Source organism: Haemaphysalis longicornis, unplaced genomic scaffold (assembly GCF_048455015.1).
Source record: "Haemaphysalis longicornis isolate Haplotype H1 unplaced genomic scaffold, Haemaphysalis longicornis Haplotype H1 scaffold_8, whole genome shotgun sequence".
NCBI classification, from domain to species: domain Eukaryota; kingdom Metazoa; phylum Arthropoda; class Arachnida; order Ixodida; family Ixodidae; genus Haemaphysalis; species Haemaphysalis longicornis.
This window is the reverse complement of record NW_027526445.1, coordinates 111,494,729-111,566,401: the sequence shown is the minus strand read 5'-3', so window position 1 is coordinate 111,566,401 and position 71,673 is coordinate 111,494,729. Positions and strand designations below refer to the sequence as shown.

General features: G+C 51.3%; 1 protein-coding gene and 1 pseudogene across 2 annotated transcripts; one reads left to right on the top strand and one right to left on the bottom strand.

Annotated features, from left to right (window-relative positions):
* The first annotated feature begins 17,945 nt into the window (after positions 1 to 17,945).
* Positions 17,946 to 19,721, top strand: LOC144148437 (uncharacterized). The gene is made up of 2 exons (XM_077679972.1): positions 17,946 to 19,330; positions 19,388 to 19,721. The coding sequence occupies exons 1-2, from the start codon at positions 17,946 to 17,948 to the stop codon at positions 19,719 to 19,721; spliced, it is 1,719 nt and encodes a 572-aa protein (XP_077536098.1).
* A 10,332-nt stretch (positions 19,722 to 30,053) lies between these two features.
* Positions 30,054 to 41,045, bottom strand: LOC144149106 (eukaryotic translation initiation factor 4E-1A pseudogene; annotated as a pseudogene). The gene is made up of 2 exons (XR_013318185.1): positions 40,912 to 41,045; positions 30,054 to 31,086 (listed from the first exon to the last, which is right to left on the bottom strand). The product of XR_013318185.1 is annotated as a eukaryotic translation initiation factor 4E-1A pseudogene (transcript).
* Positions 41,046 to 71,673: the final 30,628 nt, after the last annotated feature.

The following is a 71,673-nucleotide window of genomic DNA, read 5'->3' as shown; positions in this document are numbered from 1 at the left end:
ACGTTACGTTCGGACACAGATGTAGTGGGCGAACTTTCACTGAAGAGTCAAGGTTTTACCGATGATTTCCCCTCAGGAGCTTCGCCCACTCATCATCATTCACCACGTGGATATGCTGTGAATCTTTTTGCTTTTAAACGATCGGCAATTTCATTGGTATATGATCAGGGGCACTTGCGTTGCGGGTCTATTGTTCATCAGGTTTAGACTTCTTGGGTTGAGGTGGGTGGTCCAGGATTAGGGTGCGCGTTTAAGCAAACAAATGTGTTCTGAAAGGAGATCGAAGATACTTTTGGCGGAGTCGGTTATTTTGCTTAGGTATTCTGTAGACTGCTGCACCTGCTGCTGAACTTGTGGGATACTGCGAGCCGTGAATTGTGCGTCGATGATTTCCTCTACGTCGGGTTGTGTGAGGGGAGGGGTAGCCACGGGGATGGGGGGGGGGGGTGGTTGGGATTGGGGGGCTCGCTCTGCTTCAAGGGCTTCTGCCCGGCGTACAAGGTCGGCATTTTGTTGTTATAGGTTTTTGATCAGGTCGATGAGTGCCGGGGAGATGGTGGCGGGGATGGCGTGAGTGGGGATAGCGGGTGATAGTTTTGTGTGTCGCGTTGGGGAGGGAGTTGAGCAGTGGGAGCGCTAGAGGCAAGAACAGACCAGCTTTCCTTGTCGGCGGCTTGTGTGGACGTCTGGCTAGTCGGCGAGTTGGGGATGAAGCGGCGTTCACAATCTTTACCCGCCGTGGTATGGGGTTGGGAGCACAATCGGCATTTAGGGATCTACACACATGGTCTGCTGACGGAGTCGGTTGTCCGCAGTGGAGGCATTTGGGGCTGTCAGGGTTAGGGCACCGTCCATGCGGGGCCCCAGTTCACCGCACACGCGGCACACTTGCACGGAGCGGCGAAAAGGTCGGCAGCGGAGAAGTATACTGCCCCCATTCACGTAGAATGGCACGCGAGTCCCTTGGAACGTGACGGAGCTGCATGGTCCACAGTATTTACCCCTGGCCTATCTTGCACCCAGATTCTCAGGTTTTCCGGTAGTCGGCGGTAAAGCTGTTCGAGGCCGAAGCACTCAACTACCTTGTCGTGCTCTCCGAAACTTTTGCCTCTTTGAGTCATAGCCCTCAGCTTACAGGCGAACTCAGAGTACGACTCACCCTTAGCTTTCTTGGATTCACAGAATTTCTGGCGAAACGCCTCTGCCGACAGCCTGCACTTACGGAGGAGGCTGGACTTGACTTTCTCGTAATCTTCCGCCTCCTCCTTTGGCAAGCGGGCCATCACGTCGGATGCCTCACCTTGCAAAAGCGTAAGCAGCTTTTGCGGCCATGAGTCTTGGCTAAATTGGGCCCTCTCGTACGTACGCTCGAAATTGACCAAAAAAAGACCAATGTCTTCTCCTACCTTGTAGGGTCGCATTAGGTCACTCATTCGCAACGTAGGTCGCTCAGTCGCCGCAGGCTACGCGTTTGGCGTGCTGCTGTCACTCTCACGCCTAGATTGAGATGCCTCGATCTCTAGACGCTTTATTTCCAGCTCATGGTGTCGCTCGAGTTTACGTTCCCGTTTCTGCCGAGCTCCTCACGCTGGTGCTCAGCCTCTGTAGCCTGACGCTTCGCGGTCTCCCTGTCATTGATCAACTCAATGCACTCAGACAGCTCGCCATCGTCAGCCCCAACAGCGAGTATAGCCTGTATCAGCTCTGGCTTTCTCAGGGCGTCCGAAACATCCAAGCGCAACTCTTTTGCAAGTTCCAACAACTGCGCTTTTTCAACGCCTTGAGATTCATGGCTGGTCTGGAGTACTGCTTTCCCACTGCTCCAAAAATGTTTTGCGCGAATAACCCACGCGACAAAAACACACGCGCTAGCAGCTATCCCCAGAAGCCTGGTAATACTCAGTGAAGAAAGTCCCGCACTTACCGTTGACCGCCGTGAATTCTGCGAAGTCCAAAGCCGCCTCGACGACCGTGGTGTTGGATATCGCACCGCTGGCTCCAGGTGTTACGAAGTTTCAATCCGACCGCTGCCAACCAGTTGTTGCGACGTTGTCATCCCACCGCTGACAACCCGTTGCTGCATCCGGGAAGGCGTACCCGAGCCGAGCTCCGTCCTCCGACATACGTGTGGTAGCGTGGTGAAGCGAGCGGCCAGCCAATGGTGCTGCCTTGAAGAAGACCAGAAGCCGAAGGCAAACTTCACTTGTTTACTTCATGGCGGTAGATGGGCTGAAGCCAGACAAGATCAACGCCCCGACGGGTTACAGTACAGGACTCTGGCAGAGTGACAGCATTGATTCACTGCTCAAACTGGAATGAACGGCAGCGCTTGGGGATGGGGGGTGGGGTCTTATTTATACCCAAAGCGCCAATGGTCAAACAAGCGTTCCCTCTAGATTGTGCACATGACACGAACGGCACAGACACACGCAACACTCTTTCCAGAGTTCGTGAGGGGTCGGTAGTAGCGGCGCACGCTCAGTCTGAGAGAGGGGTGAGAGGTCTCCGCAGCAGCTTCTGCGTCCTTCGGACAAGTTGAAGCATGCCTCGCCTGCCACCGCAGAAGTCTGAATCATGCCGATAGCGAGGCGCCAGCTGCAAGCGTGAGTCACCGACAGGGGGGCCTGCTTGAAAGGCGCACGTAATGGAGGCTTCGCCGCACAGCCGAGGAGTGTTGCACAAAGCACTGCGGCGGGCTGATTCGTAACAGTGCGCACATCCTGTTTCTGCCGATGGCTAGCTTTCTATTAGTTGCTTTCAAACTTCTCCCTTTCTGCAGCGTTTCCTCAATCATTGCCATGATATATGAACCAATGTCGTTTGCTTTACCTCTGTTAATCAGTTTCAACAGCTCGGCTAATTCAATCTGATCTGCTGTACCAGACAGTTTTATTTCCTTAAGTTTGGAAATTAGTTTCCTCGCATTTTAGTTAGTTTTTTAGTTTGTGTCCTACATGTTGCCTCTACATGTTAGGTTGTCATTTAGTGTGTCTACACTGGCCTCGTTGTTCTCGTCCAGAAGCGAGAATTTGTTTTGAAGAGTTATTTAAACTCCTGAAATCTGGCTCTGAATGGCTCCATGCGGGGTTTCTGAGTTTTCACGAGTTCCCTTCCTTCTTTTTTTGAGATTGAGCCTTAGCTTTCATTTAACCATCCTATGCTCGACCTTTCATTTAACCATCCTTACTTAGAACCTCTACGTCGTGCACGATACCCAGCTTGTCACTTAATATGAAGTCAATTCCGTTTTTGGTTGTAGCGGGAGTTTTCCATGTCCCTTTCCTGTTCTTTCATTTGTAGAAAAATGTGTTCGTCAACCTTAGCTTATTTGTCTCTGCAAATCCCCCCGTGCATCTCCTCGACTGTTGCGATTGTCTATTCCGAAGTTTCCCGCTGCCCTTTCTGCCATATGCTTCTTACCGACCTTTGCGCTAAAGTCTCCCATCCAAATCGTGCACTGCGTTTTTGCCTTCATCATCGCTGATTCGACGTCCTCGTGCATGGAATCACTCCGCCAAAGCGCCGGACCCGTGATGTCAGTGCGCGCACGTTTTGAAAGGGGTTTGCTATGAATGCTCGATATCGTCTGCCTTGTCTCACGCAGTTTGTTTGTCATCACTGGAGTCGTTTATAAGCATATTAGGTCCAAAAAAATCACGGAACGGCTCACGCCATGTTAAAAATATTCCCCGTAACGCCCTACTTGCGCCGCGCGGAGAAACATCCGGCTACGGGGATAAGGCACAGCGGCAACTTCCGGCGCCGTATCTTAAGTTGTCACCGAGTATAGTACAGCTAAGCTTCCCTCGCTAAACAAAGGGGGTGCATTGACCGTTGCCAGGAAAAAGTTCTAATGGCGGCCTATCCGAACCCAGAGATTCTTAGCGCCCTCTGCTGTATCGCTGTTCTGATCGCCGCCGTGGACAGGTGCTCTACAGCTGCTGGGGACTGGGAGTTGAGTCGGTCAGTCATGGCAGGTGGTGGCCACCTACTACACCGGGGTGGCCGGATCCTTCTCTGGTGAGGGAGTGCTGTTGGTGTCCCTAAGAGCCTTGCTAGCATTGTTGAACCTTTCTAGTGTAGCCACCTTGGTATCCGCGATGATGGTTACTTCCGGAGGAGGCAGCACTCCATACCTGTATGGGTTGCTCACATAGAGCCAGAAGAAAAAACTCCCACCTCCCCTTGCGGGAACCCCTTTGTAGATGCGACGCATAGGGGGTTCACGTTACAGCGTTGGACAGCGGAGGAACGGCGCTGGAACGATGGAGCGGAGCGGCGCAGGCACCGCGTTTTATAGCGCGCAAAACGGTGAGGGGACGCGCCGGCGCCAGTGTGCCTGCCGCGGCTATGACGCAACACAATCCAACACAATCCACTTTAATCCAATTCCAAATCCAATCCAATCCAAGCCAAGCCAAGCCAATCCATTCGAATCCAATCCAATGCCCCTCGCGAGAGAGTGTTCGCTATCGGAGAGGAGAGGGGTGAGCGGCGGAGAGCGCAGCTCACGCGGCGAGGAGAATGGGGGAGGGGCGGACGCCGACAACAACGCCGACGCCGGATGCAGGGACAAGGCGAGTGAATGAGGTGCAGTCGCATCTAAAAAGAAAGAAAACGAGAGAAGTTTCCCGCGGACGACGTTGCCACGCACGCCTGCCGTGTTATTCTTCTCCTTCTCGCAGGCAGTTTAGAAATTGTCCAAAAAACGACCAATGCCCTCTTCTACCTTGTAAGGTCGCAATAGGCCACTCATCGGAAGGGTAAGTCTCAGTTGCTCCGGACTGCACGCTTCTCCAACTCCGAAGCCTAGTGCACGACAATTCCACTTCAAGCCTTTTCAGATCGGATTTTCTCGCTCGAGCTGAAGCTCGTTCTCTCGCTATTCTCGTAGGAGTTCCTGTTTTCGCTTTCTGTTTTCCCGCTCTACCACTGCAGCCTGACGTTTAGCGGCCTCCCGTTTATTGATCCGCTCCATGCATTACGACAAATCATCATCGTCAGCCCCAACAGCGACTATAGCCTATATCAGCTCTGGCTTCCTCAGAGCGTCCGAAACGCGCTTTCGAATTCATGGCTGTCTAAAGTACTGCTTTCCTTCTGAACCAAAATAGCCTCGTGCGAATAACCCACGTGACAGACACGCGCCCTACCAGCTACCCTCTAAAGCCTGATAAAACTCCGAGAAGAAAGATCCTACACTCACCATTCACCGCGTGAATTTTGCGAAGTCCGAAGCCGCCTTGACATCTGTGAAGTTTGATCGCACCGCTACCACTAGTTGTTACAAGGACAAAAACGCCCAAGAACCGAGCTTTGTCGCCTCCGTCATGCGGTGGTAGCGTGGTGGACGGGCGGCGAGCAGAAGGCCTGCCTCCGCTTCGAACGACAAAGAGTCGACAGCACAACTGTACTGCTTTATGTGTGATGCTCCCGATAAGGGATAACGTCTTGTGTTGCCTCCATTCCACTCAACCCCTCAACTCAACTATCAGGCTAGCTCATGTCATGATGACCAGCATTGGCTCGTGAGGAGTGCACAAGCGTCGGATGGTCCCAAGAGGTCACCCCTCAACTCAACTATCAGGCTAGCTCATGCCATGATGACCAGCATTGGCTCGTGAGTGCACAAGCGCCGCCGGATGGTCCCAAGAGGTCACCCCTCAACTCAACTATCAGGCTAGCTCATGCCATGATGACAAGCGTTGGCTCGTGAGGAGTGCACAAGCGCCGGAAGGTCCCAAGAGGTCTTGTACTCTTCTCCAGGCATGATTTCTCTGAAAAGACGTTCATTCCTGCTCCGCTGCCCCTAAATCTGCTCCAGTAAGGATGATAACACGATGATTTTTTCAGATTTTAATTTACCAGCTTTAAAAGGAAAGAGCATAAGGCAAAATTTCCCGGATAAGAGAGAGCAAAATTTATTGAAAGTTCGGTTACAGACAAGTCTCGGAATCCCCAATTTACGCCCAATCACTCTTCGCCGTCCCCAGAACCACGTTAGGCCACAACTTCAGAATTACTTAAGACCAAAGCCTCCCTTTCACAGCTGAAATAAATAGCGATCGCGCGAGCTAAGTAAGACATAATCTTCAGGTTTCACATTACCACCACCGTCATTACAACAGCCTATTTAGGTTCACTGCAGGTCGAAGGCCTCCCCTACCTCCACCCGTTTCTGTCCTGTGCTGCCCGAGCCCTTTCTTTCCCTCCAAATTTTCGTTAACGGCCTTCCTCCTCTTCTATCCCGTCTATCGGTGCCCATTCTGTTGCCCTTGCGGTCCACGTGTTGTCAGTTCGTCGTACCACGTGGCCAGCACAAGTCCATTTTTTTCTTAACCTGGACCATGATATCCTCTATCCGAGTTTGCCACCTAATTTAGGTTGCTCGTTTTCTTTCCTTAAAGGGACACTGAAGTGAATTTGTCAAGCTCCCGTTTTTGCTTGCACTGCGTAGACTGGCTCAAATTAGCACACTTTTCATCGTTTATCCGGTTGACAAATCGGTAATTATTTTACAAAGCGCGAAAGAAGAAAAACTACCATGCGCGGTTTGCGGCGGCCGCACCAACTAAGGCTGTGACGTTGGGAGGAGGGGCGCCGTGATTGGACGATGCCCAAGGTTAGCAATCACACAAGTTTCGGTTTCGGTTCTGTAAAACATAACCAATGGCTTTGTTGGATGGGCATTCTCAATATCTCAGTAATCATCGTACCGCGCTTCTGCCATGTTGTCGGCTGTAAAATGCACGATAAGCCTCCCAGGACGGCTTGTAGTCGTAGCATTCACTAGCCGAGACCTACGCAGTGCATGAACGCCCTCCGCGTACCCGCAGACGCCCAAATGTCATGCGCTTTTCCCCCATATTTGGAGCTTGCCTCCCTCATGCCTGTATCGTAAAAAGCGTGTTCGCACCAGGCCAAGGGTCTGTTCATTCTGGCCTGTGCCCACTGCCTGCAAGCAGTCGGTGCTTATGGCAACAGCACGCCAACGAGAACTCGCTAGCGCGCCAGTGCCAGCCTGCGCGCGTTTTGTGAACTAGTTCGTGTAGCCATGAACGTTGAGGCCCCAAAAAAGGTGAACTCAATATAGAAAACATCGGCGGAAAACAAAAAAGTTGACTTACAAAAAAAAAAAAAAAGCACGTACCCGCGGGGATTCGAACTCGTGACTCGCAAAACATTTGCGGAGAATTCCTAGCGCCCCAGACAGCTAGGCCACGGAGCGCGAGGCGAATGCTTTGCTAATATAGGGTATATATTGTACAACCGTTTTACGCTTTTATTTAGTTTTGGCATTTCAAGCCGCTTAGGTGACTATCTGTTGTACTGCGATCGTGCAGTAAGCGTCGCCCGAGTTTCCACAGTAGCTCACGTCTAGCAATTGCATTTCGTAGACGGAAAAGCGTTCGCAGATGCGTAGTCGTGCTGCTGACCGCTGTGCTTGTTCGCCCAGCGCAAAAAAGTGTTTCCCGCGCCCTAGTTTTACGCTGTACGGTAAAAATATCAGTTGATTTTATTTGCTTAGTACCTATATTGACTTCGCTGACTCTTCTCCCGCCTTCAAGAGGCCTTATATTTTCCTACTGGCGTACCAGTCAGCGAAGCGTCGCATGTGCGCTTGTGCAGCGCTTGTGTGAAGCGACCTTGACTTGGAGCTAGATACAGTGTACAAACAAACCAAGTAAAGAAAGGCACATTCTTCCATTCACAAACGTGTCCTGGCTTCGTTTCAACTAAGCGAACGAATTGCGACCAAGCAATTTTTTTTATTGCGACGACCCGCCGGCGGCCGGCGGACGAAACGCTGGGCCGACTGACTCTGTCGGCCGGGGAGCCGTGCAGTAGCGCAGCCGTGGCGCAGCCAATTGCCAGCTCATCCCCTCCTGACGTCACACGAAAACGCCACAGAAAATGGGCGAGCGTAAAGAGAGGAGGACAGCGTTTTCAAATTAGTTTTTCTACTAAATAAAATCGCGTAAACGCGCCTAGAGTGGTCGAAACATGGCCTGGGGACTCCGGACTACAATTTGCGCTAGTAATCCCGCAATGTTTACATATCACTTCAGTGTCCCTTTAAGCCTTACTCCTCACATTATTCGCTCCATGGCCCGTTAGGCGGACCTGAGCTCTCTAAGTATTTAGTAAGGCTCAAATTTTCCGCTCCGTATATCATCACCTGCAGAATGCACTGGTTGAATACCTTTCTTTTTAGAGATGGAGTTGTCTTACCTTTCATACTGTTCCGAGTGCTTGCCGAATGCACCCCAAACCAATCCTATTCTGCGCCGGGTTTCTTTCTCGTGGCTGGGGTCAGCACTGACCATCTGGCCAAGGTAGTTATATTGTACTTGTTCCAGTGTTTCGTCATTCATGCTAAAAAAGTCGCGTTCAGCATGTTTATGTAGCATTACTTTCGTTTCATTCACATTTTATTTCACCCACGCAGCGAAGCACTCTTATTGTAGTTCGTCAATCATTTTTTCGAGTTGTTCTGCAGATTCACTGAGCAAGACTAAGTCGTCTGCAAACCTCAAATGACTCCAGTATTCCCCGTTTATCTGCAAGCCTACGTTTTCCCAGTCAACTTCAAATGAGCCAAGCATTCCACACAAGGCTAGGTTTTCCCAGTCATGCCTCCTGAATCCACTCGCCAGCCATGCTGTGAATAATTTTGGTGAGATGGCGTCGCCTTGTCGCACTCCCTTTCGGATCGGGAATTCATCGCTTTGCTTGTGAAGTGTAATTCTGACCGTGCATTTCATGTAGGAGTCTTAGGTAGGTCTTCTCTATTCCTTGGTCGTTTAGGGCGTCCACAACTGCAGCTGTGTTAAATGAATCAAACACTTTTTCAGTCTATAAATGGCATGTAAAACGACTTATTATATTCTGCGCATTTTTCTATTATTTGAAAAAAAACTGTAACACAAACACCAGTCTGCCATAGGAACGGCGTAAAAGGATTGTATTGATTTCATATGTTGTTGCTACTACTATACATAAACACTACACGATGAGTCGTGCAGCGAAAAAAACGCTCACGGTTAATTTCCTAACGATAAAGCAACGTGGAAAACGCTGTCGTTAAATACCGTATTTGGGTGACTCCGCGTAACGTATTTATAGCGTTGGAGTAATTACGAATATCTACACAAACAATCACGCACCATCTGGTGGTAGTTATAAGGCCTGTTTATTACATGATTCTACTCCACACAAACAATCACGCATATCTACACAAACAATCACGCACCATCTGGTGGTAGTTATAAGGCCTGTTTATTACATGATTCTACGGCTACATACAAGCTTGCACGATCTTTTAACGAGAAAATTGAGCGAGAGACTATCGCACAAAGCTAAAATCGACCATTACCAGAAAAATCGCCCCACAACCGCTATACATTGCTGGTACGCACGACGCCCTCTCGCCAGCGGTCACCGAACAAGAAGACGTGGAGAGATGGAGGGATCGAGAGAAGAGGAGGAGGTCCCCGTCTACGTAGCGCGGCGCGTCCTCTTCTTCCTGCGGGGCTTGGCGACGTGCTTGCGGTTCAGGTGGTTGGACAGCATGTAGCGCAGGCCGAAGCCCTCTCCGCACAGGTGGCACCTGTAGAGGAAGCCGCGCGTGTGCACCTTCAGGTGGGCCGTCAGGTGGGCGCACTCCTTGAAGGTGAACGGGCACAGGTGGCACGCGTAGATGCGCTCGTCCTTGTGCTCGGCCCGGATGTGCTTGTGCAGCTCCTTGCGCCGTCCGAACGCGGCCGGGCAGCCGGGGCACCTGTAAGGACACTTCCCGCGGTGCTCCTCCTCGTGGGCAGCCAGCTGCCGGCCGCTCTCGAACGACTTCGGGCACAGCTGGCACAGGTGCAGGGGCATCGTCCTCCTGGTGGTGGCGGAAACGGAGATCTTCTCGGGAACAAGGCGGTGCTGCGAACCGGTGTATGGTGCACGCTGAAAAAACACGAAAAAATATTGGAACAAATGAAGTGAGTCGCAAACGCTACCTAACAACCTTCGACAGTTTTGGTTAAACCGGAGTCCTTCAATGCTTTGCACGTAAACTTACCGTCAGGAACAGCGTCAAATAAAACATTGTTTTCAAAAGCAACGGGAGGTCGCTAGTTCAGAAATATGAAGTCATGTTAAAAATAGCAGAGTTCTTCATTGCCTTCACTATCCCTAATAAGCATTGAAGGACTCTGGTTTCACGCATGTAAAGCTTTTAGGGTTGACCAGAGCGCATGCGCAGAACGCAAAGGCTATGCACGAGTCTCCCAGACATACGCGAGATTCGGATTTTAACGTTGCGGTCTTTTTGTTGCTTGCGTACGCAGCGTTGCCAGACATAGCGGCGGCCCGCTTACCCGCTTCACAGCCATAACAGCTTCGTCGCTAATCCCTCGATGCGATATCGTGTTCTAAACTGCTGGTTTCGCCTTCACTTTGCCAATTCTTACACTGAAATAAAGTTTCAAGCGACGAATAGCCTTTGTTTTTCAGACACAAGGGCGAATTTTCTGCTGCTAAGCCTGATGAAGGAGCATCTCTCGTGGTCATAGCAATGGTCCCGCGAGATCACGGATGGCTAGAGCAATGTCTTTGTAAGTCGATGGCGCTAGGAATAACGCGTGTCTAATGCCCCTAATTACGCGCTGCGCGCGTAATTACGCGAGTTGCCAACAACATGCGCGTACGCTACGTAGTCTTATCACGTTAGCACACGTGAACCCTGTGCGTACGAGAATCTAAAACTCTATTACCATATTGAAGTCTAGAACGCGTAGACATCGTTGAGAGTGTTTTGGGCCCACTTATCACACTTCAACGGCCGTTAAAGACAACGGCAGTTGCCATTAAAGGTCGTTGGTGGCGTTGTAAGGCAGCGTGAGAGCTGGAGGAAGCCAAACTATAGTGTAATATTTTAGTGCCCTATAGCCCAACGGTGATCAACGCCCAGCGAGATCGCCGGTCTGCGCTTCGCCGCTGTTTGCCGTCCGTTCCGTTGTCGGACAGGCAAGGTAGCTGCCGCCGGCAACAACGCGTCTCCGCTGCAGGCGAGCGCGCTGCCGCAAAAACGCTTTGTGTGGACGCCATCGCTGGCGCATTCTCTAAGTAATTTGTGGCAAGACAGTAGTTCTACGGTTAGCATAAGCCACGGATTGTGAAATGGGATGCTTCACGGCTTCGCCACGTCGAAACCACAATAACGGCAGCCATTGGATTGGATTAGATCGGCTAAATGAGGTGCTCCAGTACTATTACAAAATTTGTTGCGAATAGTAAAATAAAAACACTCTGCCGCACGCAGCGCAAAAAATAATTAGAAAAACTCCCACCTCCCCTCGCGGGAACCCCTGTGTAGATGCGACGCATAGGCGGAGCGGCGAAGGGACCGCGTTTTATAGCGCGCATAACGTTGAGGGGACTGCGTAAGCCGGTCCCAGTCGATGACGACGTTGGCGTACTTGTAAAGCGGCGTGGACTCTAGGTGTTTGAGCCAAGCGTGGATGTTGCTTCGCCGGAGAACGGCACACCGGCTATATGCGCAGCGCGCCCGAAGGAGAGGAAACCGCGGAAGAGAGAGTACTGCACATGCGCCGGCCCCAGCGCGTCTGCCGCGGCTATGACGCAACGTGCCGCGGCTATGACGCAACACAATCCACTTTAATCCAATCCAAGCCAAGCCAATCCAACCGAATCCAATCCAATGCCCCTCGCGAGAGAGTGTTCGCTATCGGAGAGGAGAGGGGGTGAGCGGCGGAGAGCGCAGCTGGCGCGGCGAGGAGAATGGGGGAGGGGCGGACAACGCCGACGACGACGCCGGAGGGACAAGGCGAGTGAATCAGATGCTCTGCATATAAAAAAGCAAATTCGGAGTTCGCGAGGTAAAATGTCGAGTTACATGATAAATTACCACCCCGGAACTGAACATGGAAATGTGCTGTGCGAGCACAACCACCACCGTGAAGTTCCCACAGCCGTTACGACATTCAACTGCCGTACGCGTAAACGACCGTTGCAAGTGCCCATGTAATAGGAGTGTCACACGAACATTACAAAGGGAAAAAGGCATTCTAAAGTTCCCTCCAGCGATATATCAAGAGGGTCCAGCATCTCGTGCTCAACGCCTAACCGGAAGCCGCCGATCATGACACCTACTTCACGGACGCCCGTTTGGCAGAACATGATACGACGACGGCGCGGGTTGGCCCAAGCAAAGCACGCACGGCATAACGCCCACAGCTGCAGAGACTAAACTTGCCATCGCCTAGGCCATCTTACTCCATCAGCATCCTGCGACCACATCAGGCCTCGAACACTGCTAGGGAGCACTGCAAAGCTTCGCCAACAGCGACATTTTCGCACCTGTCAATCGAACCCCACATGTTCTTCCCGAATGGGTGCCGGGCCACTAAGACATACAGAGTTCTCCAAATTAATGTCCAGCCAGCTGGCGACTGCATGCAACGCACCACGCAAAACGCCAAAACTGTGCCGTCAACCATCCCGAACGTTTTGTTCGAACCGCTTTCCAGCACACCGGACGTGCCGGACGCGTTGCATCATTCGGCGCAACAGCACATAAGCGCAGGTAGCATATTGGTGCTCCGCAGCTTCAACTACAACTCTGTCAAATTCACCATCCACCGGCTCTACACGGACGAACTAAACATTTGCCCCATGGATACACAGGAAGACAGTATAAGTATCAAGATCATGCGCCGATAATTCATTTGCGCCATCCTCCGCGGCTCGCGCGCGTGGAGGGAACGGACACCCCCGAGGTTTCGACACGAACGCATCGCGCTGAAACGCTGCCTCTTCAAAACTATTCTTGCCGGCGTAGCTGGCGACCCATCGAATAAAAGAGCAAACTCACGTTCTGTAAATTCAACGAACGCCGGCGGCGATGAGCGACGCAGGCGAGAACGCCGAAAGCGCAGGGAATATGGCCAATATGGCGCGCAGCTTTGGCGAGCGGGAGGAAACACGGCGTCTGCTCTTGTCGCTTTTCTGGGCCCGCGACGTTGGACCAATGGCGTCTCGGCAAGCCTCCGCCGCTCTGGCGACTCTGGCTGTTGCGCCTGTCGGCTGCACTCCCTTCTCTCCCTTAGCATTGAGGGGTGTGAACGGACGCCGAGCCTTAGTTTGGTCGCTTGTTTTGTTTTTCTGAACCGCATGTTTTTGTAGTAACTACCAAAGCATCATTTAGAACCTGGAACTTACGCGCATGCTACCGCATCCTCTTTTATTTATATTCAATATTTTTAGAAAGCGCACAGTGCGCCTACGTGAAACGAAGCTGGCGTTTTCCGTAGCCGTACGAGTGCGTAGATAAACAACCTCTTACTCGGCCGGTCGTCGATGAAAAGGGGGTAGTTGAATAAAGCCATCTAACGCAGAATTCGAGATCCGCTGCTTCGAGGGTATGTTTAATTTCGACAATGATGCGAATTGCGTGTGAATAGATCTGTGTGCATACATAAAAGAAATTGAACTGATCTTAGGCGCACTCTCACCTGAATGTAAGATACCCTAATGCTGCTTTGTAGGAGGCATGTGCGAGGTTGCCTGCATGGCCTGCATCAACGTTACTAAAGATTACCCTTTGTACTCGGTGGTAACATGAAAAAAAAAGGAAGAAAACATCTCTTGAGTTTTTTAAAGTCACGAGTTCAAATTGTTCAGTGGCGAGTTGTTAGAAGCTGCCGTTTCCTTGATGCACAGTTTGTTGTGTATTCTTTGAAGCACGTGGGAAAGCAAAGGAAAAAAAAAAACGGACACTTAAACGCACTCTCCAGACTTTCGTGGACGCCGGGGCGTATACGACCGTATTGTCACCACGGCCTTGGCTTGTCCGTCTTTCCCTGCCTTGAAACAAAGCTGCGTGTACGAGACCCTCCATGCTCTATTCAGCCGTTAGCCGAACTTACTGCCATTCAGGATGGTCTGCAGGCGCTTGCATCGGCATTGACAGGTGAGGACGTCGCGTTGCGCAATGCACAAGCCTGGCTGCATGCATTCACGCGATTATGGACACCGACGCATGTCCTGTCCGTGTGTTGTGGATTCGCCGGGACATGCTTCCTGCCCACACAGCGGTATAGATCACGCCTGCCACCGAAGAGACCTCCCACGGCCACTACCGCTTCTTCCAGTATCTACCGTAGAAGAACTGTTGGCGGAAAAGGAGAACTTCCGCCGCGCCACGCGTTCCATCGCGTAAACCTGACCTCCCAGTGATCTCGCTCGCTGGGAGGAGGTCCCGCTGCGGAGGCTTTGAGTTGGGTTGGCGTTATCCCCAACAGTTACTCACGCTTAGCCTGCATCACGCCCCGTTTGCGGACACCTGCCCATTCTCTGCGCTTCCTGCGTCAGAAGCTGACGTTGAACACCGGTTGTGGACACCCTGTTGTACCGTTGCACCGCCGCTCGTGCGCCGGGACGATCTCTTCCCGAAACTGAGCAAATTGTCAGATGTTTGGGGCGCCCAAATTTTGCCTGCGAACGCCGCGCCTCCTGATCACCTGAGGCCAATAAGAACACGTTTTGGTTGTTGACGTCCCGGTCTCACACCGGCTTGATGCGTAACCAGACGGCGTTGAAGGGACCCTGCAGCACGCTTCGAGCCGTGCAAATTTTAAACCTGCGCGACGTTTAGATTGGACTGCAAGGAATACCCGAGCCAAATATTACACGTGTAGCGGTAAGCTCGCAAATCGCTGTTGAAGATGCGGAAAAACCGACCACGCTTTCTTCAATTTCCCTCATTATGCACCACTGTCATTACGCCATTACAGCGGTGGCTGCTTTATTGGCTGTTGTTTGTTAACGCGATGGTTTATTTCTCGCATTCCCGGTGTCGGCGCTGTGCTAACCTCTTCAGCCAACCTCTTGGCTGAACCTGTACGTACAGTTTTGGCGCTAGTTTGTTTCGAATGCGCGCGTGGTTGGAGTGACGAACTCAATACTTCACTTTCAACCCCACCACTCGAAAAGCGTTTATTGCTCAAGAATGCCCTGACAGCTCAGGCTGAGCACGCGCTTGCGAGCCAGCACAAATGCCTGCCCGGCCTGCACCGAACCGGAAATAGGCTAACGACTGCTGTACCTTTATCTTAAGCCTGGTTATTTCCACTGTGGGGCGAAGGCCTCCTCCAAAGATCTGCAGCCACGCCTATCGAGTGCCTGAAGGCAGGCCGATAGTGTGATTGTGTAATAATTGGAAGGTTTTCAGCAAATGCACTCAACCGGGGTTGTTAAATCCTTGTCTGGTGAGGCAATGCTGTTTCTGCCCTATAGGGAGCCTCACCTAGCATGCTTGAACCTATCTAGTACCGCCTCCCGTGATGTTCGCCAGCGTTATATAGCGTACCAGGCAGAATTTCGAACCTGGTAACGCTCTAGAGCCGTAGCATGGAAGGTGCATACAGCGCGAAAGGAGAGCGGCAACGTTTCCTTCCACGCTTTCTTCTGCCCCGAAGCGCTTTCCTAGACGTTACTACTACTACTACTATTACTACTACACGTTAGAAAATGAGAAAACTCATCGACGTGTGATATACTCAGTGCGGGAGAGAGCGCTCAGCCTTCGTCGCGTGGTCCACGTTCGAGTTGAGCGGGAACGATTATGGGCGAATTTTCATCTCGCCTAGGCCCGGTGATACTGAAGGGATTTTAACAGCGGAGCTGCTGTTCCTGGCCGTAATATGTGCAGCGTCATCAGAAACTCCGACTCATAGTTACATAGTTACATCATAGACGAGAGCTGACGTGCTCACATCGGCTCCGGCTTCTATGACCATTGTTGCAGTGCTATTTATTAGTTATCGCCGCATAACTATTACCATTGTGTCCGTGAAGGTGCGGGTCATCAACCAGTACCAGTCGCTAAGAAAAGGTACGTTTTTCGCCAATTTTTCGGGACTTTTCTGGTGAGGCCCGGCGGCGTTCCGCCAAGCCTAATCGAACAGCTGGAGTCCACAGCTAGCTGGGCCTAACCTTGGTAGGGGAGAGCCGTCGTCCTCGGGCGGCGGCTGTACAAACATGACGACCGAAATGGAGACGTCCATTGTTCGGGAACCGGCGAATTCCGGCGTTAGCCAGATGTGTATTGAAGTTGAAGGGGAAGAAATTTCTTCCGAGGAATTCAACGACGGTGCGGGCTGGTCGCACGTGGGCCAGCGTATAAAAGCCCCAAGCGGCGAGGTCGCTGCCCCTCGCCAGTCGAGGCCTACGACGAAGAACTTCGCCAGGAATGTGAAAGCTTCGGTGACGAGGGCAGCAAGGATGCCGGACGTTCTACCTAGGGAGGAGACCAAGGTGGTGGTGCGGCCTCGGGGAGGCCTTAACATCGCGAGGACTCAGACCGCCATCGTGGCATCGGCAATCATGGAGGCGGCGAATGTATCAAGGGAGGACGGGGCAGCGGACACCTTCTGCCCCAATTTGCAACAAAACATCATGGTGGTGAGTACCCCCGACGATGCACGTGCTTTACTTTACTCCAAGATACAATCGATCTGCATTGGTGGCAAGGAACATGTGGTTGGCGCATACCAAACCGCGCCATATGGCACCGTGAAAGGAGTGATTAGAGGTATCCCGATTGAGGACTCCCCTGCCGCGATCGACCGGAACATTGTAAACTCGAGAAATCCCCTGGCACTTGGAGCGAAGAGGATTGGTAGCTCGACCACAGTCATCGTTGCTTTCGAGGGCCTGAAGGTCCCGAATTACGTGTGCTACGGTCCCGTTCTCACCAAGTGCAGCCTATACCGAAAGCAATTCGATGTGTGTAAACAGTGCGGAAAGGTGGGCCACCGTCGCGACGTTTGTCCGAACCCTCACGTGAAGACTTGCTTCGCTTGCGGGGCCGTAAACCCCAAGGACGACCATACCTGTACCCCCACTTGCAAATTGTGCGGCGGGCCACATCTGACCGGAGACAAGGTTTGCAAGAATAAGTACAAGACCCCATACGTAGTTAGAAAGAGGCAGTGGGAGCGCAGGATGGGCGAACAGCAAGCGATGCAGCAGCAACAAGCAGCGCTCGAAGCTGAGGAATTTCCAACGCTGAAATCAGCAGCCGCAACAGCTGCCAGCCCAGCTGGTCGCCGTGCATCGCGTTCCGCCTCGAAGCGCAGGGGCAGCGAGAGCAGAAGGCGTAGCGTTAGCCGTAAGCGATCACAATCACGTGACCGCGTGAGTTGGGCCGATGCAGCAAGAAAATATGCTATGAAAGCACAGGGGGGTACCACCGCCACCACCTCCAATGCCACCGCAACCACCAAGACCGTAGGCGGAAACAACAGCACGACGAAGGAAGACGAGGCGATGAGGGTGTTGAAAGAAGTCAACGAGGAACTCCGGCGCAAGAACAACGAGCTCGAGACGACAGTCATTAGGCAAGAGGCGACAATCAGCAAGATGGCAAAACAGATCGCGGAAATTAAGAAGCTTCTGACGACCCGTTCCACCAATAACGAAACGCCTCAAGTAGTGCCATGTGAACCCACACCCAGCAACAGCAGTGCTGTACCACCGACATCCGCAGCGAAGCAACCGGCGCCCAAGAGACGAGCGATCGAGAAACTGAAGGAGCGCAAGCTCAACGATAGGGTGGACAACCTGGAAGACAAGGTCGACCAAATCGAAAAACACCTTGACGGCCTCGAGGACTATATTAAGACAACCTTCACTAAGATGATTTTCGACAAGTTCACCGACATCGACCAGACATATCAGCAGCTAGTGAACGCCATACAGCAAATCACAACGCAGCAGTACAATCACCAACAATCATGGCCGCTCCATCAACAGCAACAACAGCAGCAGTGAAGGGTCTGGTGACCTGGCACTGGAACTGTAACGGTTTCGCTAGCAAGAGGGCAGTCTTGCAGCAACACATAACACAAGTAGCACGCAAACCTGATATAATCATGATACAAGAGACTCGCACCGACGCGGTATCTCTCCCCGGTTACAGGGCTTACACCACGTCTCCGGAGGTCACCGGCGGTAGAGGAGTATGTACATTGGTTCGAAAGGGAGTCACCTTCATCGAACACGAATTGGACAAGAGTAAAATAGAATACACTCTCATCGAGGTCGTTTCGGGCAAGAAACACAAGAACAGCACCTTTCTTCTTAACGTCTACAGTAGCCCTTCGCACAGGGAACAAAAGTTCAAGACACTCCTGCACAAAGCCAGCACCACGGCGGGGACCCACAGGCTCGTCGCCTGCGGGGACTTCAACGCGGCGCAGCCGGCATGGGGATATAGCAAGCAATTGGCCAAGGGGCGAGATCTGTTTCAAGACACAATAGACCTGGGCTTCACCCTCATCACGGACCCGACGGATCCTACGAGGATCAGAAACTCCGTGGCCAGGGACACGACGCCCGACCTCACGTTCGTGAAGAATGACGAGCAGGGCAAGATCACCTGGCGCAACACGGGGTCCGAGCTCGGCAGCGACCACTACATCGTGGAGGTCATCATACCGGAGAAGGTCAACGCCTCGGAGGACACCAGAAAGCACAAATTTACTGATTGGGATGCCTTCCGTAGCCTGTTACCCACGGAGGAGGAAGACATCGAGAACATAGAAGAATGGTCGGCCCTCATCGCGGGGAAGATCACGGAAGCGACCAAGATCATAGAAACGGACGCACAGGTCGACAAGATAGACAGCCGCCTGGCGCACTTATTCGAAGCGAAAGAATCCATCTTAAACAGGTGGAAGAAACAACGGTTGAATCGGCGACTGAGGAAGAAGGTAGCAGAGCTGAATCGCGCCATCGAAGCCCACTGTCGCGTGCTATGCACGCAACAGTGGAATGAAATCTGTAGCGCTGCGGATGGGCAGATGCATTGCGGCAAGACCTGGAACTTGATGCGGCATCTGCTCGACGAGACTAAAACCAAATCCCATCAACGCGACCGCCTCGCAAAGATCATTCACAGAGCAGTCAAGGAACACGGGGAACCAGAAGTAATCAGACACATCGACAGCAAGTACCTCCCGGTCACACCCACGGACAGGCATCCCGAGTACGATGGTCAAACCAACGAGAAGCTCGACCGCGACATCAGCGTCGAGGAGGTGCGAGCGGCCCTGCATGACCTGAACAGCAAGTCGGCGGCCGGCCCGGATCACATCTCTAACAGAGTGCTCAAGAACCTCAGCGATGCGGCCATCAAGAACCTCACCGGTTACTACAACAAGTGCTGGAGGGCGGGGTCACTTCCCCAGCAGTGGAAGGCTGCCAAGACTATCCTCATCCCCAAGCCGAGCAAGCCACCGAACACGGACAACCTCCGGCCCATCTCGCTGACATCCTGCGTGGGCAAGCTGTTGGAACACGTCCTCATGTGTAGGTGGCAGGACTACTTGGAGGAGTCGGGACTGTACCCCGCCACGATCATCGGGTTTCGGCGTTGCCTTGGCACCCAAGACGCGATGATTCTGTTGAAGAATGAGATCATTGACGACAACCTAACAAAAGACACCAAGGCCATCCTGGGGCTGGACCTGCAGAGCGCCTTCGACAAAGTGAAGCACTCTGCGATCCTAGCCCAGGTGTCCAGACTCAACATGGGCGCAAGAACCTATAACTACATCAATGACTTTCTGACAGGTCGGACCACCGAGCTCTGCGCCGGCTATCTGCGACTCCAAGAGAAGAGGCTCGGCAGTGTCGGGACCCCCTAGGGCTCAGTCATCTCGCCGTTGTTATTCAACCTCGTTATGATCGGGGTGGCCGAGCGGCTCTCTCGAGTTAAGGGGGTCCGGAACACCATCTACGCCGATGATACCACTCTGTGGGTTACGGGAGGCAGCAATGGTCACATCGAGAGCACGCTGCAAGAGGCCGTCGACACTATCGAAGACCAGCTAAACGGATCCGGCTTGATCTGCTCGCCGAGCAAGTCGGAGCTGGTGGTATTACCACCGAAATACGTCAGGCGAAACAAGAGCGAACCCAGGGACTACGAGGCGATAAAGATCGTGACGAGTAGCGGCCACGTGATCCCGGAGGTCGACAAGATGCGGGTGCTCGGCATGATTATAGACAAGCGTCGCGGCAATGGCGAGACCGTTGCCCGCCTTACAGCCAAGATCACCAACGCAGTGCGTCTCATCAGACGGGTCGCCAACCGCAGCGCCGGGATGAAGGAGGAGAGCCTGATTCGGCTTGTGCACTCCTTCGTAATCAGCCACGTCGCCTACATTGCAGCCTTCCACAATTGGATGCAGTGCGAAAAGAATAAGATCAACGCCCTGATACGCCGAGCGTACAAGGCAGCGCTCGGGCTGTTCGAATGCACAAGCAGCGACAAGCTCCTGAGCCTGGGGGTACACAATACCCTCGAGGAAATTGCTGAGGCGCAACGGTCCGCGCAGCTGGAGCGGCTCTCTACGACCGAGACCGGTAGGCGCATACTGCAAGGCTTGGCCTTCACGCCTGCGGCGAGGAAGGCGAGCAGCGACGTTCCTGTCCCGGACGAGACCCGGCGTCGGATTCGGGTAGACCTCATCCCGAGGAACATGAATCCGGAGTATAACAAGGAGAGAAGAGCGGCGAGGGCCAAGGCCCTCATCGACTTGTACGCCAAGGACGAGCACGCAAGGTTCGTGGACGCGGCCGAATACCAGGGAGAGAGCGAGGCGTTCGTGGCTACCGTCATCGAGGCGTCGTCCGGCGCGACGAGGGCGGCGGCGAGCGTTTGGGTCCGAGAGGCGTGCCAGGCGGAGGAGATGGCCATTGCCCTGGCCATTGCCGACCCCGGGTGCCAGACAGTGTTATGTGATTCGAGGAGTGCAGTGCGGAATTATGCCAAGGGCAAAGTGTGCGGTGAGGCTGTGCGCGTTCTGTGGTCGGCCGACCTCGAACGCGAGAACAGGTGTATCAAAATCAAGTGGTTCCCGGCGCACGCGGGCAACGATGCGTCGGACAAGCACGACAACCACAACGAGACGGCACACGCAGTGGCGCGAGCGCTAACCAACCGCGCCGCTGCAACCGACCGTCCACTGTGGTGTAGCGCCAAGGACCGTTTGACGACGTTCAACGAACTTACACAGTTCTACCGCTTGGCTCGAAGGACTCTCCCACCCCCGCACCCGGGGCTGAGCCGAGCGGAGGCGGTGCTGTTCAGACAACTGCAGACTGGGTCCTTACCCACCCCAGTGTTGATGAAGTATGTGTACCCGCAAGCGTATGTGAGTGATGTGTGCCGCGTGTGCCAGCGGGAGAGGGCCACCCTGACGCACATCCTATGGGACTGCACCAAGTTCCCCGACGAAGCGTCGACAAGTACAACGATTCCGCCGCGGCTCGCGGCTGCTGCGAAGTGCTACGATCAAGAAATCCAAACCTGGGCCGTCCAGCAGGTCTCGGCGGCTTTTGAAAGACAAAGGCCGAGCGAAACCGCCGGGACGTTGCCCCAAGGGCGACCGAACGCGGGAGTAGCACGCGCCGTAGTCAAGTAAAGACCACCCGCTGAGAAGACGTAGAGGCCCGCGTCGCGGCGCCATTTAATGGTGGTGTCGCTCTGCAGGTGACTACAATGAAGTTGCTTCTATCTAACCAGGAAAAATTGGGCCCATCTCCCCGCGAGGGGGACTCGAGCAAATGCGTCGCATAGGAGGTGGGTGTATTGCGTTAACGTTTAGTGTTTGGGGAGTTGGTGGTAGTGAATGCGTTGTATCAGCAGCTTCTTGACGTAGTTTGAATGAGTCAAGGATATAAGGCGCGTTCGTAGCCTCCCATTCCGTGTCGACTTTGTGACGCAGTGGGTAGAGCACCATGTACATTGCGTTCCGCCCGCAGGGTCGAGGGATCGAAACCAGGCGCCGGATAGTATTTTTTTATATAGTGTAGGGGGAGGGGTGCGGACTACGACTACGGACGTCAACGCGGGTTACATCGTGAGTTACTGAAATGCTCTGCATTTAAGGGGCGCTGTGGTCGCCGCCGTGTTCGAAAGTGCCTCGCTTGGGCTCTGTGTTTTTTCGCCTCGTGCGGCGAAATTCCTCGCCCGGACCCTCAAATCTGCTATTCATCGGCGTCGGAACCTTAGAGGATTTACCTGGGCAAGTTTCTTCGGATATTTCTTGCATTTCCTTGGCGAAAACCCGCAGTCTTCACCGACCACGCCGGAGCTAGGCTTAGCGAATGGGCCTAGCTCCCAATGGCCGTCATGGAAGTCACCGTGGAGGGCGAAGAGATTCACCCTAGCGAACTCGACGATGCAAACTGGGCCCAAATACGCAGGCGACAACGCGCCTTCAACGAAGCGAAAACCGCACTACAGAACCCGCTTCCGCTGAACGAACAGCGCGCTCAACAACCCCGCAAGAGCCGACCGGCTCGTCGAAGCCCACCGATGACACAACTGCCGGAGGCGGATATCAAGGTGGTCCTACGGCCCAGAGGAGGACTAAACCTCAAGTTGGTGGCCCAAGCTTCTCTTGCCGATGCTATCTTTCAAGCAGCCAACGTCCCCCGAAACCCGACTGACCAAATTCGGGTCCACCATATTTCTAATTATCTCCTAATCAGCACCCCATCAGAAGAACGAGCCCAGAAATACGCTGCTATCCAGTCACTCACTGTCAAGAACAAATCCTATGAGATGGCCACGCATGTCTCCGCGCCAGCAAACACGGCCATGGGTGTCATTTTTAACATCCCCGAAGAGGACACACCGGAAGAAATTACCAGCAGCATAGTAGAATACAACCCTGACTTGCAGATCTTGGAAGCTAGGCGTCTCGGAAGCTCCAACAACGCACAAATCCTTTTTCACGGCACCAAGGTCCCCTTTTGGATCAGATACCGGGCTGCCACGTACCGGTGTAAGCCATTCAGACGCAAGACAGAAGCATGCATCGCGTGCTGGCAGCCTGGGCACCGTCAAGATGTGTGCCCAAATTCAACGCCCACTGCCAGATGTTCCAAGTGTGGATCAGCTGACCCTGTAGAACGACATAACTGTGTTCCCAAGTGTGTGGTGTGCGAAGGACAGCACATCACGGGTTCCGCCGACTGTCCCAAGAGATTCCAGCCGCGACGAAAACAGCAAACATACGCTCAAGCCGTCGCAGAGGGAAAGACGGACACCTTTGGCGCACAAGACCCCCGTACCGGACCAGCCCTCCTCGAAAGAAGAGAACGATCAAACACTCCCACCGGAAGAAGAAACTCGTCTAAATCACAAACCCGCCACCAGTCAAGAAGAAGCTGGTCCAAGTCCCAGTCTCGACACCAGTCAAGATCCCCCTCAGCTAATCGGCAGAGAATCCCGCAAGCAGAACGGGGAAGATCCACCTCTGCCAAGAGCACGGCCCCGGAAGCAACCCAAGACAAGCAGCCGGGCGGCGACAAGTCGGTAAGCTTTGCCGGTGCTTCCTCTCGCTGCTCCTCAACTCCACAAAATCCACCCCCATTACCCCCCGATCTAGCGAAAGAACTAGCTAACATCAGAGCCGAAATCATGCTGCTCAGGCAGGAAAACCAGGCCTTAAGACAAGAGAACAGAACACTCCGAAGTCAAATTGAAAATTTACAACACGACGAATCAGGGTCGGCTCCGCCGGCTGCTAAGAAGCGAGCAACCACTGAAACAGTCTCAGCGACAGAGAATACCGAAGCAGCCCAGCTAAGTGATCATGAAAGGAGGTTCACCATATTAGAAGGCAACGCCTCATGGACTAGGAAACACATAACAGAGTTCCATAGCGAGTTGAAGGAAATACAGAAAAACTACTGCACATTACATAACAATATGGGAACCTTGCAAGCTGCCGTAGAATCCCTCCGAGGAGAGCTGCACACTTGTATGCAGGGTTTTTTAAACACAGTAAGCAACCCCGCAGCGCAGGCACCCCAAATAGATAACCAGTATGGCCAACAATTCTAAAAGAGAACTCGGGACCGTGCGAGTCTGGCAGTGGAATTGCCGAGGATTTAAACGGAAAAGGGGTAGTTTACAATTGCATATACAAAGCCTAGAAACTCCTCCTGAAATAATAGCACTACAGGAAACAGGCACAGTAGTGAAGTTGCCAGGCTACAAAGCCTTCCAAAACACTGATGATCCCAAAACGGCAGTCTTGGTGAACAGAAATCTACCCGCCCATAGAACCCAATTCGACAGCGTAAAAATTCCCCATGACTTTATAACAATCCTACCGAAAAACAGAGGAGAAACCAAACTCTTCATACTCAACTTATACAGTGCTCCGAAAGCTACAGACCATAAATTTAATCCCTTATTTTCACTAGCGCGTAAAGAAGCTGGACCTCATGCTCTCATCGTAGTGGGGGACTTTAATGCACATCACACGGCATGGGGGTACCCAACGTGCAACCCTAAAGGACGAGACCTCTGGAATCAGGCACAAATACATCACCTCACGCTAGAAACAGAAGTTAACACGCCAACCAGAATCGGCAATAGTGTACAGAGAGATTCCACCCCTGACCTCACATTCACATTACACATAAGGAAAGCCACTTGGAATGTGACAGACACATCTCTCGGTAGCGACCACTATATAATACAGACTGTACTGACGCTAACACATAAAATCACACACGTTCCTAGGCAGAAAACTCTCACAAACTGGGACGACTTCCGAAAGATCCGCGAGTCGAGCGATGAACCAAATAGCTTGGAGAATTTAACAGGCATAGATCAATGGGTCGAACAGCTTTTGAAAGATGTAAAAGCCGCCACAAGAAACCTGGATCTGGAAATACCATCTGAAGCTGTCGACCCACACCTTAACCATCTGTGGGAAGCCTACAAAAGCATACAAAGAAGATGGCTAAAAAACAAAAGCAACCGAAAACTCAAAATTAGACTATCTAAACTTCATAAAGACATAGAAAAGCATTCATCGCGCTTATTTCAAGATCAATGGGACCAAATTTGCGATCAAATGAAAGGAAACATGAGCATGAGAAAAACATGGCAGCTCCTCAGACATCTCCTTGACCCAGATCACAGCAAAACTGACCAAAGACACAGGCTGACTAAAATAATTCAGGCTTTCCCAGGCACTGACGGAGACTTGATAGAACAGGTCAGAAGAACCTACCTCTCCTCTGGAACTCCAAAATCCCTCCCCCAGTATAGCGGGCTACCAAATCCTCTGATGGACAGGGAGATAACGGAGGCAGAGGTGCGTGCGGGAATAATTAAACTTCGCTCAGGGTCGGCCCCTGGCCCAGACCAAATAACCAACAAGATGTTGAAAAACCTAGATGACGAGTCGATTAGTAACATCACGAAGTTTTTCAATCAGTGTTGGAAAGAAGGCGTCATCCCTCAGTCATGGAAACACGCGAAAGTTGTATTTATTCCGAAACCGGGCAAACCCTTAACTCTCGAACACCTAAGACCGATCTCGTTAACCTCATGCTTGGGAAAGCTAATGGAACATATCATCCTAGCAAGACTGACACAGCACATACAAAATACACAGCAGCTCCCACACACAATGATAGGCTTCAGGGCCGGACTGTCTACGCAAGATATTCTGCTCCAGCTATCTCATGACATTATAACCCCTTCAGAGTGCCTAGACACGGCGGCAATCCTGGCACTAGATCTTGCCAAGGCTTTCGACAATGTCACCCACGCTGCCATCATGGAAGGGCTAGAATCAACTAACCCAGGAACTTGCACATACAACTACATCAGGAACTTTCTTACAAACAGAACTGCAGTACTTAACATAGGAAGTGTCACCTCGAACACTATTTTACTTTCAGACAAGGGCACACCGCAAGGGGCAGTGCTCTCCCCGCTCCTCTTTAACCTGGCAATATTAAACATTCCCAAAAAGCTAAGCCTGATCCCTGACCTGAAATTTAGTCTATATGCAGACGATATCACTCTGTGGATGAGAGGTGGTAGTGACGCATACATAGAGGAGACTCTGCAGAAGGCCTCACAGGTGGTAATAGAAGAAGCAGAGAAGGCAGGATTATCATGTTCACCAAATAAGTCTGAACTCCTTCTAATCCCCCCTAAACGAAGTAAACAGAAACACCCGGACATTAAAATACACATTAACGACAATCGCATTCCAGAGGTCTCATCATTAAAAATCCTGGGCCTCCAAATTCAGAACAACAGGGTAAACACTAAATTCCTCCAGACAATCGAGAGACATATCAACCAAACAATCGGTCTGATTCGCCGAATTTCAAACAGACGCAAAGGTTTAAAAGAAGATGAGAGGATCAGGCTGGTACAAGCATTTGTCATCAGTAGAATAAATTATTCTTTACCATATCTAAACCCAAGCACTGCAGAACTCAACAAAGTGAACCAGTTAATCAGAAAAATATATAAATCCGCATTGCACCTGCCCCTGTGCACCTCCACAGCCAGACTCGAGGGACTAGGAGTTTACAATAAAGCCGAAGAACTTATTGAAGCCCACATGTTAAATCAATATGGCCGATTATCCAAAACCCCTACAGGAGTACACATCCTGCATAATTTAGGTATCAAACATCCTGCTAAACAAACTGGCGCACTCCCGATACCGCATGACACGCATGCAAACCTGATCATTAGGCCAATCCCAAGAAACATGCATCCCCTACACCACGTAGAGCGAAGGGAAAAAAGAGCTCGAGCTCTTCAGACAAAATTTGAAAGCAAACCCAACGTCGTGTATGTTGATGCAGCTGAGTATAGACACCACGAGGCCTACGCGATCGCCGCAGTAAACGCCGAGGGGTCCCCTTTAGATACCGCAACTGTCAAGACCCTCAGTCCTGAGACAGCGGAAGAGGCGGCGATAGCCATAGCACTTTCACTGCAACCCACCCCAACCACAATAATCTCTGATTCTAAAACCGCAATTCAAAATTTCGCTGCCGGCTTAATCTCCAAAGCAGCACTCAAAATTTTGAACCGAAATCCCCCCTTGTCCCCCGTAGAACTGGTCTGGACACCGGCGCACTCTGGCTTCGACGGAAACGAGGCAGCTCACGAAATGGCCCGAGGCCTCACCATCCGGGCGGGAGCTAGCCTGTATCCAAACCACGGAGCCAGATCTGCAAGGGACAGACTAGTGTCTTACAATGAAATCACGCAACATTACCGCCTCTGCCGCCGGGTCTACCCTCCGGCTGAAAAAAACCTAACTAACGAGCAAGCACACATCTGGCGCCTCCTACAAACAAACGCCTTCCCAAACCCCGCAAGGCTAACGCACATTCACCCGTCAATATACCCCACACCTGATTGCCCCCTATGCGGCGCCCCAGCCAATCTACCTCACATAATGTGGGCCTGCCCTCAAAATAGCTTTCCCCTAATCACATCCGAGGAGCAGTGGGAGGAGGCACTGCGTAGCCCGGACCCAGGCGTGCAAACCACCTTGGTCACCCGAGCTACCGACGTCGCCGCTCGGCTCATGCCTGCGGCCACGAGTATCCTCTGACCTAAGGAGATGCTCAATAAAATGTTTTCTCTCTCTCTCTCTCTCTGCATTTAAAACAGTTCACGTGCGTCCGCCAGACAGTTCGCGCTACAGACGCCCGGTTGTAGCCCGTGCTAACGCGTTCCACTTTGGGAGAAATCTGAAAGCCTGCGGACAAAACGATCCGGGCCCGTCAGTCAAGCATGAGGAAGACGACGGTTGAGATGGATACGACGATGACTACTACTACCACAGTGAAAAGCGACAACGTAACCTGTCAATAAACAATTTTAAACCTTATGCAATGCGTGGTGGCGTGTCCTTAAGTGCTTATATAGAAACAAATCGTCCAGCTTTGCTATATATGGTTCAACACTTCCGCGACCTTTAGAGCAAGCTTCGCCAATTTTATCATTCTCGCGGGACGAAATTGGTGGGAGGATAGACTTTACCCCAAAAGGCGTTCCGATAGTGGGTGGTAAGCGCTGCAGGGTCCCTTTACGTAGCAGCAGAGTTAAGTGAGTTACCAGGGGTATGACTGCGCTATACTGGCGCCTCGAATGCCTACGAACTAAATGCTATTCGACTGAAATGCGAATGCCATGATGCTCCACTGGGTTTTTCAACGGGGTTCGGTTCGAGTGTGCTTCGAGGCCATTCAAGCCGAATGCCCACATGCCTTCGAGACGCAAATATTTATACTCTCGTTCCCATACCTTGGAGGAACTTACGGAAATTAAAAATTAATACTGGGAATTCAAAAAATGAGTAATGAACATTCTTAGCTAATGGCCCGTGATATTGATTTCTTCGGAACTGAACAAACTGCTTCGAAATTTACTGATATACTCTCATTACAGCAAAGGGAGAGCGCAGGCTTTGAAAGCGATTCGCAATTAGTGGAAGAAAAAATACTGCCGATGACGATATTTTTAACGCGAAAAATCACCAAACCTTTAAAATGCACCTATAATGTACGAAAACAGAACTTGATGGCATCAGTGAACTGCATGGCAGCGGTGAAATGTCAAATCTTTCATCATTCTCAGCATCATCATCAGCCTATCTACGCCCACTGCAAGGCAAAGGCCTCTCCCATTATTCTCCAATTATCCCGGTCCTGTGCTAACTGCGACCAATTTATACCCGCAAACCTCTTGATCTCAACTGCCCATCTAACTTTCTGCCGCCCCCTGCCACGCTTGCCTTCTCTGGGAATCCACTCTTTACCTTTAATGACAAACGGTTATCCGTTGGTCATTAAGCTTTCAATTGCCATCGAAATCGTAGTGAAGCACGGCTGATTCCGAATGGCATTCGAGGACTTTCGTTTAAAGGGGCCATTCAGCGAAAATGCGTTCGGTTGATCCGAAAGATTGCCTCGTTAGAATAACACTGACACCACCTTTAACGAAATCTCTACTCAAATAAGTTGTATAATTAGGGGAAAAGAGAATGGCCATGCGAACCATTAACTCATTTCTCGTACTAAACCCAATGACGCATTATGGGCAGCTGTGCAATTGGCTGGGGCCTGCAAACGCATGTTAGGCAGGGTTTATAGCTTGCAGAACGACCTATTTTCGCTTAAGCTTAGTGCCTACTCATTTTATAGCAGTAAGAATGGTGGGGTAAACAATGAAATTTACGGAAGTACACGTAACCATTGAAACACCAGTGCGTACTGCTGTTGGTACTGCGCACACTGCTTGTTATAGCTGCACATAAGTGCGGCGGTTTGGGGTTGTCTCTCATGACACTGGCCGATTGGCGTAGGCCACATTGTCTTACGTGACCCAGTTTGTCAAGCGAACACCATGTTTCCTGAACGATTACAACCAACCGTAGCAAAAGCAAGCCGTGCGCAAGTACGGTCAGAAGCAAAGCGAGGGCGGTCAGCGGTCTTGGGTAGCATGGTGGCGCCATCTAGGTGTACTGACGGTAAACAAAGCGTTTCGCAGTCCGCTGCAGACTGAACCACGGGACTGGACAGCGTGAGTTGGTGGGAGAATCAAAATTTAAAGATTAATTTCTCACTGAAGAAGCATCGTTTGATGACGGACAAATGCTAAGAGCACACTTATACAACACCACATCTTTCTTGTATTTTGTCTGCGTGGCAATTTCACGTCGACTGATGGTCGGAGCGAATGCCTTTGAAATGCCAGTGTAGCAGGGGTACAAGTTCTTTTGAATTAAACGCGGTTGCATTTTCCCTTCGCATTCGGTTCACCCCAGAGTTCCTCTACATAGCTCCCGCAGGGAGCTATATAGAGGAACTCTAGTTCACCAACCATCCCCGGCGATGACGACGAGCATGGCAACACTCTACCATGGTTATTCCAGAATTCTTTTTTTCAGCTCCAAGCCGCGAGTAATGCGGGGTAGCAGGGCATCACGGATACTCTCTGGCTTGCCCAGGAAAGACGTGCGAAGGCCCTTTTAGACGTCCGCTCCTTCAGGGCTCTCTCGGCAGTTAGGGTGAACTTGTCTTCGTACTCATGAGATCCAAGCTCCACCTCTGGACACGGATAGAGATTAGGTTTCAATAAACGTTTATTTAAAGTAAGCCAAATCAACACGCAGGTCATCAAATACGATAATGACATCATCGGTGAAGGCCGTGTTGTACACCTCTCCTCTAACGGCCTCGTGCCCACTGCGCTTTGTCGGATTTGTCGCCCTCAGGCCTTGTACTTGGCCTTGATCTCGGCTCCGTCCTCCGTCCGCATGATGTCGGCGTGCGAGCGGTACGGGATCAGGTTGCGCGGGTGCAGCTTGAGCTTCTCCTTGAGCGTGCGGCCGATCACGAGGTTGGCAACCTCGCGGCTGCTGTCCGTCGTCCACACAGCGATCCTGTCCTCCTTGGAGCGCACCTGGACCACGGCTCCGCACACGTCCCCGCTGTGCTCGCCGAACTCCTCGGCGACCAGGCAGAGCAGGACCTCGAGCCAGTCGCCGTCCAGGTCCCTGCGGCTGCGGTCCTCGGCGAAGAGCCAGTGGCCGCCGTCTCTGTTCCTCACGTCTTCCCACGAGGGCTCGATGCCGTAGCGGAAGAGCGCGTAGTCGCAGCCCCGGCGCAGGTTGCTGGCCGGCTCGATGTGGTTGTACAGCGCCCAGAAGTCCTCCAGGCTCTGGAAGGAGGTCACCTCCATCAAGTTCTCCTCCCAGGTGCGTCGCTTGTCCTTCCGGTAGTACCACAGGCTCCAGCGGTGCTGCAGCGGGTGCGTGTTGCGCGGACCGCGGGCGACCACGCGCGACATGTCGGGCTTTTGCCGTGGACGTGCTCCGGAAGTCAGGTGCGATGCTTGTGGATCATCCTGGCGCTGGCCTGTCTCCTCAGCTTCCGCCGATGAGGTCTCGACCGAGTGCTGCTGACCGGCCTCCGCTCCCAGGGGCTCGGGTCGCTCGCCGCTTCCGGCATCCGCTACGACTGACTCAGTGGGCTTGTCTCTTTCGACTTCCCCTGAAACGGGCTCGAGCGACTGGTCCTCTCCGGCATTCGCTCCCATGGCCTGCAGCTCCGGATCATTTAGCCGGGTTTCCCGAACCGCTTCGACCAAGTCTGGGTTTTTCTCTTTCGGCTCCATCTTGATGCTACGAAGTGTACACGCCAAAGCAGGCCCTGCGTACGTTGTAAATATGGACAAGGATTTAGAACACACTTTAATTTTTTTCAGACTGTCAATAGCAAAGGCAATAGTAGCGCAGTATACTTGGATGGGTGCTGCTTCGCAGCAATTTTCAGGGCTAACTAAACACATTTCTCACTGATCCAGGAGTTTAAATGGCCCCTATCCGGGAACAGACGCGCGCTCTGATAAGAAAACATCAGAGCCCATGTGTCTGAGTTTGCTTCGCTCCTAATATACTACAAATTCAGTGCATGTCCCAACACTATGAACCTCCCATCCTTATCCCAACCCTAACTCTTTTTCAGTGGGTGGCGGCGCTGACCAGCTCAGATCCCGGCTGCCAGCTTTGGCTGGTGAATGTGGCACGGCTGGTCGACAACTGCCAGTGGGTCCGGGACTGATGCCACTCCTCCCTGGTCTGGAGTGACCGCAATAACAATGGATGTGGAACATGTTTTATTATTTCTCTCTGTCTCTCTCTCTTCCTTCCGAGGTTCTCGCTTTTTAGGCCTGCACCCGGGGTCTAAGCCGCCCATAATAACCTCGGGAAGTTATTAAAGTTCCTAGAGTGTTTTGTCACATTAAGCCTGCGGAAAGCTTGTTCAAGAGGACTGTGATTTGGGCGAGTTGGTGAATGTTCATGATTGACAATCCAGCGCGCGAAAACACGGCACAAAAAAGAACGAGAGTTAGACAGGACAGCGCTGCACTCACAACTGATTTATTTTGAAGAAAACGTTGGTCATATATACGTGGGAGACTGATCTGTATATATGACCAACGTTTTCTTCAAAATAAATCAGTTGTGAGTGCAGCGCTGTCCTGTCTAACTCTCGTTCTTTTTTGTGCCGTGTTTTCGCGCGCTGGATTGTCAATCATGAAAGCTTGTTAACTGGCTCAACAAAAAAACTCGTTTTACAGAAGGGACCTGGAAAGCGGCAACGAATATGCGTATCTTCAAATAAAGTATGCAAGGTTTGCCGTAAATAATACAACAGTCGCTCGGCAAAAAATGTTCGGAGAGTCTAGATATTTTTCTGCCGAATACAAAACTATACATAGTACTAGCGAGTCGCCCGATGGTCGAATAAGCAAACTAGCGATGCAAACAAAACTATCAATAGTATTTTGTCGATGGTCGAGTATTGCTAGATTATCATTTGTACGCAATATTCACAGTCAACTACAGTTAATTACCCGTAAGGATTCCGTATTGTGGGCTACTCAAAAATGATCGCTATTGTACTCAAGATTCGGCTATAATAAAGTCGTGAATATAGATAGGCAGCCAAGAACGAACCGAGTGCCCCTGAAATGTCTCCATTTCAATGCAGAACGCCAATGAAAGTTTAAAGAATTAAAATATTTATGTTTTAGGACGTCTACTCGACACAGTTCAGCTGTAAAAGAAGTCAAATTCTGAATCAAAAATCCACCCCCGACAAGAAATTCGCTTCTAAGACCAAAAACCGACATCAAACTGACGCTTACGGATCAGAGCTAAGCGAATTTTCGCTCACGCTCGATTCAAGCTGAGCAGCACAGAAGCAGAAAGCGTCGGGTCGTGTGCAGGCATGCCGTGTCTGCTCAATGATTCCCACTTACAATTTCTGCGGGGCTACTGCCAGGCGAGAGAGCACGACTAAAAGAAATACGATACACTGAACAGATATGACGATATATCTCGTTGTTTCTTTTGATATTTAGCCGCACAGTTCACCCTCCGAACAGATGCATCGTGGTGCGAGGAGACGTGTTTCAAATGCATTCTGTTCGGACATCCTCCGGAAGAGGCCCGATAGTGCGTATATAGTTGGATGATTGATTGTAGGGCTTAACGCGCCGACGCAACGCAGACGAAGAGGCGCGCCGTAGTGGAGGGCTCCGGGTTACTTTGGACCAACTGGGGATCTTTAACGTGCGCCGAAATCTCGCACACACGGGCGTTTTTGCTTTTCGCCTCCACCAGAAAAGCGGCCGCCGCGGCCGGGAATCGAACCCGCGACCTCGTGCTCAGCAGCGCAACGCCTTAGCCACTGAGCCACCGCGGCGGGTTATAGTTGAATGAATATAGTTTTTTACCAGTAAAAAAAAAGTAAAGAAAAAACTCCGCGAGTGGATATTCACCTGCTGTGCTACCTGCGTGCAATATGGTTCGCCTCCACTGCATGACCCAGAACGCGCAAACTGTACTACCTGACAGGACCAAGAAGAAGAAGAAGAAAGTGATTGTTGGGGGAGGGGGGAAGGGGAGATAGAGGCCGATAACTGTCTGGCGTTGACACCTCAACCGGCCGAACGGAAGGGAGGAGGGGGATAGTAAAAGGGGATGTGGGGGGTTAGGGGAAGAGAAGGCATATTAATTATAGTAAATGCTACGTGGGCGGGCTTGAGGATAGTAATTTAAGAGGTGAAATGTGGGCGCGTGACATTATAGTAATTTAAGAGGTACAAGTAAAACTGACTGAAGCCAGTTCAACGCCTGTAAGCGGAAACAGCGGAGCTGACTTCGGCACGCGGGCGGTCACCTCCCGCAGAGGCTAGGGTCGCTCACAACGCCAGTCTCCGCGGTATGTACGTGCTAGAAGCTTTTTACCCACGGAGGTGTGGTAGTTTATGGGTGGACATATGTGGGGTGATAGTGAGCCGCGTGCCCCGGCGCACGAGCCGAGACCGCACACTGGACCGCCGTCGCATCTTCTCGGGAGTTTGAAGTTTCAAGTTTATTTTAAAACATTGGAGTTTTGGGGGTGCACCAGGCGAAAAAGCGGTCAGCGACCACTTGAAGCGTGCCTGGCAACCCGTATACACAGCAGCTGTTTCGCAACGGCAAAACCATACACACGCTAATATATACAGTAATACCTCGTTAACTCGAAGTAGTAAAAACCGGGAAATATTTCGAGATAAGCGGATTTTCGAGATAAGCAAAGTTGCGTGAATTGCCATGAAATATCGAGTTCTTTGCACAAAAGGCGCTACTACTTAGCAGCTCTTAAACAACAGCTTTAAATCTTGCTTTTCATAAAGGTTTTAAAGAGAAAAACAACATACAGGAGACGTTCACGGGCTGGGTTTTGTAGCACTGCAATCTTAATTATCAGAAAAGAACTGCGTAACGCTGGTCTGCTTTGCGGCCGCACTCGGGCCTATAGTAAGAAATGCTCTAGCTGCTTGACGGAGTTGACGCATTGCATTAGCCGATCTTCCCCGCCGCTGCACTCAACCTTATTTCGCAGCGAGCCTAGCAAATTCTCCGTTTCGGCATATGTAGGCACCTCTCAAGGAGGTTCGTCATCATTGCCCCCGTCTTCGCCGTCCTTTTGTGGCTATTTCAACGATTTCGGCGTCCGTAAGTTCTCCTGTCACGCGCTCATCCTGTTGTACCTCTGCGCATGTCTCTACCATCAAATGACGCGCCACGAAGTCGATATGCCTCTAGGCTCAGACTTCACGTTTAAGGAAAACATCGGCTTTGTGATAGTCGCGGCTAAACGAGAAAGAAATCGAGGGGCTTATGCGCGGCAGCATAGTGCGAATCTTGTGAAACGGTACGCGGCGGCGAAATTTTCGTTCCCCTCTGTCAAGATTTCGAGATATCCGCAGTTTGACCCAAAAATACTTCGAAATAAAGGGCACCAAACACATAGGGCGTATAGGAAATGGTTCGGTGCCGCGGAAAATTTCGACTTAGCCGATTTTTCGAGATATCCGAGTTCGACTTAACGAGGTATTACTGTAATTAAAATTAACAGATGCATACACATATAAAAACACACCAATGTTTACGAACAACTATCTATACGTGTACACACTATTACGTATGCTCCTGGCACTTCTAGGCCTGCAGTAAGGGTCCGGTGGAAGGCGGCGGTGGGCGTGTACGACCGAAGGAGTACGGCTCCTCACGATACGGCCCCTCAAACCTTTCGTTTGACCACAGCAGTGGTATTTGGCAATTTCGGCACACGGGCGGCCACCTGCAAAAGAGGCGGGGGTCGCTCATAAAGCCACTTTCAGCGGTACGCACGTACTCGAAGCTTACCCAGTGAGGTCTGGTAGCTTATCGGTGGATATATAGGTCGTATTCACTGGCGTGGCGCGCATGTCGGCAACCATAAGTGTCGCCTTACGAACGGCGACGCGCAGGCTTCGGCATGGCGGCGCACGCGTGAGGCAGTCCCACCGAGCCCAAATCATTACCTCGACGTTAACTTTTGTTTCGCGCACGGTCCTACAGCCTACCTGTGCAAAGCATGATTAAGGAGCCATGAAGAGAAAACAAAAGTTTGTTTTATTCGAAAGATTAGGTGTTTCATAGTACCCCAAGCGCTTTCCCGGAAGTAAATGATGCTTTATTCACTGAGAAATAAGGCAATTTAAGCCAAAATTTTAAATCTCCCGCTAAATTGCACATTTCGTGACGTGAAGAATGGCGTCATACGAGCCGGTCCATGAAACAGATACTTAGTATGTCGACTCCATATGGCACCCACACGCGGGAATCAAACAGGAACCGAAACTCGTGCCGAAACCCAGACGGCGGCCATTTTAAAAATACTAGTAAAACCTAGTGCACCCGCAGCCCCAGTCATGGAATCGCCTGATCCGGAGAACAAAACTCTCGCTGAGAAGCTCGGGCTTGCATTTAACAACCTCACACCACTTGAACGCTCAATGCTTCTAAGTGCACGAGCGGCAGGAGTTGTGGGATACGCGGATGGACCGGAAAGCGACCATTCCGCGATAGCCACAACAGACGAACGCCCAGCCGTCGGCACCGCTGCCTCGTCAGCCCCGTCGCGACGGACGAATACACTGGTACGTATGTGCCGTATTTTTATTACAGTTAATAATACTTCAATTTAAGTAGCAGTATCGCTTATGCCAGTTGGCCGGTGTCGTGTATGGAAAGCCGTTCGCGCGAGCTCTCTGCTCCGACCAGAAAGATACGAGCGTCAATGCGCGGTGTGTACGGTATTTTTTTTCCAAGCTCAGAGCGCTTTCACGGCGATTTGACGAAGTCGGCGACGAGCGCCAGCATTTCCCAGGAGTGAGCTAAGGTAAGTATCCCTGCCGTAATCACTTCGTCGGAAACGAAGTGAGCCCACTCGTACTTCCTTTAGCTCCCTTTCTCCTCCGTTCGCAAAGTTCACAAAACGTAGCCCCTTGCTTCGCCGAGATTCGTCCTTGGGCAGCTAATGAAAGAAGATCTCCTCACCGGCGGGGATGTCGCATTCCCTCGACGATTTGCCCTTACTACATGGGCATTTCAAGACGCAGCAACGAAATTCCATTGTGAAGTACTCCAACACACTGAAGTTTTCAGTGGTTGTAAACTGGAAACGAGCTCGTAACGACAGCAGCAAGCCAACACCATTCCGAAACTTCTGCGACGACTGGCACTATCTCGTCGCTGCTTGCTGTTCCTTACTTCCCTCGTTTCTATTTTGTTGGTAGGCGATATGACGGCCAACCTCCTGTCAAGGGATTAAGATACCAAGCAAGGTCGCGGCTGTGCGTGCTGGGACGGTTCGTTGGCCCCGAAGAGCCTCGAACCCGAAAATTCGTCTGCGCGACGGTGGCGACGGCGAGACGTGGAGTTCGGCTGGCGGTAGTTTCGTACGCATTGGCGTACACGCTTGCGTGTTTATTCGGAACTTCAACCGTTTACTCCACCATTCTTACTATCATAAAATGAATGTGCAGTATGTTTAACGGGCATACTATGCAAACTGGTAAGCCCTGCCTAACTTGCGTTTGCTTTTGCCGGCCTCCGCCAATCGCAGAGAATTCTCGTGTGATATCATAGGTTCTGTTGCGGGAAATGAGCTGGTGGGTCGCATGGTCATTCCCTTTTTTCCTAATTATGTGGCTTATTTGAGCGAAGTTTGTGTTAAAAGTGGTGTCAGTATGGTTCTAACGAGGCCATCTTTCGAATGAACCAAACTTATGTTTTCTCTTCATGGCTTCTTTAAAGTCGTCGGCCAGCTGCCTTGTTTTGGCATCTGCCCCAGATTGCTCAGCTCTCGGCGAGCGCTTCGACTTCGTCGCTCGTACACTCGCCGATAAATGTCTGTGCTGGTCTCCCAACTAACAATGCACTCTCTGCTACGCCGCTACGCTACCGCCGCGTGTAAATCGGCATGCGCGTGAACCTTACAATTTTTTCGGAAACATTATTTACCTTAGTATTGAACGACTCTGCCGTGGGCAAGGTGCGGGCATACATGTGTCGATATCCGTACCCGCAGGCAAATGTGCTGCAGCGTAGGCCATTCATGCGTCGTGCCGCTCTTCGCAACCGAGGCTCTGTCCCCCGGTGGTTATGCGGAGTTCTTTAGGGCAAGGAAAGCGTTACCACACAATCTTACTGCTATTACTATGTCTGTTGACGCCACGGCCGAGAATAGGGTGGTAACGGCACCGGCGACGGACGCCGGGGCCAGTTTTTTTTTTTTAAGCAAAGCTTTACTACTTTCGTCCAGCGGTTTTGCGGAGTATGCGCAAGTTAACCTTCTGACCGGAGACATACCCCCAGCGATACGCTCCTCGAAGAGCATCGCGTGATTCGCCGGGCCCGCTGTCGGCGCTGCTCGCAAGGCCCCATTTCAAAGGGGGGACACTGAAGTGAACTTGTCAAGCTCCAGTTTTTGCTTGCACTGCGTAGACTGGCTCAAATTACCACACTTTTCATCGTTTATCCGGTTGATAAGTCGATAATTATTTTATAAAGCCCGAAAGAAGAAAAAACTACCGTGCGCGGTCTGCGGCGGCCGCACCAACTAAAGGCTGTGACGTCGGGAGGAGATGCACCGTGATAGGACGATGTCCAAGATTAGCATTCAAACAAGTTTCGGTTTCGGTTCTGTAAAACAACATACATCCCACGTTTTCGTTGGATGGGCATTGTCGATATCTCAATAACCACCATACCACGCATCTGCCATGTTGTCGGCTGTAAAATGCATAAGATAAGCCTCCCAGGACGGCTTGGAATCGTAGCATTCACTAGCTGAGGCCTACGCAGTGCATGAACGCCCTCCGCGTCCACGCAGACGCTCAAATACATGCGCTTTTCCCCCATATTTGGAGCTTTCCTCACTCATGCCTGTATCGTAAAAAGCGTGTTCGCACCAGGCCAAGGGTCCGCTGATTCTGGCCTGTGCCCACTGCCCGCAAGCAGTCGGTGCTTATGGCAACAGCACGCCAACGAGAACTCGCTAGCGCGTCAGTGTCAGTCTGCGCGAGTTCTGCGAACTCGCTCGTGGAGCAGTGAACGTTACAGCCCAACAATGGTTAGCTCAGTATAGAAAACATCGGCCGAAAACGAAAAAATCAACTTACAAAAAAAAAAAAGCACCCTCGGGAATTAGAACTTGCGACTTACTTGCAAAATATCAAACCTAGCGCTTTAGACCCAACGGCTTTGAGCCGTGGTCGGTAATACAGCTAAATCAAAGGTTAATCAAGAGAAACCAAGACTCAACCAGACTAAGCCTAGCTTTTGTTTTGCATATCCAAGGTTAGCTGAGCTGAGCCGCTTCGATTTTTTTTTCTTTCTGCGAGATGCGGACGCATGCGCAGACACGGTGGGCGCTTTCATGGCGGTTTTCAGTGTAGCCAAGAGAATTAATCGTCCGCTAAACCTTCATGTGAGCATCATATACAGTGTGGGGGCCTAGCGCCGCTTGTCCCGCGCACGAGCCGAGATCGCGCACTGGACGGCCGTCGAGGCAGTGGCGCCATCTGTCGGCCTAGCGGAGTTCCTTCGCCTGGCGTTACGATCGTCAATGGACATTGCGAGTCTCAACAGCTCCGCTTTTAATAATGAAAACACTTGTTTTATCTGCAGCGAGAGGCGACTCGAAACCGAGAGAAACGGCCCTTTCAACTCATCTCCCTCACCACAGCGATATCTTTACTGGCAACGTGGAACCCGCTGCGGTGGCTCAGCGGCTAAGTTGTGCTGGTGAGCCCAAGGACGCGGGTTAGATCCCGGGCACCGCGGTTGCTTTTCTCATGGAGGCGAAAAATGAAAACGTTCGTGTGTCGACATTTCGGGACGCACTAAGTATTCTCAGGTGGTCAAAATGAATCCGGAGCCCTACCCTACAGAGCGCCTCATCCCCAGGTGTAGCTTTGACGCGTTAAGCCCTACAATCAATCAATCAATCAATCAATCAAATCAATCAATCAATCAATCAATCAATCAATCAACGCGGCCACTTAGCTTTCCCTGAAGTCACAAGTTTTTGTCCCAATTCCATACCCACATAGCTATTAAAGGCTGCATAAATAGTCCAAATAAACGCTTGTACAAACGCCCCTTCCGGCTGCCCACCACAGCGAATTGGTTGATGGATGAAAAAACGACGTAAATATCCAACAAACCAAATGAAACGACGTCCATTTTAACGCGGACCTGTTGGGAGGCTCGAAAAATGCGTTGATTCCCGTAACGCCAGGCGACGGTACCCCGCTGGGCCGACAGATGTTGCCACCGCCTCGATGGCCGTCCAGTGCGCAATCTCAGCTCGTGCGTCCTGGCACGCGACGCGAGTCCACCTTCCTACCACCGAACATTCGAAGACCTACCTTCCAGGCACCCGTGGGTGATCTTCGAGTACTGCATCGAGTGGCGTTGTGAGCGAACCCCGTCTTCGCGCAAGGAGGCTTGCCAGCGGGCCGAAGTCAGCTACGCCGTTTCAAATTTCGCACGAGTGCAACTGTTTTTGTTTATTTGTATGTTTAAACCGAATGCGCTAAGCCCGCCGGGGGAAGCGGCGCACGTTTCGTTTGCGAATTTTTAATTACACCGACAAACATTCAAACAGGTACGGAAGAAGCCTTTTCGCAAGCTCTCTCCTTTTGCCAAGGGTAAGGTTCTCATTTTCCAAAGTTTATGTTTAGACAGTTCCAAAACAAACAAACTAAACCACAGATGTTACGCACCTCAAGAGAAGGGGATATATGGTCGACGAGAGGTTTTCTCCGCCTTGCAAGAACGTTAGAATAGCGGTATAACCACGTAGTAGTAGCAAATCGCACCATTGTATGAGACAGTTGCAGCAAAACACAGGAAAAAAGTTACTTAGCGTCCCACTGCCTTCAAAATACAAGTTACAGCTTTTTCGAATTCATCTAGCCACACAGTCAAAACGCGCGAAGACGCACACACAGCAAGCATACCCTCGCGCCAATAAACACAAACCTACTACTACTACACACAGCAATAACCGCGAGAACATACGTATTCACAACAACGTCCCGAGAAAAACACCGGAGAACACCCGCAAGCATACTGCTCATCGGTCGACCTCAACATAAGCGCCCACGGTGGAGGAATAACCCGTTCCACTCGACGTCATCTGACCGCGTCGACACAAGATGTGACGACTAGACCAACGCGCCCGCACGTGGCAACGCAAAACCGTGCGCGACGGTCATGGCAATCTTTATCCACCCCTTTAGAGCACGGCCAACGCGGCCACAACTTTCAGAACAAGGCTGCAAGAGAGCACGAGGAGCTAGAAGGAATTCAGCTGCCGAACTCCCTACCGGCTACTAAATCCACGCAGTTGCAGGCACTGCACGTGTCAAAACGACGCGGCATCAAGTCATTCGCGCCACCATCCATTATTTGCGCACATGCATCGGACGCGGCCACTACTGCAAACACGCCGCGTCTCGACGCGAATCTACGGCGCTGAAACGCGACGCCTTCTCAGAAATACAGTCACATCATACAACTCTTCCCACAACAGTACCCACAGCACGAATAGCGAAAGGAACGATCAATGAAAACAACTCACGTCTGTTAGAGTTGGTCCAACGAAGGCCGGCGTTGAAATACTTCGACGGAGCTCACAGAGCAGGGAACACCAAATTAGTCGCAGAGCGCCGGCTTCCTCGCGTACTTCTGAGCACGTGACGTTTGGACCAATCGGGTCACGGCACGGCACCGCGGCGCTTGCTGTCGCGCCTTTCGGCTGCACTCCCCTCGCTTCGAAGCGCCGAAGCGAACGCAAGTCGTTTCTCTTCGTATTCCTTTCTTTTTTTTTTTTTTTGCACACTGCCCTAGCAAAAGAGCTACTATACTACGGCTGTTTTATAACCTCCTGAATTTATTTTCCTTCTTTTAAAAGAATGAGCTGTGCGTCTTTTCCCATGGAAGAAACGTGGAGTTTTCTGTAGCATAAAGAACGTTGGATATCAACCCGCCGTGGTGGCTCAGTGGCTAGGGCGCTGTGATGGTGAGCCAAGGACGCGGGTTCAACCCCGGCCGCGGTGGCTGCTTTTCGGATAGAGGAGAAAAGCGAAAATGTCCAAGTATCAAGATTTAGGTGCACGTTGAAGATCCCCACGTAGTCGAAATTTATCGGGAGGCCTCCCTCCACTACGGCGCGCCTCAGTCCAGAAGTTTCTTCGGTGCGTTAAAACTTAAACCCCACAATCAATCAATCAATCACACCGATGTTAGCAACCGATTACTAGAAGGTTGGTGTAGCTAGGCAAAAACTGTAGGCAAACAAGAACATTGTTACGAAATAAAGGCAGTGGTTTGCTTGAAAGGTATGTTTAATTTTTTCACGAATAAAATTAATTGCGCAGAAATGAATAAGCCAGGAAAACGCCACGATTTCGGGTCTACCTTCACCTCATTTACCTTGAAAGTATTGGAGAGTGTGTGAGGTTGCTTATTCGCACTATCCAGCAACGGTGGCGCCGCGCGCCTTTTTTCCGAAGCTGTTTGTAGATGATCGGCGTCCCGGGCGAAGCGTTCGGAAGCGTGGAGATTGAGGACGCAAAACGAGAAGGCAATCGAATGTGCTGTGTACTGCAGTATAGAAATCGCTCAGTGCAGGGAAAAGCCAGCGTTCATACCTTTCTTGTTCCTCAAACACCAATCAACCTTCAGAAATGGTGTAACCAACATCAGGAGGTGGTTGCGGTTTTAACACGCCCAGCCAAAACACCCCTCCTTCTTGTGTCCTTTTATGGAAGGCCAGGCAGAGCACGCCTTAACCTAGGTTGGCTCCACCACCTTAGGGCAACGTACCCAGGCACTCCCATACTCGTAGGAGGGGACTTTAACGCCCCACACACTGTGTCTGGATACGAGCACGACAATAAAAGAGGAGTACAAGTTCACGACACATTCACGGACATGAACTTTTCCTTGTTTAACTCTACCGCACCTACCATCCCTTCAACTCGGTCTCATGCACCGGACCTTACGTGGTGGCTTGGCCCCGGGAACCCTTCCTGGAATCCGGAGCCAGATGCTTGGGGAAGCGACCATTCGCCAATTTTGGTTGGCCTGCACGCGAAAAAGTTGCAAAAGCTTCGTCGCCAGGTCAGAATTGTTCACTGGGACAAGGTCCGCTCTGATGAAGGAGCTTTTTCGCTAACTGCGGAGAACCTCATTTCTACGCTGCAGTCCGTCCTCACAGACTGCGCTATACATACAACAGTGAATGAGGATCAGCCGACGCCCGATATGCACCTCCTTAAACTCTGGGCAGAGCGCCGCCGAGCAGAGCTCCATGCTAATCGCCACCCGACGCAACTCTACGCTCGTGTCACGGCAAACCGTATCGCAGCACAAGCTCGACGCTACGAGAAGCAGTTGTCACGACGCCGGTGGAATGACTGGTGCGCTGGTCTTGGCTCTGGTACTGGAAACAAGGCCTTATGGCGAACCTTCCACGCCATGGAGCGGGGTGGCAGCGTGATGGATCCATCAGCTAGCATTGGCCTGGCTCTCAACATCAGCCCAGAGGAATTTGCGGACAGAGCGGCCGTCAGTTTCTTTCCGAACTACCGACAACCTTCGGCCGCCCCTCCCTGTGTTGATGTATCGGACGTCTCAGGAATAACCGACCCATTTACGATGGCCGAGCTCATCGCGGCCATTGAATAATCTAAGGCGCACTCTTCTCCAGGGTATGGTGAAATCCCATATGAGCTGTTTAAGAACTTGGAGGGGGAGGCTTTGGAAGCACTACTATACTCATTGAATGATGTATGGGCTAAAGGTGTCATTCCACCCGAGTGGAAACACTCAGTGGTAGTGCCAATCCCCAAGCCGGGAAAACCTCCCACTGGTATTAGTGCACTTCGCCCGATTTCCTTGACACCTACAATATGCAAGATATTTGAACGAATAGTGGCCACTCGGTTATCCTGGTGGCTGGAGCACAATAGAAAATATCATCCCGCTCAGATCGGATTCAGACAGCACCTGGGTACCGAGGACGGCCTGTCTGTTCTGGCTGACGATATTTTGCATGTTTCACCTCACAGCCACCTTGTGCGAACTGTGGTGGCTACCGACATTGCCAAGACTTATGACAACGTGGAACACGAAACAATACTTAGAAACATGGAGTTTTTGGGGGGTTCCACTTCATGTCACCAAAGTGGTACACTCCTTCTTGTGCTCAAGGACGTTTTCAGTACGAGTGGACGGAAAGCCTGTTGGCCTGTTCGAATCTAACCGTGGGGTACCGCAAGGTTCCGTGCTGGCGCCTCTACTGTTCAACATCGCGTTTGCACCATTGGCATGGAAGCTACAAGACATCCCTTGTGTGAAGTTTCTCATCTACGCTGACGATGTCACACTGTGGTCTACAAACTGAGACCTCGGCTTGCAGTGTTGTCATCTGCAGCAAGCCCTGGATGTTTTCCATGCCTTTGCGCAATCAGCCGGCCTGGAAATTTCCGCTGAGAAGTCTGGCTATGTACAAGTGGCTAATAAGGCGGGGAGGAAGTTAGCCTCGAAGGCTAACTGTCAACTTAAGATTGGTTCAGCCGCAATACCAGCCAAGGAAGAGCAGCGGGTGCTGGGACTTCAGATCCACCAGTCGGGTTCAGGTATCCATTGGCTCCGAAAGGCACGGAAAGACTCCTCGACGACCTTGCACTTGATCCGCAGGATTGCCACGCGGAGTGGAGGAGCCCGCACGGAGGTGGCTCGGCGACTTGTACGCGCTGTTCTACAGCCGCGCTTACTCTACCAGGCACAGTTTCACAGACTGACAGCACAACAATGGGCGAGGCTTGAGGCTATCAACAGAGAGGCCATGCGAACCATCACGGCACTTCCTCGTCTCACTCCGATTCCTATCTTACAGGAGCACGCTCAGCTCAATACTATCACAGAGCTTGTAAATAAGCGTGAAGAAGCAAGAAAGCTCAAGCGTTTTTACATACCTATCGTCGGAGCTCTCCATTCGTATTTCTGTAAAGAGCCTCCCGTGACTTCAACCATAGACGACCTTCCACCATGGCGCTATACAGCAATAACAACCAACAAGACAACGAAGCTTTGTCGCCGTGAACAGCCAGCGCCAACCTCAGATACCACAGTTCCTGAAGGTTACTGTGTATTGTACACAGACGCAGCCCTTCTCCCGCACGGAGGACGGACCGCTTTCGTCAGTTCCACACACTCAGCACTGAAAGGCTCGCGCTGTTATTCCACCTACACGCCAGACCCGCTGCTACTGGAACTCCAGGCTGTATATGACGCAATCAAAGCTGCACGTGCCCTCCCTAACATCAAAGAGACGCATATATACACAGACTCACTCAGTGCTGTGAAGCACCTAAAGCAAGTGAAAAAGACTCCCCTGATTTGCCAGCACATTCACAGCCTCCACATGACAGCACAGCTAATGGTACGCGTACATTGGGTACAGGGGCACGGTAACAATTTTTTCAACCAATTAGCGGACAATCTTTCGCATTCTCCGGCCCCACCTGAATCTGAATCCGCCCCTAGCCCTCTTCCTAGTGATCCACGCTCCCGCCTTTTAGCCATGAAATCTCTTCTGAGAAGGGACACACGTGCCCTAATTCCCCCGTGTGTCTGCTCCCTCCCCCCTAATCTTTCCCGGGTGGAGGAAGTTTCTCTGAGGAGGCTTCGGGCTGGGGTGGCTCTCACACCTTCAGTCACCTGGACTTGGAGACCCGCACCAGAAGACCCAGGAACATGTCCCAAGTGTCCGGCTTCGGCGGCTGAAGCTGATGTCAATCATCTCTTGTGCACGTGCAAAGGAACCAGAACAGCTCGGGACAGTGCTCTAAGAGTGGTTGGTCTTCGGTGGGATAAACCGGGGGACTTCAACCGGTGGGTGAACGAAGACCGCTACTGCAGGTCGCTGCTGAACTTTTTACATGAGACCGGACTCCATGCCCACCTTTAGACTTGTACAGGGTCATCAATTTCCTGACTACCTGTGCTTTTGTACCCGGTATGTTTATTCTACCTAATGTCTTATCTTTTCTTTATATGCCGCATGGCAAAAATGCGAACTAAAAAAAAACCTTTCTTAGAGATAAAAAAAAACCCAGAAAGGTTTGGAGAACTATGCTCCGCATTGGAAAAGGTGTCAGCAGCACAATGGGGTTTGCAGTAGTCACTTCACGAAAGCTGACTTCTTCTGGAGCAATACCCGTAAGTTTAGTTCGCTCTCTCGCTGTTGATGGTGGGGGTTTCGTGCAAGCTGCGTGTGTCGTTTATTAATAGATGGTCTGCAGTCACTGAAACCGCGGTTGATGAAAGGCGCCGTGCCTCCGCATAATATTCCTATGTGCACGCCCGAGAAGAAAGTGAAGCCAAGAACCAACAGGAGAACGTCATTGTTCTTTTATTAACGTGCTGGTTTCTTTTAATAAATGCTGCATTCCAGTGGCATTTTTGCTTTGTTGGGTTGTTCGTGCTTCGTTCTCTTTTAAGAATTATGTGTCATTAATGTTTTTAACTCGCTGCTTTTTTTTCCTTCTCAAACCCCCCAAAGGAATGGGCGATGTAGGTATTTGTAATAAATAAATAAACTTGTTACTGCGGCGCCGTCGTTTCCGACAGCGTGCTGAAAGCCAGCACAGCTGATGTAACAGGCCCTGCCATAGAGGCGACAGCGTTTGATATTCAGTTTCGGTATTTTTATTATTATCTGTAACCTGCGTAAATGCCGTTGGATCTTTCCTTGCAAAAACAGCCCCCAAAATTATAATTTACTCGCATTACTCGCACTTAACCCGACACAATTGCGCAAGTGGCAATAACAAAAGGCTGTGCTCGGTTGCGTATACCGAGCTCTGCTTGGCGCCTAATAAATATTCGTAAAGCGTGTTTGAACAATTTTACGAGCATGAATGGAAGTGTAGCGTACCCTTCATAGAACCTGCAGTGCCAACAAACGTTCACGCAGTGCGGTTGGCTGGTGACGCCATTCGGTTGCAGGCAAAATCAATCGATGTTCAGCATGTCATCGGTGGCATCCCTGATGACGCGAAACACTGACTGGTGTTATAAACTGCTTCGCCTCCGACAAAGCATCTTCATGTCTCATCAGCAAGGGAAAAGATGGTCTGAAGAGACACTAATGGGCCCGGATCGGCTTTTTCCTCCAGACGCGCGCGCTTACGCGACGTCCCGATCATCGTCCCGTCCTGCATTTTGGATACCCCGTCGCGCCACCTATATTCGCTGGAAAGTGCGAATACCATCTCTGCTAAGTGGTTCGGTGAAATAAATGCAGCAAGGCCGCTAAATATCGAATAACGTTTCTGGGAGCTGTTAAATACAGCCGGAAGTTTTTTGTGACACCTTGAATCAATTGTAAACAATAAAACTCGCAGCCCAAAGCAAGAAAAATAAAATCCCGGGCCATCTCCACTAACGTGAAACCTGGGTATAGGGGCGAAGCAATTATTGGTGCCTCGCCGTTTTTGCCCGCGAAGACAAAACCGTGGGGGGGGGGGGGGGGGGGGGGGAGGAGTACAGGTATACAGGTATACAGGTGGAGAATCCAAAGCAGCCAAGGTAACCAAAAAAGAGGCAAGGCAGGGTGAAACGAATAAATGGAGGGAAAAAATGGAAGATAAAACGTCGTTAGAGGTGTACAGGGCTGAGAAATTGAACATCAGAAAGGAAAATTTCTACGATAATTCCCAGGGCAGTGCTTTGCTTTTTGAGGCTAGATCAGGTTGCCTGCGAACTAAGAGTTTTGTGGGGAAGTATTCACAAAATGATGGGGTATGCGTTGTCTGCGGAAAAGAAACAGAAACTATGCGGCACATAGTGTTAGAATGTGAGGGTATCCATCCAAATCTACATGAAGGGATATTGGGCTTCCAGAAGCCCTAGGATTTAAGGGTATCAGAGAGGAAGTTAACTTCAAAGCTGTCGAGGGGACGAAAAGAAGATTAGAATGCCGGTGGACGAAAAGCAGAGAGGGGAAAATTGCCTAGGACAGTTACCACCTGTAACAGGAAAAAAAATTATTTCGGGCCTAATAAGCTTTAGTGCCTGCCCTAAGCAGCGCTAGCATTAAACCGAGAGTGTAAAACATGGTTGCATTAGTCCTTTTTGGTAAAATGACATGTCATCACCCCGCTTCAAAGGGGAAACCAAGAGCAATCATCATCATCATACAAAAGAGACGACGGACAGAATAAAGGACCACGATCAAGCACCGTGGCTTATTTGCTGTCCTTTACTCTGTCTGTTGTCTGTTCTTATTGCGCTGTGAACATTATGGTTAACGACCTAGCCGGAACCCTCGCTTATTTTGGAGGGTAGAGGGCGGCTGCAGAGAGGGTTACTACTCTCCTGTACTTAGCGAAGAGTGGGGCAGTGTGCCCTTGAAGCTGTCACGTGATAGCGGTTGTGCAATAGACTGAGAGCGGCGGTGGAAGGGCGTCATGGTTCAGGCAGCGCTTTCTCGGTGACGACGAGCGCTTACCGCTCTCTGGACCGCATGTATCTCGCTCTGTACTCCTCAGACCACTGCCATGCTTGTGGGGCGGTCCAACCCGTTGACCACATCTCCCCAACCCATTTTCTCCATATGGCGACGCTGAGCATAGGGGCGTTGGGCAGCTCTGATTCGGAGTTGCAAGAAACCATCCTCACGCGGGCAGCCTTCATCACCGGGGGCCTTCCTCTCCCTCCCCTGAATTGGCGCTTGGGGGAATAAAATCTCTCTCTCTCTCTCTCTCTCTCTGTCTGTCTCGCTCTGTCTCCCTCCCCCTCTCTCCCTCTCTGTCTCTCCCTCCATCTAGCTCTGCCTTGTTCTGCCTCTCTCTGTCTCTCCCTCTCTCTGTCCCTGTCTCCCTCCCCGAATCCCCCTATGTCTCTCCGTCCTCCTCTCTCTGTCTGTCTCTCTTTCCTGTCCCTCTCACCTTCCCTCCCTCCCTCGCTCTTTCTCTCTCTCCGTCTCGCTCTCTCTCTCTCTCTCTCCCTGTTTTCTGGGGAACCGCACCTCTCGCCGCGGTCTGAAAGCTGGCGGTCGCGACCATGGAAGCGCGAGGTCTCGCTCGGCGTCGGCGTGCCCGTTGTACGGTCCTCGCCCGAACTCCGACCGCCTCGCAAGGTTTCCGAAGGCCAGTGCTTGGCTAGAAGGGGAGAACTTCGCGCCTCTGTTAAAGGGCCAACTGTTCGCTTGCTCGATCTTGTCCCAGCTCCGAACTCCAAACATCACCGAAAGCGATACAAACGGAGGTAAACGACAGACACTGCGCACTGCTTGTCTCCCCCTCCGTTATCCCGTTAGCGCCATTTCTCTAGTAGCAAAGATACGAGCGTTCACGAGTAGCGTCGAGGCTACAGAAACTGTAGCTTGTCTAATAAGGCTCAAGTTTCCTCGCGGTTTGCTTCAAACTAGACAACTTTACAAAAAAAAGTTGGAAATGAATTTTTGTTCATAGCATCACTTCGTGTTGCAGCTGAGTCTTGTGAATTCCACAGTGAAAGACTACGAGAACACATTTGTTTTGATGCAGTGAATGCCAAAGCATGAGTGCCCGATGGCCTAACGACTATTGTGAGCTATAGTGAGCGCCGCCATGTTCTTCGGAGCCAAAAGGAGCGGCGCGCAGAAACCCCACCAGATTGATTCATTGATTGAAAGTATATTTGTAAGCACAAAGAGTGAATAAGCAAGGTGGTTATCGTACCTCCGACGGCGCTGTGACTCTCTCAACCATAGGGTGCTTCGATGTCACGAGACGAGCACGCATCGGGGCACCTTATCAGTGAGTGCGACTGTGCGCCGAGTAGAAGGCCGTGGCTCGCTGATGACTTCGTCGTCGCTGGTCGAAGCCGCCTTAAACAATGTTCAGACTATCGACGCAAAAGCCAAATCGTGATCTATAAACGTAAAAAAAAAGAACGGCGTGTCACGCAGTTAGGTTGGCTGAGACGTGAATGACGTCATTCGTAAAGTTATAACAGTTGTGGCAGCAGTTTGAACCCGGCCTTAGTAGCGGGGCCAGTGTGAATGTCGGTGTGGTGGCGACATTGCTTTTCTAAGTCAGGACGATGGGCAGCTCCTGATACACCTGGCGCTTAGCTTTGAACACTGGCGCGATCTTTGTCATCAACTGCTAAAAGCGGCTCTTAACGCTTACGTCCTGGGTTCGGTCCCTGCAATTCTACCGTATCTTTAAGGCGATTGTCTTTGTTTGGCTACTTAGGCCGAAAAATTTTGTCTGTCTGTCTCTCGACTCAGCCACACTGCCAAAAGATAGAATTATGGAAGATAAGTTTATATAGGCAAGACCTCTCCAATCCAAACCTCCAAACCTTGTACCAATACTTCATGCGTGTCAACATTGTTAAGTAAAAAGAAAAAAAATCTAACGCCTCTTTCTGGGAGAAAGATGGTTAAAACGCGAAGTTTTCTGCGATACAAATGAGAAGACCGCAATCCAATCAGCTAAAGTGCAAATCTAGAACAATGCCGAGATAAGCGAGTGTGATGTTACGATTTTCTATCTGTTGGTTTCTGATTGGGTCATCTGAATGGGCTGATTCGGTTAGCTCAGCCGGCCCGTCGATTTGGGCTTCCCATTGGTTAACAAGCTTGTGGCGTTACCAAAGCGCGGGTGAATAGCACAGCCAACGGGTGAATAGCAACGGGTTCAACGGGTGAATAGCACAGCCACGAGAATGCTTTTCACCTTTCATAGTTTGTCTGGGGAGGCCAAGATGCGTGTCTGGCCGATAGAATGGTTCTCTGCCGGAGAAAGGTTGTTTAAGTCTGAGCGGCGCCGCAGGTTCCATGTGAAACCACCCTACCTGTATATTTGTCAGGGGTAATACATTATACTGCGCGCAAGGTGCGGGTGCGTTGTTGTCGGGGGAGTTGCCCTCCCTGTGAGGACATTCTAAGGATCACCGGTTATGGGCGCGCAGCAGTGTCTCGGGATGTGTACAGCTCGATGGTGCAGGGAACCAGCGCAGTTCGTCACGGGGCGGTCTGTCTTTGATCTGGCGGGAATGGGTCGACGGGAATGCCAGGTATCGCACGCGTCGTGTCGACAAAGGACAGGAATTTCGTCATTGTTGGGCCTAATTTCGTCGCGCGCTGTATGGACAATACATGCCGCCCGAAGGACGACGGCCAGCGTTCAGAGTTGCTTTAGTTGGTCGGTTTCAACCTGTGATATACTTGTGTTTTGATGAATGCCCGGTGTTGCGTACAGGTGGGCGCACCCGAGCCGAGCTCCGTCGCCTCCGACATACGTGTGGTAGCGTGTTGTGAAGCGAGCGACCAGCCGCTGTTGCAGCCGGAAAGAAGTCCAGAAGCCGTAGGCTAACGTAACTGTTTACTTCATAGCGAGAGGTGAGCCGAAGCCAAAGAACAATGCCCCGACGGGCGAGGTAACAGTATAGGACTCGAGCAAAGTGGCAGCAATGATTCACTGCTCAAACAGGAATGGAACTACAGCGCTTGGGCGAGGTCTATTTATACCCAAAAGCGCCAACGGTCAAAACAGCGTTCCCTCTAGATTGTGCACACGCCACGAACGTCACAGACACACACAACACTCTTTCCAGAGTTCGTGAGCAGTCGGTAGCAGCGGCGCACGCTGAGTCCGAGAGAGGGGAGAGAGGAGGACTCAGCTGCGGGCTTCCGTGTCCTTGGGCAAGTCTCGGCGCTACTCGCCGGTAACCACCGAAGTTTGAAATGCGCCGAAAGCGAAGCGTCTGACCCGGGCTTGTCGAGACGTGAACACATGAGTCACCGACACGGTGGGGCTTGTTGGAAAGGCCACGTAGTGGAGGCTTCGCCGCACAGCCGAGGAGTATTGAAACGAAGCCCAGCGACGGGCTCAGTCGTAACACTGGGAGTGAGAGTAAAAGTATGGATCGCGTGATTGTTTGTGTACAAATCTTTGGGTTTGGTTTACCTGGCCAATCAGCGGCCCAGTGAGTGTTAGTTACTAGGTACTCGAGGCGTGGTTTTTGTGTAATAATACCGAAGTGTTTGGTGGTCTTGGACACTCAGAGCGAGAGCTAGTGAACAAGGAGCCCCTCGTGAGTTAGATATGTTTAGCTGAGGTCATTTAAGCATTTCTCTGCATTTTTATGTGAACTTTGTATATCAGGGGCGCAGTTAGAAAAGTCGGGAGTTTGTCCGGTGCTCCTCGAAAAAAAATCGCCTTGGAGCGTTTCTTAGGATTCTTTTCATCCCGAGATAATCTGCTGCCGGCGGTGTTAATATTTGCAAATATACGTAGTTCCATATTAGTTTTAATTTTCTCACATTATTTCACCTCAGGATTATCCGAAACCGTATTTCAATTTTTAAGAATGAAATGTAACGTTAATGTAACGACACGTTCCAATGTTCGAAGTGGAACTGGAACGCGTTCCTTCCGCAATAACGGAACTTGTAACGGGAACTTGTTTCAAAATTGGGAACGAATGAGGAACGAGCTTTCGTTCCTGTTTTAGAGGAACGTGTACAACACTGCTTAACTGCAATGCCATTAGTAAGGCAGTCAAATCGTCGCTTTAAAACATTAGGCGTTCTTGGGGCAAAATAGCAATGCGTAACTGGCACTACGTGTTCTTTTGATCACCGCGTTGAGGGGAGGGATATATATATATATATATATATATATATATATATATATATATATATATATATATATAGAGAGAGAGAGAGAGAGAGAGAGAGATCAAACTTAATTTGAAGCAGCCCATGTCCAGGCGGCCGAAAAGAGCGTGAGAGGTGGGCCAGGAAGAGAAGAGAGGCATACTATTTACGTACAGCGGCGGCAGACGACTATCGTCATTCGACGACATTTTCAGTGTGGGACCATCTTTGTTATTTGCGAGATATTTTCATTGAAGAAAATGCTCCCTCAGATCAGTCGTACGCCTTTTCGGAAACAAGAGTCGTTTAGCAGTTCTTTATTCGATTTATGAGCGCAGAGGAGCGTGCCCCCCCCCCATTCGCTTAAAGGAGCCATGAAGAGAAAATGCAAGTTGGTTTTATTCGAAAGATTTCGTGTTTTATAGTGCCCCCAGCGCTTGTCCGGATACAAACGGTGCTTTATTCACTAAGAAATAAACAATTTAGGTTAAAATTTTGATTTTCCCGCTCAATCGTGCGTTTTCGTGGTCCCAAGTGACATCACTGAAACCGACCGCTCTGCAGCCTAGAGTACCTTCATTCACGCATCCGCCGTACAGGGTAGAGACACGTATACGCTGGCGCCGCCATTTTTGGTTGCTCGCTCGCCGCCGAAGCAAGTCATTGTGTCAAAACCGCGCTAAAATTATCGCCGCAACGCGGTTTACTGAAGAAGTTTGAATCATATTGTCTGTTTCGCGTTGCTAGGTCTCGTGGGAAACGAAAAGAATAACGCGCTGAGCCCATTGGCCCAATTGCGGCGGCACGGGGCCGTTCGAAGGTTGTCTCCACCCTGTACAGCGGTGTTGGTTTGTTCCCGCGTTTCTTTACGTTCCGTAACGTAGATGGCGCCACCATACCGTGGCAAGCGTTTGGTTTGTTTTTGCCCGCATTTAAACATGGCTTGTTTTTGTTCTGGGAGAAAATATTCCTTCAATGAAACAGTGCTCGCTCGACAAATGGGGTCACGTAAGACACCGTTGCTTGCGTCAATCGGCCAGTGTCGTCTGAGACAACCCCAAGCCCCGTAGTGCTGTGCAGCGAAACCAAGCATGCTGTGCGCAGTACGAACAGCAGAACGCATCAGTACTTCTATGTTTACATGTGCTTTCGTAACTTCCACTGTTTGTCCCATCATTCTTATTGCTTTGTAAAGAATGTGCCGTAAATTTAAGCGCAAATCGCTCGTTCGTCTAGTTTGTAAGTTCTACCTAATTTGCGTCTGCTTCTGCCAGCCTCCGCCAATCGCAGAGCTTAGCTCATGTGACGACATAGGTTCTGTTGCGGGAAATGAGCTGGTGGGTCGCATGACCATTCCCGTTTTTCCTAATTATGTAGCTTATTTGAGCGAAGTTTACGTTAAAAGTGGTGTCAGTATGATTCTAACGAGACAATCTTTTGAATGAACCAAACTTGTGTTTTCTCTTCATGGCTCCTTTAAAGGAGCCATGAAGAGAAAACAAAAGTTTGTTTTATTCGAAAGATTAAGTGTTTCATAGTACCCTAAGCGCTTTCCCGGAAGCAAATGATGCTTTATTCACTGAGAAATACGGCAATTTAAGCCAAAATTTAAAAATTTAAGCCAGGGGCATGACAGTCTCTTTTCGCTACTCTCGGCCCAGAGGAGGCGATGCCCATTCCTGCAGGGTCCTGATGGAAAGGGGAAGATGTGTAGAAATATACGGCCTGCATTTCGGAAACAAAATGTCACGCGTGGTGCCTACTGAAGTTAAGAGTCGTAAGATAACCATCACAAGTATTATCTAGTAAAGTACGTTGTTGGGCTAGTTGGTCGATCATTATTAAGAGGTGTATAGCGCAAAAAAAAGACGAAGGACAAAGAATGCACGAGGACGAAGCGCTAACTTGCAACTACTGGTTTATTGAAAGAAGCACACATTTAAACAACAGCGTACATGATAACAGACAACCTACGCGACACAAACCAAAAACAAGGGAAAATAAATTTGATACCCCACTAGACAATCTTATCGCCCCCTTCCCGAGCCACGGGCTTCCAAATAAGCAATCTCTTTTGCCGATAAAGCAATTGATGCTTGACTAATGCATCCGTCTCCGGCTTTGTAAATTTCTAGCGCTTCCACTATTTCCCCAGTCGTTTGGTTCTTGCTCTTGAACAAAATCTTGAACAAAAAAATTTTAATTGCCCCATGTCCTAATTAATTGCCTTATTATTACTTCTGTTAATATTTGCACTTCGGGCTCCATTTTTTGTTTGTCGGCTTATGGGACCCTAAAATTTCAGAAAACCCACAAAAAACATTGCGTTGCTTGAAGTAAAAAAAAAATCAGGGCTGAAAAGGTTAAGAGGGAGGAGCGCGTTTCTCCCTCTAAGAGTGGAGGAAGATGTCTTCCTTTCGTGCACGCTAATGGACAAACGTTGCTCCCCTGACGGCGCTACCCGAGCAAGGCTTGTGATGCGGGAATATCCCGGCCAAATGATCGGTTTGAGGATCGAGGAAGTACATATAGCAGGTTGCTGCGGTTGCGTACGCTTAATATATTGTCACGAAGACAAGGACGATGCAGTTGTCTTGAATGAGAAACACGTTTATTGGAGCGAACTTGTGCTCCCCTAACAACTCAAAAGAATACAGAGGCGGCGAAGCAGCGGTCAACAAAGTGACTTGCACAGGCGAGTGTCGTCGAATCGAATGCCCCGGCGTCCGCACTGCAGGCTTTTAAGTGCGAGGGCACTTTATAAGCGACCCCAAACCTTCCACCGCCAGCGGCGGCGGCGGCGTCCGCAGTCCTCCTCTCTATATAAAAACAAACAGCATCCGGCGCCAGGTTTCGATCCGAGGACTTTGCGGCCGCACCGCGACGCCCTACCGACTAAGCCACGGACGCGACGCTGATATCAGTGTTAGTAACGCGCCTTATATCTTTAACGCATTCAAACTACGTCGTCAGCGGCGTGCGTTGGCGACTCAGCGGCGTTATAGCGGCTTGATAACTGCGTGATGTACACGTGATACTACAAACCCGATGGAAGAGATGGAAGAGAAGGCGGCGAGGCGGTGGGCTGCGGGGGCCGAGCGCAAGCGCCGCAAGCGGGCCGACAACCGTGCATTCGCCCTTTCACATTCTCCCCCTCGGGGAAATGCGGGGGAATTTTTTATCTTTCGGCGCGCGTGGTTCTCGAAACGTCGATTCGCATCGAGAACATAGTAGATCCAAGAAGATTATTCTGGGCTGTTCATGTTAGATCGGAATGCTCTCCCTATCACAACAGATAAAACATGCGGCACAGAAAGAAAGAATGGAACACGCGCTTCCCTTGGCGCAGAGATAACGCAGACCGGCGCAGCCGGGCGGTAAAAGCAAAACACAAATAAACAAACCCAATGTATGGTTCGCGGCATTACCCCCCCTTTAAGAGTGCATCGACCCGATGCTAACATAAGCGACAGTCCGAACAAATGAAAATAAAAGTTCGTCATCGTCCGTAGAAAGGTTTTAGGCGAACCACGTGGACGACTTCAGGCCGCCTGCGTTGTCGTGATGTGCCGGAGTCACCATCAGGGATCACTTCGTAGGTAAGTTGGCCAACACGTCGTAGAATCTGGTAGGGTCCGAAATAGCGTCGCAGGAGCTTCTCACTGAGTCCGCGTCGTCGGATGGCAGTCCAAACCCACACACGATCCCCTGGTTGGTACTCGGCGTCTCGGCGTCGGAGGTTGTAGCGGCCCGCATCCACCAGCTGCTGGTCCGTTATACGAACTCGAGCGAGCTGGCGGGCCTCCTCCGCACGTTGAAGATATCCGTGAACGTCGGCGTTGAGGTCGTCGTCTTCTACGTGCGGAAGCATGGCGTCGAGCATCGTAGTCGGCCTTGTACCGTAGACAAGCTCGAACGGCGTCAGCTGCGTCGTCTCCTGGATAGCCGTGTTGTACGCAAACGTGACATACGGGAGCACTTCGTCCCAAGTCTTATGTTCATCGTCAACGTACATTGACAGCATATCTGCGATTGTCTTGTTCAGACGTTCTGTTAGTCCGTTCGTTTGGGGGTGGTACGCCGTCGTTCTTCGGTGATCCGTGTTGCTGTAGCGTAATACTCCTTGCATCAGCTCCGCAGTAAATGCCGTTCCGCGGTCTGTGATTAGGACTTCCGGGGCTCCATGTCGCAGCACAACTTGGCTTATAAAGAACTTTGCCACTTCTTGTGCAGTCCCCCTCGGAAGAGCGGCGGTCTCTGCGTAGCGCGTCATGTAGTCTGTCGCTCGACAATCCACTTGTTCTGTGATCGTGACGTAGGGAACGGGCCTAAAAGGTCCATTCCAATCTGTTGAAATGGTCTCGATGGGACGGCGATCGGTTGTAGAAGTCAGGCGGGTCTTGTCAGCGGCGTTTTTCGTCGCTGGCAGTCACGGCAGCTCCGGACGTAGTGGGTGACGTCAGAGGTAAGGCCGGGCCAGTAGTACCTCGCCTTGATTTTTCCAATAGTGCGGGCTGTGCCGAGATGTCCGGAAGACGGGTCGTCGTGGCACGCTTCCAAAATTTCGTCACGAAGGTCCGCGGGGATGACGAGAAGGTAATTCGCTCTTGTTCCGGGGCTGAAATTCTTCTTCACGAGGACGGAGTTTCTCAGGCTGAATGCTGGTAAGCTGCGTTTGAAGGTCCTAGGAACAGCAACGTTACATCCCTCGAGGTACTCGATTATGACGCGTAAGTCGGGGTCGGCACGCTGCTGGGCGGCTAGGTCGCTCTCCGTCACGATCCCGAAGAACGCGCTGTCTTCATCAGAGTCTTGTGGTGGTGGGTCGACGGGGGCGCGGGACAGGCAGTCGGCGTCGGAGTGTTTCCTGCCGGATTTATAAACGACTGTAACGTCGAACTCCTGCAGGCGCAAGCTCCACCGCCCAAGACGGCCAGAGGGGTCCTTCAAATTGGCGAGCCAACACAGCGCATGGTGGTCTGTTACAACCTTGAATGGCCTTCCATACACGTATGGGCGAAATTTTGAAATCGCCCATGTAATAGCCAGACACTCTTTCTCAGAGGCAGAATAGTTTTTCTCGTCCTTCGACAGGCCACGGCTGGCATAGGCGATTACCCTTTCGCAGCCGCTTTGCTTTTGGACAAGGACTGCACCCAAGCCTATATCACTGGCGTCCGTGTGCATTTCCGTTTCGGCATTTTCGTCGAAATGAGCGAGCACGGGCGGGCTTTGCAGGCGTTTTTGCAGCTCGCAGAATGCTTTTTCTTGGTCGTTTTCCCAGCTGAAAGGGGTGCTGTCTTTCGTCAAGCGCGTGAGTGGATCTGCAATGCGTGCGAAGTTTGCGACGAAGCGCCGGTAGTATGCGCACAGCCCGAGAAATCTTTGCACGCCCTTCTTGTCTTTCGGCCTAGGGAAGTTCGCGATAGCTGAAGTTTTTGCCGGGTCAGGTAGGACTCCCGCGGCGTTGACGACGTGGCCCAAGAACTTGAGTTCCTCGTATGCGAAACGGCACTTTTCAGGCTTCAGCGTCAACCCCGACGTACGAATGGCCTCGAGTACAGACTCCAACCTTGTAAGGTGTTCGTCGAAAGTCCGGGCGAATACCACTACGTCGTCGAGGTATACGAGGCAGGTGTGCCACTTAAGGCCAGCTAGCACAGTGTCCATGACTCTTTGAAACGTCGCTGGTGCTGTGCACAGCCCAAACGGCATCACCTTGAACTCGTATAGGCCGTCTGGGGTTATAAATGCAGTCTTCTCTCGGTCTCTCTCGTCCACTTCAATTTGCCAGTAGCCGGTCTTCAGGTCCATCGATGAGAAGTACTTCGCTTGGCAGAGGTGGTCGAGGGCGTCGTCGATTCGGGGGAGGGGGTACACGTCCTTTTTCGTGATTTTGTTCCGTCGCCGGTAGTCAACACAAAACCTTAATGTGCCGTCTTTTTTCTTTACGAGTACGACAGGCGCAGCCCACGGGCTTTTCGATGGCTGTATAATGTCGTCGCTGAGCATGTCGTCGACTTGAGTCCTGATGGCTTCCCGTTCGTGTGAAAAGACGCGGTACGGTGACTGTCGGGTAGGTCGGGCTCCATCTTCGGTTATTATTCGGTGCTTCGCTAGAGGGGTCTGACGTAGTTTTGCGCTCGACGAAAAACATTCGCTATAGCGACGCAGCAAAGCCAATAATTTTTTCCGTTGTTCTTGCGGTAGCGCCGGATTCACGTCGAATGGCTGCGCCTTGAAGGTTTCTACGGGCGTGCGTTCAAAGTCGGCGACCGCGATCACGTCACTTGCTTCTTGCGTTTCTTCGAGGAATGCAATTGCCGCGCCCTTGTTTAAATGCTGGTACTCCTCGGTGAAATTAGTAACCAAAATGTGGGATTGGTGTTCCTTGAAGCGCGCAATGCCTCTTGCGACAGACACACCGCGGTCGAGAAGCAACCTTTGGTCACTCTCCACGATAGCGTCAACGTCAGGAGCAGCACCTTCACAGTAGACGGTGATCATCAAACTTCCGCGGGGTGGCAGGGTGACATGATCATCGGCTATCCTTACAGCTGCATGGTGTTCGGGGGTCGGTTCCGGCGTCATGGAGTGATCGGAGGAAAAAGTTATCGACTTGGTCTGCAGATCAATTATTGCGCCGTTGTCCGTCAAAAAGTCCATTCCGAGAATTACGTCGCGGGAGCAGTTAGGCAAGATGACGAACGCGGCAGGGTACGTCGTGCCGTCTATGGTGACGCGCGATGTGCACGTTCCACTTGGCGTCACGAGGTGGCCTCCTGCTGTGCGTATATGCGGACCGTCCCATCTGGTCATAACTTTCTTCAGTTTAGACGCAAATGGTCCGCTCATTACCGAATAGTCAGCTCCCGTGTCTACGAGGACGACTACGTCAAAGCCGTCGATGGACACCTTGACGTCAGATGCAGTCTTCCTCGAGTTCCGGGTTCGTCGGGGCGTCGTATCTCTGCTTGTACGTGTTGACGGTCGGGCACTGTGCATCGTCGTTGTCGACGTCTTCTGAGCGGACGTCTCGGTCAGGTCGGGTAAGCGTCGCGGCGTATAGCTGTCGTCGTGTTCGGGAGTCTCGTCAGGGTTAGGTCGGGTCGTCGGGATGAGGGCATGTCGTAAATCACTGTCTTCGGCGCGTCCTTGCGTCGTTGGAGGGTTTCCAGTATTTCGCCGTAGAGCAACTTCACCTCCAGAAGTTGCTGCTTTTAGTTTCCCCCGCGTGGGCTGGGGGACCTTCCACGTGCGAAATCAGCATTGCTACGGCGGTTAGGCGACTGGTATGGGTAGGGCGATGGCGATCGGTGTGAGCGGGCTGGTCCTCGGTTGGTGTTGGACAGGTATTCGTCGATCTCAGTAGGGCGCTGGCCGGGTCGGGGGCGTGGGGCGTCGACGGAGAAACCACGCAGTCCGAGTCTCCTGTACGGGTAGCGACGATAGATGTGATCGGCCTCCCCGCAATGGTAGCACAGCGGACGATGATCTGGCGTTCGCCAAACGACAGTCTTCCTCGGCGTCTGGGTTTGGGCTGTGTACGGCGGTACGGTCGACGGCGGCGACAGTGGGGACGGCGGCGAGAGTGGACGGCGGTACGGTGTAGCTTCTTGTAGACGGGTTGGAGCAGGGCGGGGTCGACGAACAGCCGCAGAATAGGTCATCGCCTGTGGCTCGCGGGGTGCCTCGGATGGCATAAAAGTGCCCAAAGCGTGTTGAACCTCTTCGCGGATGACGTCAGTCAGGGAAGCCACTTGAGGTTGCGGCGTCGTCGGAAAAAGCTTCCGAAGCTCCTCCCTGACCACTGCTCGGATGGTCTCACGCAGTGTGTCGGAGCTTGTAGCCCCGGCACCGATCGTCTCGGAAACCATCACGTTGACCGGGCGATCGTACTGCCTCGTTCGACCTTCCAGCGTCTTCTCCATCACGGCCGCCTCACACGCGAATTCGGCCGCCGTCTTGGGAGGATTGCGGAAAAGGCAAGCAAAAAGCTCCTGCTTTACCCCTCGCATGAGAAACCTTAGTTTCTTTTCTTCTGTCATCTCCGGATCCGCACGTCGAAACAACCTCTTCATCTCCTCAACAAAGATCACTACCCCTTCGTTGGGGTGCTGCGTTCGAGTTTCGAGTAAAAGCGCTGCGCGTTCTTTTCTGACCACGGTAGTGAAGGTCTTAGTGAACTCGCTTTTGAACTGAGCCCAGTTTGTCAAGGAGCTCTCGTGGTTCTCGAACCAAGTGCGAGCCGAATCTTCCAAGTAAAAGAAAACGTGCCGGAAAGTTTCTGCGTCGCCCCACCTGTTGATTTTCCGGACGCGCTCCAGTTTTTCCAACCATTCTTCTGGGTCTTCTGCGGGGGCTCCTCGGAATGATGGCGGTTCCCGTGGCTGCTGCAGAACGACAGGAGGATTGGCTTGGTTGAGCATGGTGCTGGCTGCGACGTCTTTTTTCTTCGTCTTCTCCGGTAGTAGACCGAACTCGGGTGGTAAATCTTGCACGCGGAAACTGGCTCTTGTTGGACTGGCTTGGCGGCTTCCAGAGGTTGTAGTGGGCATGAAGGGTGCGTACCCAGCACCTCAACCAGATGTCACGAAGACAAGGACGATGCAGTTGTCTTGAATGAGAAACACGTTTATTGGAGCGAACTTGTGCTCCCCTAACAACTCAAAGGAATACAGAGGCGGCGAAGCAGCGGTCAACAAAGTGACTTGCACAGGCGAGTGTCGTCGAATCGAATGCCCCGGCGTCCGCACTGCAGGCTTTTTATCTTTCGGCGCGCGTGGTTCTCGAAACGTCGATTCGCATCGACAACATAGTAGATCCAAGAAGATTATTCTGGGCTGTTCACGTTAGATCGGATTGCTCTCCCTATCACAACAGATAACACATGCGGCACAGAAAGAAAGAATGGAACACGCGCTTCCCTTGGCGCAGAGATAACGCAGACCGGCGCAGCCGGGCGGTAAAAGCAAAACACAAATAAACAAACCCAATGTATGGTTCGCGGCAATATGGTAAAATAACCAAGACATCATCTACCGAGCACCAGAACTGTGGTTAACACTATGCAGGACGCCATGCGCATGCGCAACTTGTTTCATTCGTCTCGGGAGGCGCTTTCAGTGTGAATGCGCCGCCGTTCACGCACCGGAAGTCACAACGATCGCATTTGGAGTGCCACCTTTATTTCCCACAGGCTTGTAGCCCCGCCGTTGCCCGACAGACGAGATCACAAACATCCAATGCAGCGTTTGAGAACAACCAGCTGTTAGTTCCCTCAACTTGCTACGACCGATGAATGGACACGCACCCTCTCTGCAATCATGCACCTCAGCGCAAAGGCGGTGCTGGCAGCCCGAAAAAAATTCCCCCGCATTTCCCCGAGGGGGAGAATGTGAAAGTGCGAATGCACGGTTGTCGGCCCGATTGCGGCGCTTGCGCTCGGCCCCCGCAGCCCACCGCCTCGCCGCCTTCTCTTCCATCTCTTCCATCGGGTTTGTAGTATCACGTGTACACCACGCAGTTATCAAGCCGCTATAACGCCGCTGAGTCGCCAACGCACGCCGCTGACGACGTAGTTTGAATGCGTTAAAGATATAAGGTGCGTCACTAACGCTGATATCACCGTCGCGTCCGTGGCTTGGTCGGTAGTCCTGCGGCCGCAAAGTCCTCGGATCGAAACCTGGCGCCGGATGGTGTTTCATTTTTAAATATAGAGGAGCGCTGCGGACGCCTCCGTGGTTTGGGGTCGCTTATAAAGTGCATTCGCACTTAAAACGGATCCGTCGTATCCGTCGGCGCGAGACGCCACTACACAAAAGAATGCACAATTGCACTGCTCGCCATCTAGTGAGCTCGAACTAAACCAATCGTAGATTTCTAAAAATGGCTAGAGGACGCCAAGAAAGGGGTGAGGGGCAGCTAGCTACTAAGCATCACTATCAGGGGGCGCTTATATCAAAGCGTTTCCTCTATGGCTAACGTAGGCAACATTACAGAGGCCGCACGTTGGCGGGAACAGATTGGGAAACATAGCAACATAAGCTTCATTGAAGGCATTGCCAACGCACAATTCATCCAATAGACAGCAGCGCAATCATAATACACCTATACATACACATTGCCCAATTTTGCCCTTGGACGTCAGTAGAAAGCGTCCACAAATGCGGCGGTAACGTTGAACAGGCGCAGGCGAGCCACACATGAAGCATGCAGCGGCGCCTACAGAATGTGCGCCAAACCATCGGCCAACCACACGGACGGCGAGCCGTCTCCTTGCGTGACGAGCACATGGTGATACTAAAAGGCAGTGAGAGGGCAAGGAAACAGCACACTGCCGGAGCGTTGTTGCACAGAGTCGGAATTTACGCTCGATCGGTGAAAGCAACTGTGCAATGAAGAACGCTTGCGGCGTCGGCGCCGTCGGCAGATTGCAGCATAGGTCGGCCGGCTCACTCATGAGTGCACTCACACACCCCCCACCCACCACTCACGAGTGAATGGTAAGTGAGCCTCACCATCGTTTTGGCCTGGCGAGTGCGAGTTTTTGCGGGCGCCACTCGCAGCGAGCTCCGCCGCGAGTGGCGCTCGCGGTACGCCGATGCGCGTGCTTTCGCAACGTGCAGGAAACGAACTAGCTCACCTTTACATGGACCTGACATAGTATTTGCAAACGAAGTAGCTCGCCTTTACAGGGACCTGACATAGTATTTGTCATTGACTCACCGACTGCACCCCTCGTTTAGTTACCTGTCTCCCGCTGAAGTTTGCGTATCTTCTGGTGCAGATTCACAAGAAGTGTACGTATATATATATCTCTGACTCATCATTCGCCTTATCGAATCGCAGTGTTTCATATCTTCAGATCGCGAAAGGTGAAATGTAAGCTGTTCGCGCTGCTATGTTTTCATCGACGGTCATTTACCTGTACACTTGTGAATTTACCTGCCCAACTTGAAATTTGGACCTGGGCATGTCCAACCTGCGGCAGCACTCCCACACTATACCACATCACCTGGGAGTGCAACAGCAATTGGCGTGAAGATACAACACCAGAGAAAAAACTTGAGCTATGGGAGGCAGCCCTGGCCAGCTCGAGCCTGGAAGACCAGCTTCATCTAGTCAACCAGGCCCGGGAGAAGGCCAGACTCAGTGGAGTCCTGGACTAGGGACCCCACCCATCAGCGTCACCAAAAGTCTTGCTTTTCAATAAAAGTTTGTTCCTCCTCCTCCTCCCGCATCATGCTTTTTCATTCTGTCCGTGCACGGTCACCAACTATAGTTATGAAGGCGAAATTAACTTCTGCTGCTTTATTTTCGTATTTCGCGTTGTGATTAGCCCGAACTCTGTAGTCCCCGTCATGCTTGCTGCGATAATTCATTGAAAAGTGCTACGCAGTCTATTGTTTTCCTTCATATTTCCTACGCCGTATGTAGTTCGTCGTGTGCATGCCGATGGCGTACAGACTAGCGAGAGGTACTGGGACCACTGTGTGATGTGACGAATAGTATACGCTTTCTCGGCAATCGGATAGCGTAATTTGTGAGTGGGTGGGTGAGTGAGCGAGTGAATGAGTGTGTGCGTGCGCTCTGGCGAGTTCGTATGTGTGGGCGTGCGCGTGTTAGTGTGCGTTCGTGTGTGTGTGTGTGTGCGTGCGTGCATGTGCGTTTGTGTGCGTGCGTGTTCTCGTGTGCGTTGCGTGCGTGCATATTGGTGTGCGAGCGTGCGTGTTTGTGTGCGTGTACGTGGGAGCGTGCTCGTGCGTACGTGTGCGTGCGTGTGTCCGATGACTCATCATCATCATCATCATCATCATCACCAGCCTATCTACGCCCACTGCAGGGCAAAGGCCTCTCCCAGTCTTCTCCAATTACCTCGGTCCTGTGCCAACCGTGACCAATTTATCCCCGCAAACTTCTTGATCTCATCTGCCCATCTAATTTTCTGCCGCCCCCTGCAGCGCTTGCCTTCTCTAGGGATCCACTCTGTTACCCTTAACGACCAGCGGTTATCTTGCCTTCGCATTACATGCCCTGCCCACGTCCATTTCTTCTTAATTTCTACCAATATGTCTTTAACACCAGTTTGCTCCCTGACCCACTCCGCTCTCTTCTTGTCCCTTAATGTTACACCTAGCATTTTCCGCTCCATTGCCCGCTGAGTCGTTCTCAATTTAAGTTGAACCCTCTTAGTGAGCCTCCAAGTTTCTGCCCCGTAGGTGAGTACCGGTAAGATGCAGCTGTCATACACTTTCTTCTTCAGCGACAATGGTAGGCTGCTATTCATTATCTGAGAATGTCTGCCATATGCACCCCACCCCATTCTGATCCTTCTAACTATCTCTGCCTCATGGTTGGGATCTGGGGTCACAACTTAGCCCAAGTAGATATATTCGCTTACCACTTCCACTGCCTCGCCACCTATCTCAAACTGCTGTGCTGTCCCGAGGTTATTGATCATTACTTTAGTTTTCTGCATATTAATTTTCAGGCCCACGGTTCTACTCTGTTCGCCCAGTGCAGAAAGCATGCTTTGCAATTCGTCCCCCGAGTTACTTAGCAACGCAACGTCGTCAGCAAATCTGAGGTTACTGAGGTATTCTCCATTAACCCTTACTCCCACCTGTTATTACCCCCTTATTTCGTATCAACTTTCGACATGAACGCGTCTCGGCGCCCCTTGCGGGCGAATGGTGGTGTAGTTTAAGATCAAGCTCTGGCTTTGCTCTGCGGCAGGCTTGCGCCGTTTACGAAGGGGACGAGGGAGGTGGGTGGCAGCCACGTCGTCTCCATGAGGACGCCGGCAGAGCTGAATTCGGGCGGCGCCGTGAGGCGCGACGGCACGGCGCCGCCCCTCTCCCTCGCTTTGTCTCTGCCAAGCGCTCACCAGGGTTCTGTGCCCTTTTAAGCTGGGATTACTCTTCAAATTAACTGTTTGAAGGGGGCCGTCTGGAATCAATTGACTGCGCAAATTTAGTGGCGCGGATTGCGCGCTTCGGGATAGGCTTATTTGCAAATGGCAACAGTATTTCGGAACTGGATTTTTTTTTTCTGTTTGCCACCGCTGTCAAAATTTTCAGTGTTTCTTTTGTTTTGTAGAATATGAGAGAAATAGCATAGACAATAAAAAGTTATGATGAATGGCTTCCGGCAAATTTGCGAGAATTTGTTCATTTCGTAAAAGAGTCCAGCGAAGATTGACGCGTTGAAAGTGAGATAATAAGACATGTGCTTATATTAGCCGTACACATACTTAAGAAAAAGTGAGAGCCCATTTATGAGAAAGTTAGATTTTAGCTCAAATTGGTACGTATTGCATGCCCGAAAATATTTGTACTGCAGGCAGCGAAAGCGATGAAGGCCGCTCGAAACAAAATCGATGCGTTAGTACTTGTAAAAATCAGAACCCACTCCAACGTCGACACAATCAAAGTGCATAAAAATAAAATCACGGCCTATTTATGACCGATAGGACGTGACGCATCTTTTGTAAGCCAAATATCTACTGCTACACCAGCCATCTAGATAAATGAAGGCCTCGAATTTAACAATAAAGCAGTATTTTCAACATGGCTGAACTGATTACATGTACATTTATGACCAACGCGCCTACTATAATTATGTCAGAAGTTTGGCTGCATTCTTCGCGTAACCGCGGTTCTATGCCATTGGTATCCGCCGTGCTGAATAGCGCGCCCCTTACACCTTTTTTTATCTTCAGCGCCCACACGCCGGCGCCTGCTTTCTCCCCACCCTTTACTTTTTTTTTGTTTTTCTGTTCTCGCTGTCCGCGACACGGACGCACATTCGCAACAGCGCTTGTTTTAGCATACGAGATGGCGCGCCGTTTGTCCCCGCCTTCTCCTGTTGCCTTTTACCAGCTTATGAGGCTTTGCCGCCTGTCACCTGTGAGTTAGAGTGAAAAGTTTTCACATACTCCCCCCCCCCCCCCCTTTCCCTTCTATTTGTATCTTGTAACACTTCCGACGTGTTTGGCCTCCAAGGAAATATTGTACTTGTAATAAATCAATTTATAGTTGCGCTCGCACTGTCCACTTCGTGGGTCTTAATCTTTTGCACCATGTAACCTAAAGCACACTCTACAAAAACGGAGGGCATATTCATTTTTATTTATAGGGGGCGCAATAATTGGCCTACCAAAGTACCAGAGTAAGTAAGTAAGTATTGTTGAATAAGGCGGACTTAGCCTTGCATAGCTGCCGGCAATTGCTCCGCCTAATCGTCCCCAATACCATATCAAATCTCTCAGTCATAACACATCACTTAGTCCTAAAATAACAGACACGCAATGTCACCACACCTCACTTAGTCCTGTGGACTGCAAGAATCCGAGTAGGAGATGAGACACATCTCTTCGCACAATCCAGTGGTCCCTAGGAAAAATAATGTCCTCCGATGTAGCATGGGGCACTCCTAACTTCTGGAGATCACGAAAAAAGTTCGTCCGCTCAGGGTTGGTTTTGGAGCAGTTCATAATGAAGTGATTAATGTCACCAGTCACACTGCACGAGGGGCACAAAGGGGATGAAACAATGTACCAGACTCCACTACCTGGAGTATACGGATAGAGCTGAAAGACTGTCGCCATAGAGAAATATTTTTTGAGCTGTTGCGCTTAGCAGCCGCACTGCCCCTTTGGTAGGTTACGTGTTACTGTTTGTTCATCGAGTGCTTTTAACGCTTAAGCTGTTGTTGCTGGCCGTAATCTGTGCGGTGTGCGGCGACATCAGAAAACTGCGCCATAGTTACTCCCGTCATTGACCGCCCACGTGAGCACGACGCGTTTTACCAGGAACGCCCGGAGTTTCCCAGGCTTGCGCGTGGACCTCGAAAAAATACCACAAAAACATCTTGCGTGCGTCCGCGCCTCAAGCGGTAGCCCAAGACAGCTCGATCTACAGACGCCCAGTTCGCGAAGTCGGTTGTCGCCTGGGGACAAAACGACCCGGGACCGCCAGTCATGCATGGGGATGACAACGATATAGATGAATATGACAATGACTGCAGTTATACCTGGATGGAACGAACTTCTATGTAACGAATTCCTGGATTTAACGAAGTTTTTCAATTCCCCACTGGCTCTCCCATTGGAGCCCATGTGTTTGCGACCCTTATGTAACGAAGGCGTTGCGATGGTTAACCTTGATGCAGCGAATTCGCTACGTCGGTGAGTCATTGTGTTTTGCCATTTTTTTGAGGAATATGCTAGAGAAATGCAGTAATTTAGCGAATTTCGCCCACACCGCAAACTAGTGTGCGTTTCCAGGAGTGAGAGCGGTGTCGGTTATAAGCCTGCTTGTCGTCTGCTTGTCTGCGTTTAGTTGCGCGACGCCGCTGCTACCTGCAGTGTCGGTTCCGCTGCAGGCAAAAGAAAATTGTTGTCTTGTCATGATCAACCCGAAATTTGAAAGGCCGTCTCCGCCAGCGAGAAAGAAGAACGTCGCTGCCCGGTAAGGAATCCCAGCTAGCAACCTATCAACAGTGTTGAGCGCGTAAAACAGCCTCAGTTTCTCAAAAGGAGCCCTTTCAGCATACATTTTGTCCTTGAAACGCGCTAACGCACCGAAAAGTGTCAAAAGGCGAAAAGGATACTTCAGTTACGTTTGCGCATGCGGTGGCAAGTGACCTTGCTCCTTAATTTGGACGCCGTGTAGTGATTAAGCTCGTGGGAAAGCAGCAGGCGCTGATCACGCTGTTTTTCACCGTGAAATAAATTCTCGAATGGTGAGTTCACCGCCACAGATGTCTAGAAGCCTGGTTTCGTTTTTGCTTCATGCACGCAAGCCTCAACTCGAAACGTGCATGTAACAAAAACCTGGATGTAACGAAAAAAACACGCCATATCCACGGAATGAATGATGATAAGTGGGGCGAAGCTCGAGAGGGGGAGATCATCGGTAACCGTAACTCTCCCGTGAAAGTTCGCCCATTACATCATTAAGAAAGACGTAAGACTGTGTGCGTACATTGTACAAATCAACTTTTATTTTCGGAGTCAATGCTCCCAGGCCCAGACCTGGTGAAAGACCCCGCGCCATCGAGGACTACAACGGTAAAGAAAGAACTTTTATTTAGGGCGAACTTGTGCCCGAACAAGACGAGAGGAAACGGGCAAAGGTCCTTGCGTCTCGTTCGAACTCCGAGAACGACTGCCTGCGTTCGTGGCGTGATCTCTTGCGTGATCTCCCCCTCGCAGTGCACGTGCGCTCGCGCCTCCGTTGGCGAACACAGACAAGCTCGCGCTCCCAGTGCCGAGTTTGCGCTGCCGGTTGCAGCCGGTTCTTGCGCGTGCAACGCGGCCCACTTTGCAACATCTCCGAAAGCATGCGGGGGTCACGTACCACGAGACACAAGGGATGGACAGACCCATGGCTTTAGGAGCTTCGCCCCTAAAATTCAAATTATTGTCAACTTCACCATATCCAGGTTTCAGTGTACTACTACCACAGTGAAAAGCGGCGACGAAACATGTAAATAAACAATTTCTAACCTAATGCAATGCGTGATGGTATCCTTCAGTGCTTACATACAAAGAAATCATCCAGCTTCGTTTTGGATCAAGCCTTGCCCAGCTTTGTGCGAGCTTCACCGTTTTTTTATGTGAATCTTTCTGTTCCTCAGTGATGGCGCGGCGTCTGAGTAAAAATAACTGCAGGAAAGCCAACTATACGCAGTGGGTTTCACAAAACGATGATGATGATAAGCGAAGGAACAAGAAACCTTTTCCGTGGTCGCAATTGAACCTGGGTCCCCCGCGATATATATGAAGCCGGCGTGTATCCTATTGCGCCATTCCGACACTGTTGAATCAGTTTGAATTTTAAACTGTGACTTTTACTCAGGTTGCACGGCAGAAAGCTTCGCGTTTTGATTCTCGTAATACAGGGCTTTTTTTTGTAGTTGGATCAAGTTGTTTGGAGTTTATTCTTTCGGGGCGTGCCTTGTAGCCAATGTGAAGTTCTCTTTAAAACACCCAATTTTTTTCTCGCTTCACGTAACGGTAGCATTGTGGTGTCGTCAACAGGGCAGCATTGAAGGTCTCCACAAAAGGGAATGATTCATGGGGTTTACAAACAAAGCGAAGTTAAACCTCCCACGATGCAAAGAAACAAAGTGAGTTGGAATTTGAACTAGTGGTGTTTGTGAGTGAGTGTGAGTGGGGGATGGGAGTGGCGAGTGCGGTTGAGTGTAGGAAGCGAGTGGTGAGTGCGAGTGAGTGTGAGTTGCCATTGCAAGTGGTGAGTGCGAGTGCGAGGGAGTGTAAGTGGCGAATACGAGTGGTGAGCGTGAGCATCAGTGAGTACGAGTAGTGAGCGGGAGCGGGAGTGAGTGCGAGTGGTAGGGATGAGCGGTGAGCGTGAGCGCCAGTTGGTGGAGTGGTGACGCCGAGTGGTGAGCGTTAGCGCGAGTGGTGACGACGAGTGGAGAGCGTGAGCGGGAGTGAGCATGAGTGATGCGGCCCAAGTGGCGAGAGTGAGTCTAGTGAGTGCGAGTGGGAGGGCGGAGTGGTGAGCGTGAGCGCGAGTGAATGCGAGTGGTGGGGACGAGTGGCGAGCGCGAGTGCGAGTGGTGACGACGAGTGGAGCGCGTGAGCGCGAGTGCGAGTGGTGTGGACCAGTGGCGAGCGTGAGCGCGAGTGAGTCGAGTGGTGAGGGTGGAGTGGCGAGCGTGAGTGCTAGTGAGTGCGAGTGGTGACGACGAGTGGTGAGCGTGAGCGGGAGTGAGCATGAGTGGTGCGGCCCAAGTCGCGAGAGTGACTCTAGTGAGTGCGAGTGGGAGGGCGGAGTGGTGAGCCTGAGCGCGAGTGAATGCGAGGGGTGGGGACGAGTGGCGAGCGTGAGCGCGAGTGAGTGCTAGAGGTGACGGCGGAGTGGCGAGTGTAAGTGCGAGTGAGTGCGTTAGGAAAAATATATTTTTTGAGGGAGTGTGAGTGAGTGGCACCCTGTTTTGCCGAGCTACGCCAAAGCCAGTTCAAAGAAAGAGTCTCGCCGGCGAAAGCATATATCTGTGCATTTGAATGGCTGAGGCGCTTTGCTTCCTCCCCCCCCCCCCCCCCCACACACACTTCACCCGTTTCTCTTAGGGTTCCATACTGTATCCGCTTGACACGACTTCCGTTGCCATCCGCTTCCGCCTCAGGCTTTCGATTGGCTTCAATCTTTCTCCTCCACGTTGCGCCGCTGCCCGTTCCCTTTCGCTATTGCCGGGGTAATTTTCATGAATTTGTGGAACGCCTCGTGCTTTAGCAGGCCGCGCGCTCCTAAGGCGTGTGTAGCCTCCATGGTTTAGGCGCCCATGAACGAACGAACGAACGAACGGACGGACGGATGGACTCCTCGCTCCGTAGAACTTTTCGCCCATTACAGGCACGTAGATATAGTTGACTTTGCCGCATGGCGTTTTGATGTCAGGGTATATAAAATGTAATTACGGGGTTGACTACGACCACCTACGCCACAAATCTGAGAAGTCCCGGCATCGGGTATTGGCCGCGAGGGCCACCACTGGAGAAGCCGGCGCTGCGATCGCTTTACGTCACTTGTAGGATCCCCGTTCCTACCTTGCCAGGCCTCTCAAGCTTGGACGTTCCCTGTCTTCCCTATAGGCGGCGTAAAAATCGACGCCCCACGTGACCAACCTAAAGCGCTGTTTTCGACCATCAAGCCCACCAGACGGCGCAGGCAAAACGTTACTTTTGGTATAGAATACAAAACATTCATTCCGTGACTCAAAGAGCCCACACAGTTCGCTTACAATGTGTTATTTAAAAATACTATTAACAAGTTCCGCATCAAACATCCGTTGAGCAAAAATGTACGCAACTTTTTACGAACAGCCGACTGGTGCACCACCTCGTTTCTGAATTCGCAACCACAAAGCCGCCAATTCAAATTGAAACCGCTGCAACGGCCGACCGTTTCAATGTGCGCGGAGCACCGGTTTCGTGACTGTTATTGCTGTTATGTGCTTTTGCGTCCATCAGTTGTTGAGAGGACTGTCAAAACACGGGAATTGAGTGCTTGTGGAATGACAAATGTGGGAAATTCCGCATCGGAAGGCAGCTGTCGAGGCCAGAATATTCGATTCTTCCAACAGAAGGTGAGTGTTATGCACTCCGCTAGAAAGACGGTGCAAAGGAAACCGTTGTCGCCGTCAATACTTCATTTGTGCCCTTCGTTCGAAATCTTAGCGCAAGTGAACGAGTTGTTATGGCAAAAACAAAAATGTTGTCACGAAAGCGACGTACAATTGCAGCGATCGAAATGAAATGATGTCCTGGCCTCTGTAAACTTGCGGACGTCAATAAACGGATTTGTTCTCACTTGCTGCTCACTGTGGTCTGTGCCAGTCGAGGCCATCTGGTCACCTGGCGTAACATCACTTCACTAGCGCGGCGCAAGTAAACACGCGACCAGCGTGCCAGCCAGGAGCCAGCAGGAGCAGCCACGGCCGGACTCGACGACCCTTTCGCGCGCGGGAGGAGGAGAGTCGAGTCCGGCCGTGGAGCAGCGAGCCGGCGGCCGCCGTGTGAGGGCAGCCATGTTATTAAGGAGCTCAAGCGGCCTGTGCAAAAAGCATCCGCCATGTTTACAAAGCCGTGTTTACAGCGCCATCAAGCGGGCGTACTGGGTAGTTCACGACGCCGCCACTACG

Bases quoted from the DNA above. Each gene is read 5' to 3' on its own strand.
- LOC144148437 (XM_077679972.1), top strand. From the start codon at position 17,946: ATGATACAAGAGACTCGCACCGACGCGGTATCTCTCCCCGGTTACAGG. The intron at 19,331-19,387 runs GCCCATCTCGCT...CCTCATGTGTAG, and splicing joins CCGAACACGGACAACCTCCG to GTGGCAGGACTACTTGGAGG.